The sequence below is a fragment of the Cibotium barometz genome, chromosome 25 (genome assembly GCF_041138505.1).
Source record: "Cibotium barometz isolate CiBa-2024 chromosome 25, ASM4113850v1, whole genome shotgun sequence".
In the NCBI taxonomy this organism is placed as follows: Eukaryota; Viridiplantae; Streptophyta; class Polypodiopsida; order Cyatheales; family Cibotiaceae; genus Cibotium; species Cibotium barometz.
In genome coordinates, this window is record NC_141070.1 from 20,899,248 (window position 1) to 20,971,336 (window position 72,089).

Below are 72,089 nucleotides of genomic sequence, written 5' to 3' on the forward strand. Positions count from 1 at the left end.
ATGAATTTCTAAGTCAAATTGAACAGCAAATGCCAATAAAAACCGAATACTAGTAATGCGAACAACTGGTGAAAAGGTTTCATGATAATCAACGCCAGCAACTTGAGAATAACCTTTGGCAACTAAACATGCCTTAAATTTGTCAAAGGATCGATCTGCTTTAAATTTTGTCTTATATACCCACTTACACTTAATGCTCAGTGAGTATCCATGTACCTTTAGAGATAAGAGAATCGTACTCTGCTTCCATAGCCTCTTGCCATTGATCCTTTTGTGGAGAACATATAGCATCACTGTACGTGGAAGAATCTTCAGAAGTAGAGAAAACATTAGCATCAAAATCTTCATCATAAACATGTCAAGAACCATGCTCAAAATCAATAGGCAGATTAATAAAAATGTCAACATCATCAATGATAGCATTCGGAATCAGTGGCTGTGAAGAGGAAAGTTGCTCTTTAGATGGTTGTGAAGAGGAAAGTTGCTCTGTAGAAGAAGATTCATCATCACAGAAGAATGGAAAAGCTTGAAGCAAATATTTAGTATCATCAGAATCATCCATGGACCATGTACCGCCCATAAGCTATTCATTGAAAATAGCATCACGATTCACAAGCACTTTCTTGGAGGACGGGCCATAGAATTTGTAGCCTTTGGAAGTGTCAGAATACCCAATAAAAATAACTTTAAGCCCAGGAGCATCAAGCTTTGCTCGTCTCAAATTTCCTAACAAGCATTGTTCTTACTGCAATAGGAATGGTCATACTAAAGATGACTGTTGGGAACGTCAATATGATGAAGAACACAACATTACAATCTGATCATCCTTCTTCCATGTGCTTTAAGCGTCGATTTGATGTAGATTGAAATCGAGCATATGCAGCCGAATATCATGATAATGTTGTGCCTGAAACAAGTTGTGTTTTATGTTCAGTTCCCCCCGACAGAATACTTCGTGTACGTGATGGTTCACTTTTCATTATTGATTCTGGTGCTATAGGAAATATGACATATGAATCTAAGTGGCTACATAACTATCATTCTTTACCTGTTAAGCGTAAAAGGTGCCATGTCATATTGACGTGCCCAATAGTCATCTTCAGTATGACCATTCCTATTGCAGTAAGAACAATGCTTGTTAGGAAATTTGAGACGAGAGAAACTACCACCACGACGACCACCTCTGCGGTGGTTGCCTCATTGAAAAGGACGCCTTCGCACATAAAATGCCCGTTCCAACTGTTGTGACTCAGGCTTCTCTTGTTGTGAAAACATAGCTGCATCATGACCAACGCTACGTCGTTGTTGACGTTGAGAATACTCAATCAAAGATATGCAAGTTTGGTCAAAATCACGACCGTCCTTGTTAGAAAGAATGGTAACAATGTTGTCATAAGACGGATCCTTTATCGTATCAAGAAGAATTGTAATAAGTTGCTTTCGTGGAACACGATCACCTGCAGCAGCAAGTTGATTAATAATAGATTTGTAAGAATCAATATGCCCCGTCATAGCAGTACCAACTTCATACTATAACTTTGAAAGCAAACCTCTCAAATAAAGTGTTTCTGTAAAGACTTTTTCTGAAAATTTGCTATAAGATACTCCCATACGTCATAGTGCATTGTGCATCTATGTACAAATATACAAAAGGACCAAGAGGTCATAGTGTGCAATTGTGAAATGTGCAAAGTGCGTGGTGTCTAGAAGAATACAACGATATATGTACAAAGCTACCATAAGAGTAAAGAGCCTAATCTAGAAAGAGTGAGCCCGAGGTAACTCCAAGCTCTGAGTGCAAGAGAATGAAGCGTGACTCATTGAGACCTTTGGTAAGAATATCTGCAATCATCTGGTCACTTGGACAATGTTCAATCATGATAGTGCCTTTGCGTACTTTGTATCGAACATAATGGTAATGCACAGCAATATGTTTTGACTTGTTATGTTGGACATAGTCTTTTGCAAGACTAATAGCACTCTGATTATCACACCGCAAGGGTGTACTAGAAAGAGGAGAATGGCCAATATCTGTCGAAACTTGTCGAAGCCAAATGAGTTCACAAGCTGCAAGTGATGCCATAACATATTCAGATTCGGTTGTAGAAACCGCAACACAACGTTGTTTCTTGCTGGTCCAAGAAATAAGACAACCATTAATGAAGAAACAATTGCCACTAGTAGATCGCATAGATAAATGTGAGCTGGCCCAATCTGTATCTGTGTAACCCAAAAGAGAAAGAGATGGAATGGAGTTAGATGTGAATTGTCGTTGATAAACCAAACCATAATCTACAGTGCCTTTCAGGTATTTCAACACGCGCTTTGCTGAAGACCAATGCTTAAGAGAAGGACATGTAAGATGTTGCCCGAGATAGTTAGCAATAAACAAAATGTGAGGACGAGTGTTCAAACCAACAACTTGAAGACATCCAATCAAATTAGCATATGGTTGATTTGTAACAAGTTGGCCACCACCATCAGAAGTGTTTTTCATGGAACTTGCAAGACAAGCAGTAGTTGCTGAACGAGCAGATTCCAAACCAAACTTCTTAATAGTATTTTCAATAAACTTTGACTGTCGAAGTAATAAAATACCTTTGCTGCGATCCCTTTGAATCTAAATGCCAAGACACGAGTGAAGCTCTCCAAGATCCACCATATCAAATGCCTAAGATAACAACTGCTTAATTTGGTGTAGAAATCCCAAATCATTGGAAACAAGGATTGTATCATCCACATAAAGGGCAAGGATTACAAAACTACCATTTTGGTGTTTGGTAAATAAGTTGGGATCAGAAGAGCAAGAGAGAAAGCCATGGGAGGTAAGAAAAAGATCAAACTTGATGTACCAGGCCCGTGAAGCTTGTTTAAGACCATATAAAGCCCTATGAAGACGAGCAACAAGATCTTCCTTACCTGCAGTAACAAATCCTTCTGGTTGCTCCATGTAAATTTCTTCATTCAAATCTCCATTCAAGAAAGCTGTGCGCACGTCCATCTGATGAATTTCTAAGTCAAATTGAATAGCAAATGCCAATAAAACCCGAATACTAGTAATGCGAACAACTGGTGAAAAGGTTTCATGATAATCAATGCCAGCAACTTGAGAATAACCTTTGGCAACTAAACGTGCCTTGAATTTGTCAAAGGATCCATCTGCTTTAAATTTTGTCTTATATACCCACTTACACTTAATGCTCAGTGAGTATCCATGTACCTTTAGAGATAAGAGAATCGTACTTTGCTTCCAGAGCCTCTTGCCATTGATCCTTTTCTGGAGAACATATAGCATCACTATGCGTGGCAGGATCTTCAGAAGTAGAGAAAACATTAGCATCAAAATCTTCATCATAAACATGACAAGAACCATGCTCAAAATCAATAGGCAGATCAATAAAATGTCAACATCATCAATGACAGCATTCAGAATCAATGGTTGTGAAGAGGAAAGTTGCTCTTTAGATGGTTGTGAAGAGGAAAGTTGCTCTATAGAAGAAGATTCATCATCACACAAGAATGGAAAAGCTTGAAGCAAAGATTTAGTATCATCAGAATCATCCATGGACCATGTACCGCCCATAAGCTATTCATTGAAAATAGCATCACGATTCACAAGCACTTTCTTGGAGGACGGGTCATAGAATTTGTAGCCTTTGGAAGTGTCAGAATACCCAATAAAAATAACTTTAAGCCCAGGAGCATCAAGCTTTGCTCGTCTCAAATTTCCTAAAAACAAGCATTGTTCTTACTGCAATAGGAATGGTCATACTGAAGATGACTGTTGGGAACGTCAATATGATGAAGAACACAACATTACAATCTGATCATCCTTCTTCCATGTGCTTTAAGCGTCGATTTGATGTAGATCGAAATCGAGCATATGCAGCCGAGCATCATGATAATGTTGTGCCTGAAACAAGTTGTGTTTTATGTTCAGTTCTCCCAAACAGAATACTTCATGTACGTGATGGTTCACTTTTCATTATTGATTCTGGTGCTATAGGAAATATGACATATGAATCTAAGTGGCTACATAACTATCAATCTTTACCTGTTAAGCGTGAAAGGTGCCATGTGTTCTACTTTTGCTTGTTACATTACAACCAGTCTCACGGACTTGACAATTATTATTTTAAGCATGCAAGCCTCGGTGATTCTGACAGGTTTGGTGAGTTTGTAATTTTGATTCCTTGGTAATCATATCATTAACTATGTCACTTTAACTCATGGCATCTCAGTAATGATAATCTCTAGTGCCAAGACAATAGTACCTTTTTTATATTCATCTCAGTGCTGCCTTTACTATATGTTATTCATCTCAGTGCTGCCTTTCCTATATATTATTTGTATGACACATTTGTGATTTCATATGCACACATTTTTCATTAGTATCATTTGTATCTATGTTGTCCATAGAGCAGCATCATGACCCGTCTCTTATGGCATTGTGCTTATGTTGTGATATTTTGTATATAACATAATTATACACCTTTCTGTTGAGTTTATGATATTATAGATTATGCTGCCCAGATCTGAAGAGAAGGTAAAGACATATCACAAAGACAATGAGATTACAAACTACGTTGCCTGAATTTAAAGAGAATACAAAGACATATCAAAGACAATGAGTGAATCTATTTTCTCATTTAGTTGTAGCTATAAATCATTTAGTTGTTTCTGCAATTTATGTCCGTATCTACATACCATTTGTATCTATGTTGTCTTGAGAGCGGCGTTGCGAACCATCTCTTACGACATTGTGATTGCATTTCACATTCATAATCTTTCCATAACACTTTACGTGGATTCTTTGTTTTGAATTTATGATGCTTCTAGGTCATAACAAGCAGAAGTCGTATTCAATTGATGACTCACAGAAAAGTTGAACTCAAGCCGATGATTCTAGGTCATAACAAGTAGAAGTCGTATTCAATTGATGACTCATAGAAAAGTTGAACTCAAGCCGATGACACAAATTCTTTCAAGATGTTTTATATCTTTCAAGTGAGCCTTTGTGGCCACCATTGTATATTTGGGAGTGATGTAGCTCCTTTGAACAACTCTTTTGTAACTTGAAATAATTTAATATAATGGTAGGTGTATATAGAGCTATGGGTTTTTCCCTTGAGCCCCCAAGGGTCTTTTCATCCACAGTTAGAGACCCTTATTTGAGTGGGCGTGTTGGAACTATATATATAGATGTGCTCTATATATAGTGTTGGAACTATATATAGATGTGCTCTATATATAGATGGGTCTCCTCTATATATGATCAATCTCTCGTGTGTATTGACCACACCTTTGGGGATGCATATGACGTGTCTCTCTCTCTCTTTCACATTGGTTCAACATTTCCATATCTTTGTCCAACTTCCCTGTAAATCTAGAACTTTTGTCCAAGGTTTTGGTTAAATGGATACCTAAGGATCGTGCTAAGTGGGTGAGAAAGGTTATAGTCTAGGTTCCATGGATACGTAAGGGATTTGGACAAATTTAATAGTTGTCCCTATCTTTGTCCAATTCGCATGTCTAGCCATTATGGTATCCAAGGATTTTGTTAAGTGGATTCCCAAGGATTTGGCCAAGTGGGTGACCAATGTAATAGTCCACTTTCTAAATCTTCATGTTATGTGTGAATGGCTCTAGATTGAAAGAGGTGGTTTTCATTTTTATGGAGGAGTTTACTTCTGGTTTAACTCTAGAGACAAATATATCTATTTGAAGAGAAAAAGAGCTGAAGTGAATCCATTCGAAGAGAAAAAGAGCCAAAGCGAATCCACATACAGGTATATAATACATCTTTCTTATTTACAGGACTCATCAAAAGAAAGAAAGCATGCTAACATAAGGCTAATCTTAGATTAAATGACTTGCTAATAGATTATAGATTAGAGACGGTTTAATGAAATGCATCAATAAATAGTGTTAGATTAAATGCATTAATCTCACAGATTAGTTAAATTAGTGAGTGTGAATGAAAAGTTAGTATAACTAGTTTAATTAGTGATGAATCGGTTTAATATATTAATTTTGAATAGTTAATAAAGATGAATTAATTAGTATAATTACTCATAATAATATGAATAATAAATATCTAGTTTAGTTAATCAAGATTCATTGATGGCATGTAGCTTCCCTATTGTATGTGCCAAGGGGGGGGAGAGAGAGAGAGAGAGAGAGAGAGAGAGAGAGAAATTGTTGAGACTATTTGATATGGAAAGTTGAGAGTGAGAGAAGATGATTTACTTGTGTATGTCCTGCTCCACACCCTTGCTTCTCCACACTGTACACGCAAGGAGCAAAACGTTTTTTTTTTTCAAATTTTGGGCCACTTCCTTATAGAACGAATCACCAACATATAGGCTATCTAGGTCATGTGATTTCATTACCCTAATATTGTACAATTTAAATATGTAATATATGCAAGATGCACCTTAGGCGCAACTCTGCTTAAGTATTCTCGTACTGTTGGATTCTCAATCGTTTGCGAATCTCTTCTTTTCTTTTTTTCCTGCAACGTTTGTGAGAAAATTTTGTATCATGTAGTTAAACAAACACAAAAGCACACTAGGATGATTTTATTGGTTCTACGAAAATCATCTCGGGACGAAAGCTCAATAGATTCACGCTTATTCGCGGAAATGGTATGTCATACATGACTCTAAGTTATGGTGGGGAGATACATATAAAATATAGTGGGTTGTTAATCTAGCTGGAAGCGGGAGTAACAGGTGGGCTTGGACCGGATTTACGCGGACTGCTCTGGGGGAGCATCGCGGTAAGAGGACTATGACCTTTGCTTTTAGAGGAGGTAATGAAGGGCAATGAGTCCAGGATATTGTTGTTGTTGATGTCTCCAGGAGGCCCTTCATGACCGTTTGGTGTGGCAACTGCGGCGCTTATGCTAGTAACCAGCAGAGAGACTAGTAGTAAAGCGAGCACGGGGTTGATGGTAGCCATGTTTATGATCTCACTTCAACAAACAATAAATTATAACCAGTTCAATGGAGGCCAGTCGAAACTCTGCGGATTGGGAGGGAGAGAAAGAGAGAGAAAGAATGGCAGGGAAGAAGAGGTGTGTCAACCGTTTAGCAAGAAGTTCACGCACCGTGGGCTTACTTATAGTCTTTCCATATACAAGAACGTAAGCACCAATATTATTGCCGTTCAAAGCACGTAATACATACCATGTTGACGGGTTTGGCCCTCTAAACGCGTCAAACTTAATCCCATACTTTACAGTATTGCATTGATCCGAGTTCTGTTCAAATTCCCTGCTTTAGTATGCCCAAGACTACCAACAAGGCTAGCACCACATATTTATCCGCACAAGTTGATTCAACATCACTCGTATGTAGTGGTATTCTCGTGACCATGGGCCTCATTTTTGCTAGTAAATCCTTTCAATAGGCCACATTAACTAGCATACTTATACTATTACAGTAGGAAGTAAGAGAGGAGATAGGTTTTACAACAAAGTTAGATGCAAGAATGAAATACTGAGAAGGTCTGCTATGCTACACAAGTTTGCAAACTTGCTTTGTGATGCCCACGAAGAGATGGGATGTGGCTTAGTATAGGTCACCCGAAGGAGACTCCTTCAATTTGTTCTATAGTGGTGTCGAAGAGGGATTGCAAAAACCAAGACAAAGAGTGTGACATATATTAAAGAGCGGGTCCTCCACCAACCAACTTCGATTTTCCACTTTAATTATTCATTTGGAAACTCTTTGAAAGCTGGAGAATAGATTTTATGGGCCCCATTTGACGTAAGTTAGTACCAACCCAGTGTGCAACAAAGTATGGAACTAAGTGGGTTGAAGCAAGAGAAACATAGGCCTCAACCACAATAGTAATGTTCCCATTTGAACACAATTTTGCGAGATTTAGATGCTCATTGCAGTCATTGAGTACCCCATCCACTTGAGCCAACCTATAAGGTTACAAGGCCCAGGTGTACATGTAGGTTGTCCCATCCCAAACCCTCTTCTTTGTGCCTCTCGTAGACGACATGTGTTAATCATGTATTCTTCTGATCTTTTGTAGGTTTCCTATAGAGTGAAAACCCCAACGTATATACTCACTATTTCTCAAAGACCTAGGGATCTGTGGCAAGATAATATGGATTCATTAGAACCTTTCTCTTTTTTATCGAGGAAAGCTAATAGCATAAACCAAAACAAAAGTATAGATATATATAATGCAATAATATAAAATCGAAGAAAAGAGGAAATGAGAGATTTAATCCTAAGTGTGCAAGTTCAAAGATAAAGTAACAATGCTATCATGCAATGGCTTTGGTGTGTTGCATCAAAACAAGAACATACAAAAGCACACAAGAATTTCTTCCATGTAAACATAATTCTACACATTGAGGTGAACTTTGTTTCAAAGGGAAATCAAATATATTTACAAAGAGGCATTTTCTCTCTTCGGTTACTATCCTTGTTAGCTAGTATTTCTCCAGCACCACACCACATTGCCTACACTCACATCACATTGCCTATACTCACAACACATACTCCAATTTGGCTTATAGTTTAAAGCAAAAACAAAGTTCACTTTGCCCTCTAGTCAAATAGTAACCGTAGCAACATAGTCTACCATGCATATGACCTTTGAATAAACTTCTTAAGCACAAAATAGTACCTATATTGACATAGTCTAGTGTGTATAAACTTATTCTCATTCACTTAAAGGAGGGCTCCAATGGTCTTCCCATGCTACCACATTCCCATGTGAACTAGGAAGCCACCATCGACTGTGTATAAGGGTACATAAGTAGTACGAGTATACATATTTAACGAGGAGGATTGGTAGGTATCCACTCACAATGTCTTTACTGCATATCTTGGCCATAGGCAATGTTTCGGTGTACCGAGAATCATAGTTTACTCGTAGAAAACACAATGGGAGTCCTAAGTCTCACATCTTTCAAGAGCATGAAATCTTATACATGCCCTCTAGCCGAAAATGATAAACTCCCAAGCACCTGAGGGGCGTAGCAATACCATAGACATGATAAGAGAAGATGATATAATAGACAATCTCTTAAACTCCCAAGCACCTCAGGGGTGTAGCAATACCATAGACATGATAAGAGAAGATGATATAAAATAAATAAGAAAACATGAGCTTATGCATGCTCAAGCCAAAAAAACTAGCTATAAGAGCATGAAATCTTATACATGCCCTCTAGCCTAAAATAATAAACTCCCAAGCACCTGAGGGGTGTAGCAATACCATAGACATGATAAGAGAAGATGATATAATAGACAATCTCTTAAACTAACAAGCACCTGAGGGGTGTAGCAATACCATAGACATGATAAGAGAAGATGATATAATAGACAATCTCTTAGAAGTGGATAACATGGTTGCTTAAATGCGTGTAGTACAGTGCCAAACCTACGAGAAAAAATTGACAAAACTAAAAAGTCAATTAACCTAAGAGAAAACACCTACAAAGTCCAAAACTCAAAATCGTGAAAAAACTTGCAAAGCTAAAAAATATAACACTAACGTATACGAAATCCTATCATAGATGATAAGGGAAAGAATAAGGGAAAAGGAGAGAAGATCTATAGGGGTTGAGAGTACTTGCAGAGGAGATGAAGAATGAGGGAAATGGATGGAAGATCTGTAGGGTTAAGTGTTAAAAGGGCTTGCACTGAAAAAGACAAGATTTATAGGGTTTAGGGTTGAGAGTACTTGCACAGGAGATGAAGAATGAGGGAAATGGATAAAAGATGTGTAGGGTTTAGGGTTAAAAGGGCTTGCACTAAAAAAGAGAGAGAAGATCTATAGGGTTTAGGGTTGCACAGGAGATGAAGAATGAGGGAAATGGATGGAAGATCTCCAGGGTTTAGGATGCACTGAAAAAGAGAGAGAAGCGGAGATTTTCACGAAGGGTTACAGTAACAATGCTATTAGGCAATGGCTTTGGTGTGTTTCATCAAAACAAGACCACGCAAAAACGCAAAAGAATTCCTTCCATATAAACATAATTCTACACATTGAGGTGAACTTTGCTTTGAAGGGAAATCAAATAAACTTACAAAGAGGCATTTTCTCTCTTCGGTTACTAGCCTCGCTATAGGTTGTATTTCTGGTCATTTTGACTTACCATGTTGTCGAGTATGGTGATGATGATAGAATCCTGAGATAGACACATACATTGTGATTGATTGAGATGCTATGGATAGAGATTTATATCCTGTGATTGTTTGTTTGAGATTACATGATTCTTTGCTTATGTGATAAGAACCTTGGATATGACATGCATGCTTGTTTGCTATTTGAGAAGCTTGATTTGATTGTATTGCTATGTAGAAATAGCAGAATTAAGTAAGTTTCAATGTTCTTAGATTAAGTTTTACAATAAGATATGGCTAGATTCGGGATCGTCACTCACAGGTGGTCAGAGCATAGGTTGGGCAGTCTGCACTTATTTGCGGATATTGCAGGTCTTGGGTGATAGATATTATTTTTTTCCTGTGATACAACCACAAGTTTATTTTCTTTGAAAAATCGTTTGCAATTTTGTTGTATGGTCAGAAGAGGGCTCACAAATCTATTTTATGATGAGAAGGGAAATTTTATTGCAGGTCTTGGGTGATAGATATTATTTTTTTCCTGTGATACAGCCACAAGTTTATTTGCTTTGAAAAATCGTTTGCAATTTTGTTGTATGGTCAGAAGAGGGCTCACAAATCTATTTTATGATGAGAAGGGAAATTTTATGCAGAATAAGAGAATGCAGATGGGTCACATATTTGTTCCTAGAGATGATAAGAAAGGTGCAACGTGATTTCCATTCTATACAAAAGGTTCATGAACTAATCAGTGCAAAAACAAGCCAACATCATAGGAGGTGCGTGAGGAATTAACACAAAAAATCAAAAAGCAAAGTAGAGTACACAAGAGATCATAAAACAAGGCAAAATGCACAAGAGAATGTAAGTGGATTTTCAAGTAATGACAACGATCGTGGAGTAAGAGGAAAAGCTACTGCAACTGTGGCTAAGGAGGTTGAAGAATATGCATATGTCAATGCTGCTAGGCAGGCAGGTTACACCGAAAACCAAGCTTCAATTATTAAGATTGCAAATAATGTATTTCAAGTGTGGAATAATTCAAGAAGCATGCATAGTTTTCAATCACGATGTGGTAAAATAGTTAAGAATAATTGAATTTTGTCAAAAGAAGCTTATGGTAAAGCTTGCTTTAGAAAAGCAAAAGATGTCTAAAAGTATGTCAAAAGAAGCTTATGGTAAAGCTTGCTTTCGAAAAGCAAAAGATGTCTAAAAGTATATCAAGAATATACCTTTCGTATAGATGACCTAAAGACAAAGTGGATTTCCATGTGCTCCCTTTGGAAAGGTATGATGCCATATTAGAGATAGATTGATTAGTGCCTTGAAAGGCCAAGATATTATGTCATGAGAAGCACGTTTGCGTGATTGGAGATGATGGTAAAGATTATCACTTATAGGATCAAAGATGTGATGTAGAATTTAGAATGATGTCTACTTTACATCAGAGCAAGAAAAGTATTTCATGTAGTATACTATTTTCTTATTAAATAGTAAATTATCATTGTGAAGTAAACTAGTATTGGACCCGCACGTTGTTGCGGGTGGCAGGTAGAGTTCCAGAAAAAATAGGCTCAGTTTCTCCAATTTAGGTCATGTTTTAAGTTAACACAATACATTATTTCAAGTGACTTCATATATACATATCTCAAAATAACATCCATGTCTCATAGATTTATAGCGAAAACAAAAATATCATAGTAATGTAGCTTACGAAGATGCAAAAAAGGATCAATATTACATATTCTCAAAATGCACCACAAATACGTATTCTCAGTCAGTAATGTCAGAATCAACAAATTGAATTCTTCTCTTATGAGAAGGATCATTCATTTGTCTCCTCACAATATGCTCTCTATTGTAAAGCAGTGATCCATCCCGCACATACTCTACTATCGATGAATGCAAAGGACCTGCACAAAAGAAACAACGATAAATCAAATCTCAAAAGGACGTGCACATAACGACACATAAAATCTCAAAAAAAATCTTATAATAGAAAAACATAATCAAAATTACCTCGTACAATAGAACATCGAGTGGATGGTACATGAGGAGCTCTAGTATAAAACCCGTAACGAATACCAATGGTCATGATGGATGTAAGAAACAACAACCAGTCATCGGGTACTAAATACCCCTCAAATGATGCAAAGCATCTGTCCATCTCTCTCCAAAACAAATAGACACCCCACTCCTCATCAGGAATACCGATCTCGTACATCTCGATGCCTTCGTCGACAACTCTTACCATAAACGTATCAATGTCATGCAATATCCTAAAATCAAAGCATAACCAATAGGTTATACAATTATTTATATATAGGTTCAAAAAATATTTATACAATGCCTAACAATTACACTTATACTTACCCATCCCTATAAGCATCAATCATAATCCCTGCTACTATGTGACCTGCAGTAATAGGAGCTGACCATAGCGGTGGCTCTGTACAGATAGACATTAGTATAGAATGTCATGTTCCATACTTTGTAATCAAGAAAAGTTATGCAAATATAGAGAATAACTCACCTACTATCCTCGACAAAGGCATGTCCAATGTAAAGGTAATCTTAGACATGTCTGTCAAAACATAAATAACAAAAATAGGTACTTTTACCATGGACAAATATGTATAAAAAAAGAAATCACAACAAAATTAATCAAATTGCAAAACTTAAATAAGAAACCTGACTTGTCACTCTGAAGACATCAAGATCTCCTTATAAACAATATTGTTTGTTGTAGGTGTATAACTTTGATGATCATCAAATGAACACTCCACATTAGCATTATCCTCAAGTAACACCTTCATAGCATGAGGAAACCGTGCTCGTGACAACGCGACATACAATTGCCCATGAGTAAACACTGGAGTCACCAAATACAACCCCAAGACATTTAGGGTTTTGCCTTGTGATTTGTTTATTGACATGCCAAATGCCAGCCGCACGGGAAACTGTCTCCGCCTCATGGTGAATGGTGGTAGTTGGGCCTCGCTGCATATAAAGGTAATCCGTGGAAGAAATACTCTTTCACCAACTTTAGTGGCAGTGATGATTTCAGTCTCCAAGACTTTAGAGTGAAAGGCCTTACATATCATCCGTGTACCGTTACAGAGTCCACGTCTTGGATCCAAGTTACGAAGCAAAATAACAGAGGCTTCTAACTACCAAGCAATGAGGTGGATATCTGCCTCGAAGGTCGATTGTGTTCAAAAATTCTGTGGAATATAGGAATGAATTTTCATCATTTTCAAGAATTGAATCTGCACTGAAATATTGCTTAGACTCACCAGGCATTGCATTCAAAGCTGTCTTATTCACAATATCCACTTGACTATTTATCAGAGAGCAAGAATAGCACGCTCACTAAAGTATGAAGTATATGTTGTAGTGATAGCCAATTCAGAGTACACCCAATGTACCAAGTCTTTAAGAGTCGATCTTTGCAAGACCATATTACTTCGTAGTGTCACCATCGTATTATTATCGCTACAATCCACTCCATTCCCAATATTCATGCGTGCATGTGTTGTGCAAGTGTCTTGATTGTGTGTATGTGTTAGTGTGTATTTGTGTTGTGTGTGTGTACATGGTGTGTGTTTTTATATATGTGTATCCATAGCGAGTGTCTGCATGTACGTGTGTGTGAGCATGTGAATATACTTGTGTGTACATCTATGTGTGCACGTGCAGGTACATATGTGTGTGTGAGTATGTGCATGTCCATGTGTGCACATGTACTTGTGTATGTGAGTGTATTTATGTGCTTGTGTGCATATATACACATGTGTGTATGTGCAAGCTTGAGTATGTGTGCAAGTGTGCATATCTTTATATGTTGCATGTGTGTCCATGTGTGCGAGTGTGTATGTGTGTGTATGCGTGTGTGTAAGTATCATGTGCTTGTGTCTGTGTGTTATGTGTGTGTGTATGCATGAACATACATGTGTGCGTTGATATACATATAAATCTATTTATATATACATGCTTACATATCTATAGATACACATACATACATAATATATATACGTGTGTGTATGTATATTCTCTCTCTTACACATGCACATAATATATATGTTTGTGTGTGTATGTGCAAGCTTGAGTATGTGTGCAAGTGTGCATATCTCTATATGTTGCACGTGTGTCCATGCGTACGAGTGTGTCCATGTGTGTTTGTATGCGTGTGTACGTATCATGTGCTGGTGTCTGTGTGTTGTGTGTGTGTGCATGAACATACATGTGTGTGCGTCGACATACATATAAATCTATTTATATATACATGCTTACATACCTATAGATACACATACATACATACATAATATATATAAGTGTGTGTATCTATAGGTATGTAAGCATGTATACAAAGATTTTATTGAAAGATGTGAGATGAGATCTTCTTAAATTCAAATTCAAAATTGCATTGGAAGATGTGAGATTTGGCTCCTCCTCACGTTTGCAGGAGGAGTGGTTATTTTGAATTAGCCCCACCTCCTTTGCCCACGTGGAGGGAGGTGGGGTTGTCCTTAATCCTGTATAGATAAGTGTAGATTGGAAAATCAATATCTATTGTGGAGGTTGCAAGCCCATCAATAGAAAGATTATGTAGCCACATTTGTTGTAAAGTTTGAAAGTGTTTCACTTTCTAAGCTCCTTAATTGAAGAAAGAATAGATGATCTCTCTCTTGTTGAAGTCTAAAGATGCAAGTGAAGTGAAAATAAGAGTTTGCAAATTGATTGATTACTTTGAAGTTTAATACAATACGATAATAATGTTTTTTATGAGATTTATTATTGTTTATTAAGTTGGTGATTCCAAGAAGGCTTGTTTATGACATGGATAGTGACTGATTTACAAGATCAAGATACTTTGTGTAATGCCTCAAGATCCATCTAGTTTCTTATTTGGAGTAAAATTTTATGAAATCAAGACCAGTATGCTCTTACTCTAGAGTTTAGGAGGCCTACTAGACTCTAGTGTATACATGACTAGCTTAACATAAAATCATTTATCCAAGATAAGATGTATCAAAGATATGAATGAAAGAGAGCACAATATCGAGAGAAAAGAATGCTATAGTATTAAGATTATAATAGATACAGTGATTAAGACCAGTATGCTCTTTCTCTAGAGTTTAGGAGGCCTACTAAACTCTAGTGTATACATGACTAACTTAACATAAAATCATTTATCCAAGATAAGATGTATTAAAGATATGAATGAAAGAGAGCATAATACCGAGAGAAAAGAATGCTATAGTATTAAGATTCTAATAGATACAGTGATTACCGAATATGTTGATTTAATCCAAGAGATAGCTAACAAATGGAAAATCAAGCTAAGAGCTTATATATTAAGTTAAGATCTTAGACAAGCAAGTTGTCAAGTCGTTCTTTCTAAGGCTACTTGAAGAAATCTCAAGATAAAGACATATGGATATTTATAGTTTTCATGAAAGTCAAAAGTATACAACTTCTCAAGTACTATATCAAGTATAATAGCTAAGTAAGAAAAAATATTCCTCAAGGTCTAATGATGATTGAGGATAAGATGCTTTTATCATGAGGACGACGATTTCTTAACAGGGAGAGAATGTAATATACCTCCGAGATTAACCAAGTTATAATTAAAGATAATCCTAAGTTTTGGATGTTATGAATTTCAGTAATAATGAATTCTAGTAGGTTTTCAGTTGTTTTTCAACAGTAAAGATTCTAAGTATTAAAATTAAGTGAAAATTTAAGATTTATTTTTCAATTAGTTAGTATACTCAAAGGAAGCCTTTAAGTATGTAGATGGATATGCAAATCAAAATTTGATAAAAAAGTACAACGTGACCTATTTTTTGAGTCGACTTTCACATATATAAGTTTTTAGTGATTCCTCCCGCAAGGGATTGTAGACCGCATACGTTCTGGTAATTTTAAGTATCCGCATGACTAGTATTTTGAGAATCGTACACAAAGTTATACCTATAATAGATTGCAGCCCTATGAGAGCAGATCTGAGAGGCTTGTGAAATCTACAAGCAGATCTTTCACAACTTCTGGAGAGTAGACATGGATGCCCAATCAATCAAGACATCAGCAAATATATCGGGGAAGTACACAAACACTCTTTCTATTTTTTTGCTTTAAATTCTTTTGAGATTAAATAAATATATCGATGTATATGGGAGAATCTTAGTCGATGTATGGCATGCTTAACCATGGCAACGATGGGGAAACACCACAAAAGAGGAGAGGGAGGGGTTTCTCGCATAGAACTATTGTTTATTGCCTTAGTCCCCGACCCAAGAATAAACACTTTTGGTGGGGTAAAAAATAAGAAGATAGAATATTTGACTAGTTTATGACTAGATTCTAGGAATAACCTTCATTGGGGGCTATTTTGCAAAGAGTCTATCTGTCCGTGTGTTTAGAATCAGATTTTGAGATGAACACGAAAGTTTTAGAGGACAAGAAACTCTACAAGAGTGTATGAGACTATAAAAAGCCAAATAGCCTTTATTTTTAAGTTATTAGAGTGCAAAGTGGGATACTTTGCTGTTTTTGTTAGTTTTATGCTAAAACAGAACTTTGTTTGTTTTGAATACTCTCAAAGACTTTAGAACTCATTTTTAGAGAACCATCACTGAGACGTACTTTATAGAGCATTAGAAGTCCTAAAACTCTGTAGTTTTGACTTTTCTCTAATTCTACATAGATTGGAAAATATTACTCTCCCAAAGAGACCAGTTATTAGGCTTTACCTTAGAAATAGCTATCAAGATTGACTATCTTATCTATATAGACCGGATAAACTAACGCATAAGCATAGTTAAGAATTAGCTATACTGACTAGAGATGACCGTGCTCGTTAGAACATGATAATTGGTTATGTTAAAAACAAGGATTCTCATGTGACTTAAAAGATAAAGAGAAATTAAAGACTCTTTAAATTAAAAGCTTTTTTTATACTTGAAATTGATTGTGATTGATTTGAATATGCATGCCTTGAAAGATTATGGACTAGAGATGATATGTATGAGTTATGATTACTTTGTTTTGAGATGAATGATTGATATGCATGCGTATGACTGATTGATATGCATGTTTATGATGAGACTCGACATGAGTTTTATAGATTTAGGTCGGCCGTCCTTAGACAAAGGACGCCGGATAGAGAACGTGATTTATGTCCTCTGGGAGCCATTTCATAGAACCGAGAGTGGACGAGATTTATTGGAGGCATACCCGGGATAGCAGCAATGTCCATTGTGGAGGTTGGGTGGACGGCCATCAGAGAAAGCCCTAGATTGACTAGATTTTGGTCATTAACTATGAGGTCGAGCACGGTGATGATGATAGAATCCTGAGATAGACACATACATTGTGATTGATTGAGATGCTATGATGTAATTGATAGAGATTTATATCCTATGAATGTTTGTTTGAGATTACATGATTCTTTGCTTATGTGATAACAACCTTAGATATGGCATGCATGCTTGTTTGCTATTTGAGAAGGTTGATTTGATTGTATTGCTATGTAGAAATAGTTGAGCTAAGTGAGTTTCAATATTTTTGGATTAAGTTGTATGATAAGATATGGCTAGATTCGAGACCGTCACACCATTCAAAATATATTTGGAAAATTGTCCAAATGTAACTACAATGCATAGCTCACTCCTATTGGGGACTTTGAAAATGCTACTCTCATTAGACCTCACCCATATTGCAGACCTACCTAAATCCTTATTGGGGATTTTTGCAATGCTCCTCTCACTAGATTTGATCAACCATTTAAAATAGATTTGGACAATTGTCCAAATCTATATACAATTCATAGCTCCCTCTTATTGGGGAATCACCTAATGCTCCTCTTACAAATTTGACCAACCTTTTAATATAAATTTAGGCAATTCTCCAAATCTATAAACAATTCATATCTCACTCCTATTAAGGACTTGCCTAATGCTCTTCACAATATATTTTGCCAACCAATTATCCAAATATATATACACTTCATAGCTCACTCCCGTATCCCTTTAAAGTATATATATACACTTCATAGCTCACTACCGTATCCCTTTAAAGTATTTAACTAAGTCTAATATTTCAACTTCATCCCTCTAGACTACTCAATCATAATCTGATTATTAGACTGTTTTTTCAATGTAAATGTTAAATGATTAAAAAATTGAAAGATCTACAAAATGTAAGAAACTAAGTAAGCTGATGACACCAAACTTGGAATAGGTTCAAAATGTCAAAGAGGAAGACATAATCCAGTGCTGCTAAAAGTTCCATGGAAGCTCAAGGCTTGAGATTTTTGACAGCGTTAATGATGAAAAGGCATGGACTTAGTACCTTGACTTCTATAATGAAGAGGGGAAGCCAATGAAACATGTACGATTGTTTGCATTACAACCCAAGAAAGAGGCATATAAAAAGCTTGGTGTAGCACATGCATTATCTAAGGGGATTACAGGAAAAGAAGGTGTTCCATGCATTCGTGTGCATATTAGAGACTATATTAAATCATACTTGTTGGATGCATTTTAATATTAGATGATGCAAAGATGAAGACCAATGGTGCTGAGTCTATGTTAACAATGGGTTAGTGTATAGAGGAGGAGGATGATGAGCTTATGATAAAACAATACATAAATGGATTTTACAAGGTTTAAACCAATATTTCAAAGGATGAGGCTAGAGGTAAAACCAAAATAGTGAATCCAAAACAACAAACATCATCTACTTTGGTGGAAAATACAGTTGAAGGTTCTGCCACTGTTTCATTTGGTGATACTGCTATTGTGGTGGACTATGATCAAACAAAGAAGAAGCTTGCAAAGAAGAGTAGTGAAGGTCGTTCTGGGTTGGTCACTTTATGAGCAATACTACCCATTTAAACTACACATCCCAATGAGAAATTGTGTACAAGCTCTTGTAATATATGTCTATAGAAAATTGAACAAGAAGCATGTCAAAAAATTATCTCTTGATTTTGGATTCAATTCTAGACCACCTGCATCATGCATTGATTTAATGTCTTTTGATAAGACCACCGGCAAATCCTTGGGGATAGTAAGAGAGAACATCTTCATAAATACAAGTATTGGATACATTCTAGTAAACACTTTTTGCAGCCGAAGCTTTCATAGAGAGTGTGACTGATGAAGCCATGAATCAAAGAAAGAAGTATTATATGGAAAGGGTGGCAAGGATAGTGAAAAATTACCCTCCAAAAAGGAGAGTGTGGCATTATCTTGAATGGCAAACTTAGAATCTCAAAACATAATGCGACAATCTCCATATCATGATAATTCAAAGCAAGTAAGGGATCCATGGATTGCATTCAATAGACCTACAAAGCCTCACACCAGGGAGTTGCAAAGGGAAGTGAACAACCTGAAAAATGGGATGTAAGTAGATAAAAACCTTCAATATTTTGTGTTTTAGAAATACCTCAATGTATTATTGGTTATAATCATAATATTGCCTAATGTTGAGAATGTTGCGTAGCAATTTGTCAAGCTAGCACTAGTTGCATTTGGTGATAGTGTTGCAAAACAAAGAATGCACACATGATAATATGCCCAGATGACATGTTTGAGACATGGATGAGGATTATGGATGCATATAGAGATGGATCATTGCCCTATCATGCTGAGAATAGTAATGATATCAATAAGGGTGGGAGACAACCGAGTCCTGGCATGTTCATGTGTTTACAAGGTTTAGATGAGGAGAATATTAAGATCATTCAAGAAGAAATATTGGATTCCAAGATTGTTCTAGTTAGGGGAAAGCATGATATAGACAAGAAGGATATGGCAGAAAGAGCACGTCAAATGAAGGAGGACAAGGTGTTGTAGGAAGAGCTTGTGAAGGAGTTCAAGGAAAAGTCAAGTGACAACGTTAATAGGCCATGGGATCAATGTGTGAATTACTACAAAATCTAGCTAGAATACTATGAAAAGATGGTTGAATCAAGTCAAATATGGCTGAAAAAGAAGCTTCCTCATAGAGATCATAAAGATGCATTGCCTCCATCGGCACAAGCATGCATTCAATGGATTATAAACCAAAGGAGGGAACTAGTTTACATTCTGATAAGTATCATTGGAGTGTATACCAGGTTGGACCAGACATGGAAGGGATGGAGTTCATGTGCAAAACATTCAAGGAAGCAATTACCATTGCACAATGGTGATTGATGTAGTTCATGGGATTCGTAGCATGACATGAAGCTCAAACAGGTTTGACATGATGTTGCATGGATTGTTAAAACTAGCTACTAAACCTACACAATCTGTCCTCATCGTATTTATAACATTTAAGCAACTTGTAGCCTTGGAGAGTAATTTAGAGAAGGTAATTGGGAAATACAAGATGGCAATTGGTAGCATGGATATTAACCCTCCTAATACACATCATGTGGATGGATCAATGAGTACTTTTTTGGCACATGTATTAGTGAGTAAGGAGAATGAATTCATGGACAATCGTCGCTACCAAGATTTGGAGCATAGACCATATATTTTGGATATTTCTGACAAGAGTGATAGTGATAGTTGGTGACTCAGATGGACATGAAGAGAAAACCAATGCATAAAGACTATTACTAAAGATGGAAGATGTTATTTCTGCAACTACAAAATATTTTTGTAGGGAGTATGAGTATGTTTTTAATGTATTCGCATTGGGAAGTGCATGTAGAATGGCTCTTGCAAACAAACAAAAGACAGTGGCAATGGTTCCAAGTTTACAAGAATTACGTGAGATTGAATCAATGTGTTCTAGCTTTGTTGACGAGAATCTTGAAATTAGTTCATGGGATGGAATCACAAAGCAAGGAGATGATTCTTTATTTATAAATGAGAAGCTTCTAATAGAAGGCCCACACCAAAGCATATAGCTACACTTACAAAGGAGAATGAAGGGAAAATGTTAGACTTTGTTGATCAACTTCTTACTTAGTAGACCAAACAAAATAGGTGTTTAAAAAACATATTTAGTTCTCATTTTATTGGTAGGATAGTTTTTTCCATTGTGATATGTAAGTAAATGCTCTAGGAATATCATCAGTTATATTTTTATGTATGGTACTTATGATCTTAACTTAGTAGAAAAACTACTATCTCATTTTGTAAAATTTAAAAATAATTTAATTGACCTAATGTGACTACATCATAATGTGTTCATTGTTATAAAGTAAAATAATTCCATGCTCACATTAGATCAATTAGGCCATATGTTTATGATTTATTATTGACACCCCAAACAAATATTTGTACTCTTATCCTTACATATAGTTAATCGTTTGGGTATGTCAATAAGGCTACATAAAGTTTATAGTCATATATAAGATTTGGACGATTGGGCACATCTGTAGCATTTACACCCATGACATAGATTTGAACAAGTGACTAAATCTAGAAATTCACATCCATCTATAACATTTGACCTCTAGTATTACCCACCCTTAACATAGATTTGGACAAGTAATTGAATCTAGACACAAGTAATTGAATCTAGCCAATAATATCCATACACAAGATGTTTATTGTCATCTAGTGAGATTTCAACAACTGACCAAAATCCAACATTCAAATCTATCCAAATATGTGAACAACTAACTTTTTGTCCAAATTTAGTTCTATGTACTTAGAGATATATTGTGTATTTTAGAAGTAATGAAATCATGTGTTTATGAGTTTCTAATTGAGTTTTGGTCGATTGGCTCTCAATGTCTTCTATCTTTTCTTTTCCCTATAACACACATGCACAAGACATTATATACTGAGATTTGGATAACTAACTAAATTCGACATTCAAAACCATCCACAATATGTGGACAATTTATCATATCACTGAATTTATTTTTTATAATGAAAAATATATATAATAATTTTGAGAAGTTATATGTGTGATTTTTTGATTAAGCTTTGGTTGATTAACATGTCTTTCATCTTTTTTTTTTCAACAGATAAATTATATCACTGATGTGTTAACGAAGATAATGACAAGATAGGATTGGATACAAAGAATATGGCAATCAAATGTCTGTAATACTGGATTTGAATGGATTATTGTTAGAACATTGCTTCACAAAGTCAAATAAGCATACAAGCTTGCATTGTCGGAAACAATGGATTGTACTTCATCCAGGATGCATAGAGCTTTTAGCTAATCTATTCAGAAAGTTCCATGTTGTGATATGGTTTATAGCTTTGCACAAAAATGTGGTGCATATGGTGGAAACTCTAGAATTGCATGTAGAGAGACAATTTCCATTTTTTATTGTGTGGGGACAAGAGCAGTGTTATGTGTATGCTTGTGAGAAGATATTTTGGCCAGAAAAGATGGGTGTGGAGGCCATGTTCAAACCACTCAAAAAGGTTTGCTACTAATATAATGCACAATGCTATGTAACAAGGACATTTCTCATTGATGATAGTCCATACAAAGGATGTGCAAGTCCACCAGAGAATTGTAATTTTCTACCCAAATTTGACATAAATGCATATGACAACACATTGGAAGACTTGTATAGATACTTGTGCCATTTGGATATGGCTAGAGACATTTGTACAATGATTTGTTTTGATAGATATGGACAGTTGCCAATCCAACAAGGACATACCTTGTATGAATACTTTCAATGTGTGATTATAGAGTGGGAGGATATGTACAAAGATGAATCCAAGGAATATGCAGGCTTAGCATGTGATGAAAATGACGTATTCATTTCATGCCAAGGTGTTATTAAACATGCAACACATGATTCTAAAGTTACATTTTCAAGAACAATACACTCTCCGCCATCGGCTCTAAGTACTGCACAATTAAAGATATTGACAAAAATACCACCAGTGTGATGATAAAACTAAATGAAATGGTTGCAATGCACTATGTAGAACAACTAGGTTATAAGAAAAGGTTCATCACAGGTGCTGCAGCTAAGGATTTCATATCACAACTCCAAGCATACTATAAGTGCAACCAGTAATTGGGTTCTTTTATTTGGTTTATCCTAGGGTAAACACCGATAATCATGAATTTTTGTTGTTTTCAATGGTTAGGATATTTGAAGTTTCTCCACTTTTCCTTTACGATAGCAATGGTGACCATTTACAGCAGCCATCTCATTGGCTAGTTCAAAATGGTGAATTCTTTTACATTAATGAGGTTTTCTTTATAGTTAATAACTCGACAATTGTAGGTGTTGGTCAAGGGCTATTCATTCAATCAAGTGTTCCTCTAGGCCCAGCTTTGTTACACTATTGTGGATCTACATTTCTTCATGATGAATGGAATTTGTTGTGTTTCATGCACCCCAGATCAAGGAGATACTCCATTCTTGAGGACCCAACAGTTGACATTGAAGAGGATCTAGTCTATATAGTGGGTGATGTTAGAGATAGAAATGTGGCAGGTTACATAAATAGTTGTAGGAGTTCCAATGAGAAAGAAAATGTGAGATATGTGTGTTGGTCTTTGTATAGTCATGGCAATTTGTAAGTATCATTGTTAAGTCCTTATCTTTAATGAATAGTCATTTTTATTAGATGTGCAAATATCATATTTTCTATCTCCATTATTATCTTTGGCTAGCTTATCAAATATTGGTAATTATATAAATGGACATAAGGATGTCATCAAGTTGACACACTCAATGATGAGTAATGTTAATGGATGCAATGTTGAGTTCATGGAAGTGAAGAGAATTGTGAACAAAGGATATTGGTATCTCTATGATGAATAGACATAAGGATGTCATCAAGTTGACACACTCAATGATTGAGTAATACTCATGGATGTAATGTTAAGTTGATGGAACTAAAGATATTTCTGAACTTTGAGTTTGGAGTAGGACATGCTATCCTTGTTGCAAAGGGTTTGTCGTTAATTAATGACTTTGATAAGTTTATCAAAAAGTCATTTTCTTTATTTTTTCCATATATTGTTGAGGCAACATGATGACTGTGATCACAAAATTAGTGGTATACAATGTTGATTTTAAATAAAATATTCCTATGAGATTTTCCTTAAATATAATATACTTTGAGTATTGTAAGCCTCACTATCACAAATATGCACTTTGGAGAAAAGAAGTTAATACATTTTATTGACCTACTAATTTGTCTTAAACGTAAAAAAATGAAAATTGCGATTTTTCCAAATTTGCTAATATGGACTTTAGGAGATAAAAGTGGATTCTTTGCTATTAACTCAACAAATTTGAGGACAAATAGTTGTGACACATGTGTAATGTGATGTACCTATATTCTGTCCATGCTCTAATAAGCACAAAATTTCTCGAAACTTACAGAAAAATCACATCATCCTTTAGAAAACGAAGACATTTTCAATAAACCATAATTGTTTAGAATCCAAAGTAACAATAATATTCCTCAATACAAAATATAAAAATCAGAGGGAGAATCATCAACAAAAGATCTAGTCAATGGGGCCTTTCTCTGATGCACATCCACCCAACCACCATGCTGGACGTCTCACGACTATCCCAGGTAGGCCTCTTCTAAATCTCATCCACTCTGCGTTCTACCACATGGTTCCCAGAGGGTATAAATCACGTTCTCTGTCTGGCGTTCCCTGTCTAAGGACGGTCTCTTCGAATCTCAAAATCTCTCTCTCTCTCTCTCTCTCTCTCTCTCTCTCTCTCTCTCTCTCTCTCTCTCTCTCTCCTGCATAGAAATGACCTCAAGGCTCTGGAAGAAGCCAAAAACAACAACCCACGAGAATTAGTAGATTATCATGCACAAAAACGTTAAAGATAGAAATTCCTTCTAAAAACATGATCTCGAACCAAACACTAGAAAGTGGTATCGGGATCGTTTCACAAATACCGGCCACCCCATGCACAATCTCCCAATTATCTAAACACAGACTCTGTTCTTCCTGTGATGAACTAACTTTCTTTAACATCTCTCTCTTACAAATAAAGTTATCTACACCCTCCTACGAGGCCGTTAGTGAAAATTAAGGATCAATTTGGTGTCCGGGCCCTGTTTCGGGTGCCCGTTGTGGAAACCAATTTATGAAATAATGCTTTTGATAAAATGCAATAAGTAAATTTTGATGCAATTAACGATAAACATACTGACACACATTTTAGTGAGCACACTAACGCAACTATCAATGATATTAATGAGGTCTTTAAGATCACATGCATAAAAGAAACTACCTCCTTAAAAAAATCGGTAGAATAGGTACATCTCTTGTAATGATATTTATAAATTTAGGAAGAGGATTGTGCCATCTTTTTGTCATTTCTTGTGTATGGTATTGTTTTTCCCCCATTCAGCCATATATGCATAGAAGAAGTATTCTTGTAGTTAATACAATTAACCTAATTAAAGACTAATGTTAGTTATTATGTTGTGCAAGGATTATGTTTAGCCTTCTTCTACATTTAAGAATCGATGATCCATCTTTCTGTTCATGATTGGTCTCATATTTCTAGTAGCATAGTAGTATTTTTTTCTTCATGTCGATGACCAAAGTGGCATCATATGAAACTACCCATGCTTCTCCATCGAATGGATTATCAACATGTTAGTTCTGTGTGAATAGGGAATGATTAAGGAAAGACTTGCATAATTTCTAAACATAATACAAATGATCTCCTTAATAAGGCTAGCAAGTTCAAGTGACTTCATCAGCCTAGTATTGCATAGTTAAAATGTGCACGAGAGATATTCATAGATAGAAATGCCTAAGCATTTTAGAGCTATTGTATTTTTTTCTCCCCCTCACACGCACACGTGTGCATAGAAGAAGTGATGTTGTAGTTAATATGGTTAGCTTAATCAAAGATGAATGCTGGTTATTATTATTATGTTGTGCAAAGATTGCATGTGAGGCTTCTTGCATATTCATTAATCAAGCATCCCCCTTGCCTCAGAATTCAAACAAGTATACGTTTTATAATAGCATTCTCCTCTTCACATTCATGATGAGCAACTGGAATCAAAATTTTCAATGTGGTTCCATAAAATTGTACACACTTCTTTATAGAACGAATAACCAACATATAGGTGCCCAATGAACATGGATTGCATAATGAAAACAATTGGGCCATTTTAAAACATAATACAAGTAATTCCATTAGCTAGGCTAGCTAGGTCATGTGATTTCATTACCCTAATATTGTACAATTTAAATATGTAATATATGCAAGATGCATCTTAGGCGCAACTCTGCTTAAGTATTCTCGTACTGTTGTATTCTCAATCGTTTTGCCAATCTCTTCTTTTCTTTTTTTCCCTGCAACGTTTGTGAGAAAATTTTGTATCATGTAGTTAAAAAAACACAAAAGCACACTAGGATGATTTTATTGGTCCTACGAAAATCATCTCGGGACGAAAGCTCAATAGATTCGCGCTTATTCGCGGAAATGGTATGTCATACATGATTCTAAGTTATGGTGGGGAGATACATATAAAATATAGTGGGTTGTTAATCTAGCTGGAAGCGGGAGTAACAGGTGGGCTTGGACCGGATTTACGCGGACTGCTCTGGGGGAGCATCGCGGTAAGAGGACTATTATGACCTTTGCTTTTCGAGGAGGTAATGAAGGGCAATGAGTCCAGGATATTGTTGTTGTTGATGTCTCCAGGAGGCCCTTCATGACCGTTTGGTGTGGCAACTGCGGCGCTTGTACTAGTAACCAGCAGAGAGACTAGGAGTAAAGCGAGCACGGGGTTGATGGTAGCCATGTTTATGATCAGACTTCAACAAACAATAAATGATAACCAGTTCAATGGAGGCCAGTCGAAACTCTGCGGATTGGGAGGGACAGAAAGAGAGAGAAAGAAGGGCAGGGAAGAAGACGTGTGTCAACCGTTTTGCAAGAAGTACACGCACCGTGGGCTTACTTATACTTTCCATATACAAGAACGTAAGCACCAATATTATTGAGATTCAAAGCACGTAATACATACCATGTTGACGGGGTTGGCTATTCAAAATCCTAGACTTGGACTTACCCATTCACCCATCTAAACGCGTCAAACTTAATCCCATACTTTACAGTATTGCATTGATCCGAGTTCTCTTCAAATTCCCTGCATGTAAAAATGCCCCATCAAATTGACTTTCCACACTCTCAATTTGAGCTCCATTTTCTTGACTACTTAATCACTATGATTAAAACTAATCAAAACAATTACCAAGCAATTAGCAAAAATAGGTGCAATGAGGGATACCATTGAAAAATTAGGGTTGCATTAAATGTGCTTACACATCAAAAGCACTAACTTTCATTGAAGCTATCCTTAGGAACTCTAGAAGCAAAAAATAAAAATTGGAAGCACACATATACTTGCATTTCATCTTGTTTAAAGCACCCACATCATTTACCAAGTTGTAGGAGAATTGACACTGCAAATTGAAGCATCATAAGCTCATTGATACGACCTTCCTATTATCGCAACATTAACAAGCATCACTTCCAATGTAGAGAAGTTCAATGAGAAAGGGTTCCACACCTGGGCTACACAGATGAAGTACCTTCTAATATATAAGAAATTGTGCAAAATCATTAAGGAAAATGTGCCAAATGAACCAAGTAAAGTGTGAATTGAAAAATATGAGATCATTTTGACTTATTGGTTTATACCTAGGCATAAGTCTTATTAATCACATTGACTCAATCATTGTCACTTATTGTTTTACACTTGGGCACAAGTCTTATTCTAAAAAACATGCAAAAGATGCATGGGATACATTGAATCTCGTATTTGGAGCTAAGGCAAAGAACTTGGAAATTCACTTAAAGATTGAGTTCTATGGTCTAGAAATGAACTTTAATGAATCACTGTCTCAGTTTATTAGTAAAATTAAAAGCATCATGACCCAGTTAGATGACATAGATGCTAAGATTAGAGATATATATGCAGTTGAAATAATCTTAAAAAGTATGTGAAAGGAATACACTGCACTTGTCACAACCTTACAGAATCTACCAAAGCCAACATTTCATGCATGTGTCTCCTACCTTTTGAAGCAGGAGAGAGAATTAAAAGGAAGCAATACAAGCACCGTTGAGCATACATTGTTCAAAAGGATTTTGAAGTGTCACAATCGTGGCAGAAAAGGACACTTTCAAAATGAATGTGGGTTCAAAGATAGGCCAAAGTGTAATCATTGCAACAAGTTCAGGCACAAAGAAGAAGATTTCATATTGAATAAAAGCAAACGCAACTCTATTGGGACTACTTCAGCCACCAAATATGAACAGATGCCTCTACATGTGCTCTATGGCACCCCCCCTTGGTCCTATATCTCTAGACTACTAAAGGTGGTCGGATGTGAGCTACAATAAACATTAGCCCCTGGGTTCTCAATTTACTACTCTCAGGTGTTCATATAGATACACATAACAAAAAAGATGATATGATATTATGGGTGCCTACTCATATGGTGACCCCCTCAACACATAGCTAGGGTAGTGGCGGTTTTTGACTTCTTGCTCTTTAGAAGAGCTAAATAAGGTGTTATTTATAATAATAAGGAATGTTAGCTAGAAAAGCTAGCAACTATAATGGGTACAACTGCGGTGCAATATTCTCATGAAGGTATAACTCTTTGTTGGATAAGGCCTTTGTCTCTCCATAAGACGGCGGACCGCCAACGTTAAGGTGAGATCACATTGGTTCTCTTGAGAAAAGCAATGTGTGAGGATGCAACACGACTAGAGAAAGGGGAGCGGTATGTACATTGGAAAAGGAATACACTAAGGGTACATTGGCAAAGGTTGATTTGCTTGATCATTTGTAAAAGGTAAAATCAAAGGTCAAAAAGGTAGCACATGGAAAGTGCAAGGTAGCATGAGCATTTATGGACACATGATTGGCTTTAGGGTGCACACATCTTGTGAGTTGGGAGATCCATGAGAGATATATAAGCATGTAATTGGATTGAGGTAATGAGATGAGATGATTACTGTGTATGTTTCCTTGAGTTCATCCATTGTTAATCTCATCATTTATCAAGCCTTCTAGTTCTCTTAATCACTCGACTATGTTGCTAATTAGTTTTGATCCTCCATAGACTAGCCTAGGATCCATGCTTTTGAGTACGGTATCAGAGCTATGGTGGTGGGTAGGTTTAGGAAATGCCATCAAGTTTATATTTTTCCTTTATTAGTATTTCCATTGAAGAAATTGATTTATACAATTTAGGGTTTTCTATCTTCTCATTAGCAACAACCCTACAAGAGAGAGAAAAGGAATCTTTATCCTCACACGCACACGTGTGCATAGAAGAAGTGATGTTGTAGTTAATATGGTTAGCTTCATCAAAGATGAATGCTGGTTATTATTATTATGTTGTGCAAAGATTGCATGTGAGGCTTCTTGCATATTCATTAATCAAGCATCCCCCTTGCCTCAGAATTCAAACAGGTATACGTTTTATAATAGCATTCTCCTCTTCACATTCATGATGAGCAATTGGAATCAAATTCTTAAATGTGGTTCCATAAAATTGTACACACTTCTTTATAGAACGAATAACCAACATATAGGTGCCCAATGAACATGGATTGCATAATGAAAACAATTGGGTCATTTTAAAACATAATACAAGTAATTCCATAAGCTAGGCTAGCTAGGTCATGTGATTTCATTACCCTAATATTGTATAATTTAAATATGTAATATATGCAAGATGCACCTTAGGCGCAACTCTGCTTAAGTATTCTCGTACTGTTGTATTCTGAATCGTTTTGCCAATCTCTTCTTTTCTTTTTTTCCATGCAACGTTTGTGAGAAAATTTTGTATCATGTAGTTAAAAAAACACAAAAGCACACTAGGATGATTTTATTGGTCCTACGAAAATCATCTCGGGACGAAAGCTCAATGGATTCGCGCTTATTCGCGGAAATGGTATGTCATACATGACTCTAAGTTATGGTGGGGAGATACATATAAAATATAGTGGGTTGTTAATCTAGCTGGAAGCGGGAGTAACAGGTGGGCTTGGACCGGATTTACGCGGACTGCTCTGGGGGAGCATCGCGGTAAGAGGACTATTATGACCTTTGCTTTTCGAGGAGGTAATGAAGGGCAATGAGTCCAGGATATTGTTGTTCTTGATGTCTCCAGGAGGCCCTTCATGACCGTTTGGTGTGGAAACTGCGGCGCTTATACTAGTAACCAGCAGAGAGACTAGGAGGAAAGCGAGCACGGGGTTGATGGTAGCCATGTTTATGATCTCACTTCAACAAACAATAAATGATAACCAGTTCAATGGAGGCCAGTCGAAACTCTGCGGATTGGGAGGGACAGAAAGAGAGAGAAAGAAGGGCAGGGAAGAAGAGGTGTGTCAACCGTTTTGCAAGAAGTACACGCACCGTGGGCTTACCTATACTTTCCATATACAAGAACGTAAGCACCAATATTATTGCCGTTCAAAGCACGTAATACATACCATGTTGACAGGGTTGGCTATTCAAAATCCTAGACTTGGACTTACCCATTCACCCATCTAAACGCGTCAAACTTAATCCCATACTTTACAGTATTGCATTGATCCGAGTTCTCTTCAAATTCCCTGCATGTAAAAATGCCCCATCAAATTGACTTTCCACACGCTCAATTTGAGCTCCATTTTCTTGACTACTTAATCACTATGATTAAGACTAATCAAAACAATTACCAAGCAATTAGCAAAAAATAGGTGCAATGAGGGATACCATTGAAAAATTAGGGTTGCATTAAATGTGCTTACACATCAAAAGCACTAACTTTCATTGAAGCTATCCTTAGGAACTCTAGAAGCAAAAAATAAAAATTGGAAGCACACATATACTTGCATTTCATCTTGTTTAAAGCACCCACATCATTTACCAAGTTGTAGGAGAATTGACACTGCAAATTGAAGCATCATAAGCTCATTGATACGACCTTCTTATTATCACAACATTAACAAGCATCACTTCCAATGTAGAGAAGTTCAATGAGAAAGGGTTCCACACCTGGGCTACACAGATGAAGTACCTTCTAATATATAAGAAATTGTGCAAAATCATTAAGGAAAATGTGCCAAATGAACCAAGTAAAGTGTGAATTGAAAAATATGAGATCATTTTCACTTATTGGTTTATACCTAGGCATAAGTCTTATTAATCACATTGACTCAATCATTGTCACTTATTGTTTTACACTTGGGCACAAGTCTTATTCTAAAAAACATGCAAAAGATGCATGGGATACATTGAATCTCGTATTTGGAGCTAAGGCAAAGAACTTGGAAATTCACTTAAAGATTGAGTTCTATGGTCTAGAAATGAACTTTAATGAATCACTGTCTCAGTTTATTAGTAAAGTTAAAAGCATCATGACCTAGTTAGATGACATAGACGCTAAGATTAGAGATATATATGCAGTTGAAATAATCTTAAAAAGTATGTGAAAGGAATACACTGCACTTGTCACAACCTTACAGAATCTACCAAAGCCAACATTTCATGCATGTGTCTCCTACATTTTGAAGCAGGAGAGAGAATTAAAAGGAAGCAATCCGAGCACCGTTGAGCATACATTGTTCAAAAGGAATTTGAAGTGTCACAATCGTGGCAGAAAAGGATACTTTCAAAATGAATGTGGGTTCAAAGACAGGCCAAAGTGTAATCACTGCAACAAGTTCAGGCACAAAGAAGAAGATTTCATATTGAATAAAAGCAAACGCAACTCTATTGGGACTACTTCAGCCACCAAATATGAACAGATGCCTCTACATGTGCTCTATGGCACCCCCCCTTGGTCCTATATCTCTAGACTACTAAAGGTGGTCGGATGTGAGCTACAATAAACATTAGCCCCTGGGTTCTCAATTTACTACTCTCAGGTGTTCATATAGATACACATAACAAAAAAGATGATATGATATTATGGGTGTCTACTCATATGGTGACCCCCTCAACACATAACTAGGGTAGTGGCGGTTTTTGACTTCTTGCTCTTTAGAAGAGCTAAATAAGGTGTTATTTATAATAATAAAGAATGTTAGCTAGAAAAGCTAGCAACTATAATGGGTACAACTGCGGTGCAATATTCTCATGAAGGTATAACTCTTTGTTGGATAAGGCTTTTGTCTCTCCATAAGATGGTGGACCGCCAATGTTAAGGTGAGATCACATTGGTTCTCTTGAGAAAAGCAATGTGTGAGGATGCAACACGACTAGAGAAAGGGGAGCGGTATGTACATTGGAAAAGGAATCACTAAGGGTACATTGGCAAAGGTTGATTTGTTTGGTCATTTGTAAAAGGTAAAATCAAAGGTCAAAAAGGTAGCACATGGAAAGTGCAAGGTAGCATGAGCATTTATGGACACATGATTGGCTTTAGGGTGCACACATCTTGTGAGTTGGGAGATCCATGAGAGATATATAAGCATGTAATTGGATTGAGGTAATGAGATGAGATGATTACTGTGTATGTTTCCTTGAGTTCATCCGTTGTTAATCTCATCATTTATCAAGCCTTCTAGTTCTCTTAATCACTCGACTATGTTGCTAATTAGTTTTGATCCTCCATAGACTAGCCTAGGATCCATGCTTTTGAGTACGGTATCAGAGCTATGGTGGTGGGTAGGTTTAGGAAATGCCATCAAGTTTATATTTTTCCTTTATTAGTATTTCCATTGAAGAAATTGATTTATACAATTTAGGGCTTTCTATCTTCTCATTAGCAACAACCCTACAAGAGAGAGAAAAGGAATCTTTATCCACACATAAGGAAGAGCACAAAGGTGGCTACACCAACATGTTAGGATCCACGATTTGATTTGCGAAGAGGTGGTTATCTTCAAAAGGGACTACTAGAACCACAACAAGAACATGTGTGCTAGGTAGCAAGTAGAGCATCATAGCATAAAAATTAAAAGCCAAACAAAGGGTCCTCCATCGTGAGCGTTGAGCGTGAAGGGTAGCTTGGGGAGAGAACCTTCTGATCACAAAAGTGGTAGAAGCATCGCGGAGCTACTGAACACGAGCAATTGACTAGCGCACAACTGAGAGCTTCAAACAACACTGTGGCCAGGCAACCAAAGCAAAGAAGATCGAAAACCGATAAGAACATCTTCGCGATGGAGGCCACATGTAGCACCCAGAGCAAGATTAAAGAAGAGCTTATTTCTGCTGAACACAGAAGTTCTGAGCAGGCATGGGAGCTTATCAGAATACAGAAAGTTCTGACATAGATAGAACAAGAAGTTGTGATGGAGCATGACTCTTTAACCATAAAGAACATGCGCTTGGTCGTTTGAGAAGGGATCCATTACAGAAAAAGAATTCTTGGGAAAAGCCACTAGAGAGATGGAGGTGATAGCTTCAAGGTTGACTCAGGCAAGGGCCACAATTTTGAAGCAAACTAGTCAATTAGGGGATTTGAGGATTTCTCTGAAAGGACATGAAAAGAGTTTGGCTATGGCGAACATTTCCAAGCTGAACCCATGCACGGACTCGAAGGTCCTTGCGAAGAGGGAGGAGAAGGAGATAAAGAAGAGGCTGGAGAAGCATGCACCGAACAGAGCCCCCGCACTCACCATCAATATAATTACTAAGAAGATAAGGAGTAGGTTTGATTTCTCCAACGCACCAGCTCTAGTGAGAAGAAGTACATCGGCTGCACAAGAGAATCACGTGAGAGAAGCTTGGAGGAGCAGAGGGCAACAATCCGCAGTGCCAACGGAATCATGGTCGGCAGGAGGAAGAAGATCCATCATTCGACTAGCAGAAGACAAGGTTTCACAAAGAATTAATTAAAATTTTAATTTTCCTGAAGTATGGTGTAAATGAACCCTCCATAAGAGGTGTTCACATGGACATAAAAATTATGTGGGCAAAAACATCCTATCATATCAAATGGGCAACACCATCACCATAAAATTATGCAACAATAGCATCATTGAAGGGATTATCATCCGCATGGGTGTCTTCAACAAATATCTTCACAATGGCACTGTTTGTCATTAACTAATTGTTTCACCAGTAATGTTTCTAAATGCTGCCAATATGAGCAAGAAATTTCATGACCAAGAGTTATAAAATAATATAACCTTTAAAATGTAGCCAAATTAGCCTACATAGAATAAGTGTGTGAGGGCAAAGTTACATCTCTCGAGAAAGAAATGGTAAAGAGTCACTGAGTCGTCCACAAGCAAAGGGAACAAGCTAAAAGCCTTTGAGTCCAAGGTGGAGAACAAGCCAAAGAGCCCAACAAATTAAAGGCACAAAGGCTGCTAGTAAATAAATGGAATGGCTTCCAACCCTTGGTTGTAACCCCACTCTCTCAATGTGCAAAGTATCAAGCCTTTCTTGGAGTACCCTACATGGACCCCTCCAACCATATGAGTCATGTCAATACATGTTAGGTATTAGACCATCATCACATTGAGGGGAGGTGTTGAGAAAAGCAATGTGTGACGGTGCAGCATGTAACTAGGCTAGGTAGAGTTAGTACTTGTGATTTGCTAGATGTGTCATGCTAGGAACAGTCAACAGATGTTTGATCCTTGTGTGAGTATTGTGTCAATAGATGCAGAGGTGATGGATCATTGTATCTATGAAGTGACAGAAAGTGCACGTTACATGTCTGCAGACCCAGAATTGGACGTAGTAGATGTCGGTGAAGGGATGAAGGTTTTCTTAGAGGTTGGCGAGTCTGTTATGGAAGGGCAGCTGATCCCTAGTGCGCTCAAGATGCCATCTGGAGGAACTTGAGTTGAAAATTACTTCATCAGAGGATGCCACAATCTATGAATAACAAAGTAATCCCACCACATTCATTGTGGATTTTATCCAAGAGAGGGGAGATAAGAGTGAAAAAGTTGATACATATACATTGGCTCAGGGGTGCCTTTACAAAAAATAATTTGAGTGGCTTGAAGACTCATGATTATTGGAACTGTTAAAATAATAAGTTGATAGGTGTGAAGACTCTTGAAAACAAAGACTACATAACCAAATATATTATGATTTCCATTTATAAGATCAATGGATTAGTTACATGGATTTCTTCAAAGGAGATCAAGTTACAATCTATTGAGCTTATAAGAGTCAACTCGATAAAAGCCATATGCCTAATTGAGAAGCATTTTTCAACATCTGTTCTCACTTTTCTTAAAAGGTTTTGTGAGACAAAGGGCATAGCTTGAAGGGAGCATATAAGAAGATTGGCTAGTTTAAGAATCACTAGTATACATGTTTAAGTTTCTTAGTCAAATAGATCTTCATATGCCTCGATTTTGTCATAACAAAAATCATAAGCATATAGTTAGAGAGGTACCACAAGGAAATGGGATCACTCGTAAGATAGATAAATCTTGATGATATAAAATCAATAAATGTTTTATCATAAATTATTCAAGAATGCAAAAGTAGAATGATAGGTATAAGGAGGCAAACATTGAAATAACAAATGCTAGAAGACTTTTTAGGAGAAAACATAGATATCTTCCATACCTACCTAAGCTTGAACTTCTCCCCATGTATATGTCACTTAGATGGCTAGAAAATACTCTTAGATAAGCAATAAATATAATGATGAAATGATTAGTGAGTGAGAGATGGAGTTTGCAAGAGGATGCGGCTGGTATGTACGTAAGTTGAAGCATGAGCATAACCCTATTTAATTGTGTCTCTCATATTATTGATAGTTTTTAACTCAAATGTTAGTTGTAGGATCATAAATTTGGAGCATTATGGTCTGAGAGTTACCACTTTTATATGGATCTTATAGAGATAAGAGAATATTAAAAACCTTTGATTCTAGAGTAATGACTAACTTTTTCAAAAGAATCAAGTGAGTGCAAATGATACAAATCATATCACCTTAAATCTTGATTATTGTGGAATCATAATATCATAAATGTAAATTTTAAGCAATTTGCTATATTCATTCTTGAGATTTGATGCTTCAAACTAGTCTACAAATGGTCCAAATACAATAGTCATAAGAGATAAAAGTGGATTCTTTGCTATTAAATCAACAAAGTTGTGGGACATATAGCTGAGATACATTTTTACTACCATAACATTGTGAGCAAATAATAATTTTAAGAAAATACATAATAATATTAGCTTTTCATTGTCATAGAATGGAAAACACAAAATAGATAATAAAATATGGAGCATGTAGTCTTGGAGCCATCTTTGCCAAAATGGAAATGGTGGTTTAAAAGATTTTAGGCAATTTGACATATTCATTCTTGACATTCAATGTTTCAAATTGGTCTATAATGGTCCAAATACAATAGTCGTAGGAAGTCCATATCAGGGAATTTGGAAAAATCCATGCATTTTTCAAGGTTGGCCTTAGGAAAGGTGCCCAATAGAGTTGAGGAGAAAGAAGAACTATAGAGGTCCCCAAAAGGGTTGAGGTTTTGATTGTAGGTAGATTAAGACAATTATCAAAATCTATATTTAATGGTTCATCAACTCCTTATTTAATTGGTTAGTAAAATGTGGTCAGAAGAGCATTAGGTAGGTAAATACCTAATAGGAGTGAACTATGAATTAAATATAAATTTAGAAAATTGTCGAAATCTACATTCAGAGCGACTGGGAAAATCTAGTGAGAGGAGCATTAATCATGTCCATGGCTAAGCTTAGCATTAGGCCAATCCCCATTAGGAGTGAGCTATGAACTATAGATAGATTAGGACGATTGTCCAAATGTGTGTAGTGAATGGTTAGTCAAATCTTCTAAGAAGAGTATTAGATACTAATATGAGTGAGGTATAACTGTTATATAAATTTAGATAATTGTCCAAATGTTTACTGAATGATTCTACATAGCTCACTCATATTAAATATAGATTTAGGAAATTGTCCAAATCTACATTCACTGGTTAGCCAAATCTAGTGAGAGGAGCATTAGTCATGTCCATGGCTAAGCTTAGCATTAGGCTAATCCCCATTAGGAGTGAGCTATGAACTATAGATAGATTAGGACAATTGTCCAAATTTGTGTATTGAATGGTTAGTCAAAACTTCTGAGAAAGAGTGGTGTATGTATGTATATAGATTTGTCCAAATATATATCAATGAATGGTTGTGGCTAGATCCAATGAGAAGAGAATTGGGCAAATCCATATTAAGGGTTGGCCGTAGTCAATTTGGCCGTAGTCAAGGTCTCCAATAGGGTTGAGGCAGCCTAATAGGGTTGGCCGTAGTCAATTTGGCCATAGTCAAGGTCTCCAATAGGGTTGAGGCAGCCTAATGAGATGAGAATTATGGAAGTCCCCAACAATAACAACAAGATATTAATTGTATTTATATTTAGACAATTGTCCAAATCTATATTGAATGGTTAGTCAAACACAATGATATGAGCATTAGACAAATCCCCAATAATAAGGGTTAGCTTTAGATAAGTCTCCAATAGGGGTGAGTTCTAGTGGGAGGTGCATTATGGAAGCTCCGAATAGAATTGAGCTATGGATTAGAGTTAGATTTGGACAATTGTCAAAATCTATATTGAAGGCTAAAACTAGTGATATGAGAATTAGACAAATCCACAATAAGGGTTAGCCCTGGTCAAGTCTCCAACCAATAGGGGTTAATTCTAGTGGGAGGACCATTATGGAAGTCCCCAATAGAATTGAGCTACAAATTATAGTTAGATTTGGATAATTGTCTAAATCTGTATTGAAGAGTTGGCCGAAACTAGTGAGATGAGCATTAGAGAAGTCCCCAATTGGGTTACCCATTAGGCAATTCCCTAAAAGAGCAAGGTCACATGTGATGGTCATTATGCATTTCTATTTGATGTAGATTTGAACAGCTGGCTAAATGTATGTTGGTGGGATTTAGACAAATTGAATGAATTTCCTATTGGAACTATATATATAGATGTGCTCTATATATAGTGTTGGAACTATATATAGATGTGCTCTATATATAGATGGGTCTCCTCTATATATGATCAATCTCTCGTGTGTATTGACCACACCTTTGGGGATGCATATGACGTGTCTCTCTCTCTCTCACGTTGGTTCAACATGGTATCAGAGCGTCATCGTTCATTTGTTCTGTGTAACCCTAAGGCCTGCGAAGCTTTCCGCCCACGGTTCTTTGTCCTGGCTATGGAGGTGCGCACGCCGGAGCATCTCCTTACCCCGGAAAGAGACTCTAAGGATGAAGGCGTTTCGAAGCACAAGCACAACAAGGAAACACGGGCGAGACGATGAGCATAACCGGGAGCATCTACTCAGATGCACGGACGAAACCGGGAGCATCTACTCAGATGCACGCACAAAACAGGATAGTCCAGCCCCATAGGCCCACGATACAACAGCAGCACCAAAATCGCCACCAAACAAGGGCACGGGACAACAGCAGCACACCCGCGAACGGACTCCATAGCCACGGGAGCATGCTCACGAGATGTCCTTACAGTTGCAAGAAGGGATAGAGAGCCGGCACATATCAATTCAGCCATGTATGCCATAGCCACCAGATCGCAAGGAGAGAGCTCTCTCTTTCTCTCTTAGACATGAGACAGAGAGCATAACGGGCAGGCCATCCCCACTCACGCATGACGGGACAGAGAGCCCACGGTACAGCCATAGCCACGGGCTTGGGGAGAGCACCATAACCGGACTGGCCACGAGGGGATCGGATCGAGTTAAGTGGTACGTGACATAGCCGACCAAGCACTGACGTGTGTAGCAGAGAGACTGAGAGGGCCAAACAGGGAACCCCCAGCAAGGGACGCAACAAGAGGCAGTCGGGAGGCCAACCGCCACGCGGATGCGCATACAGAGAGCCCGCACGGGACAGAAAGCAGGGCAACTCTAGTGGGAAGCAGTAGCAAGGGTTTAGAGCGGGCGGATTCAAACCCAACTGAAATTAGCACTCATACGACTATTATTGCTGACAGCAGTAGAGATTCCAAAGGAATTGGATCCGCAAGCTGGGAATCCAGTAGAGATCGTAGCAGGTCACATGCCAGGCTTTGATGTGTCTGAAAGTGCGAAAACAAGGATCTCCAGGAGCTCCAATAAAGACAAAGAATCAGAGGATGCAGTAGCCCTAGCAAACACATCTGCGGATATGGAAAGAAAAGGTGCTAGGAAAAGCGATTCGTCTCAAGGCCAACCTCACAAGAGCACACGCCAGACTTGAAATTGTCATAGGGTTTCTACTCTCATCACAGCTTTGAGAGCCCTTCTACCATCGCTGGTGTGCAGGTGAAGGTTTCTGTGCAAACGGGTCCCTATTCGATGGACTGAATTTTGCTTGTCTACAACTACTCGATCATGCCATCTCAGTGCAAACAAGGTCTTGAAAGCACAAATTTTATATAAAGACAACAGGGATGATGCTTTCTTAATGAACGTGCTGTTATCCTCTGGATTTCCACCGTTATCTTCAGGTTTGTCATGTCTTCTGTTTCCATTGCTATTCTCTTGTTCACACCTGCTTGTAGCTTTAGCTTTCTACCTTCTTTGTCATACAATTTTATCACATACTGGAGACATGGCGTATGGACAGCTGGAGTTGCTCTTGCTACAGCATCATTAAGAGAGAGCTCAAACAAATTACCATTACGAGAAGCAGTTGCAATAATCTGTCCATCTTTCTTAATACGGCATTTGGTGTGGTCGAATCCAACAAACAAACCAAGATCAACAAGTCTTGCAAACTGAAAGAAGATTACATTGAAGTTCTGAGACATGTAAAACCCCTCATACTCTCGAGTTGAAGAAGATAAGGTGCCAAGATATAAATCTCCAATGCCCTTGACTTGACAAGTTGTATCATCAGCAAGATAAACAACACGCTTAACAGGTAAAGAATGATAGTTATGTAGCCACTTAGATTCATATGTCATATTTCCTGTAGCACCAGAATCAATAATGAAAAGTGAACCATCACGTACATGAAGTATTCTGTCTGGGGAAACTGAACATAAAACACAACTTGTTTCAGGCACAACATTATCATGATGCTCGGCTGCATATGCTCGATTTCGATCTACATCAAATCGACGCTTAAAGCACATGGAAGAGAGATGATCAGATTTTCTACAAAAATTACAAGAAGAAGAATCTCTAGATAAACGTGGTTGTTTTGTGGTAATGTTGTGTTCTTCATCATATTGACGTGCCCAACAGTCATCTTCAGTATGACCATTCCTATTGCAGTAAGAACAATGCTTGTTAGGAAATTTGAGACGAGAGAAACTACCACCACCACGACCACCTCTGCGGTTGCCTCGTTGAAAAGGACGCCTTCGCACATAAAAGGCCCGTTCCAATTGTTGTGACTCAGGCTTCTCTTGTTGTGAAAACATAGCTGCATCATGACCAACGCTACGTCGTTGTTGACATTGAGAATACTCAATCAAAGATATGCAAGTTTGGTCAAAATCACGACCGTCCTTGTTTAGAAAGAATGGTAACAATGTTGTCATAAGACGGATCCTTTATCGTATCAAGAAGAATTGTAATAAGTTGCTTTCGTGGAACAGGATCACCCGCAGCAGCAAGTTGATTAATAATAGATTTGAAGGAATCAATATGCCTCGTCATAGCAATACCAACTTCATCTTGTAACTTTGAAAGCAAACCTCTCAAATAAAGTGTTTCTGTAAAGACTTTTTCTGAAAATTTGCTATGAGATACTCTCATACGTCATAGTGCATTGTGCATCTATGTACAAATATACAAAAGGACCAAGAGGTCATAGTGTGCAATTGTGAAATGTGCAAAGTGCGTGGTGTCTAGAAGATTACAACGATATATGTACAAAGCTACCATAAGAGTAAAGAGCCTAATCTAGAAAGAGTGAGCCCGAGGTAACTCCAAGCTCTGAGCACAAGAGAATGAAGCGTGACTCATTGAGACCTTTGGTAAGAGTATCTGCAATCATCTCGTCACTTGGACAATGTTCAATCATGATAGTGCCTTTGTGTACTTCGTATCGAACATAATGGTAATGCACAGCAATATGTTTTGACTTGTTATGTTGGACATAGTCTTTTGCAAGACTAATAGAACTCTGATTATCACACCGCAAGGGTGTACTAGAAAGAGGAGAATGGCCAATATCTGTCGACACTTGTCGAAGCCAAATGAGTTCACGAGCTGCAAGTGATGCCGCAACATATTCAGATTCGGTTGTAGAAACTGCAACACAACGTTGTTTCTTGCTGGTCCAAGAAATAAGACAACCATTAATGAAGAAACAATTGCCACTAGTAGATCGCATAGATAAATGTGAGCTGGCCGAATCTGCATCTGTGTAACCCAAAAGAGAAAGAGATGGAATGGAGTCAGATGTGAATTGTCGTTGATAAACCAAACCATAATTTGCAGTGCCTTTCAAGTATTTCAACACGCGCTTTGCTGAAGACCAATGCTTAAGAGAAGGACATGTAAGATGTTGCCCGAGATAGTTAGCAATAAACAAAATGTCAGGACGAGTGTTCAAACCAACAACTTGAAGACATCCAACCAAATTAGCATATGGTTGATTCGTAACAAGTTGGCCACCACCATCAGAAGTGTTTTTCATGGAACTTGCAAGACAAGGAGTAGTTGCTGAATGTGCAGATTCCAAACCAAACTTCTTAATAGTATCTTCAATAAACTTTGACTGTCGAAGTAATAAAATACCTTTGCTGCGATCCCTTTGAATATGAATGCCAAGACACGAGTGAAGCTCTCCAAGATCCACCATATCAAATGCCTAAGATAACAACTGCTTAATTTGGTGTAGAAATCCCAAATCATTGGAAACAAGGATTGTATCATCCACATAAAGGGCAAGAATTACAAAACTACCATTTTGGTGTTTGGTAAATAAGTTGGGATCAGAAGAGCAAGAGAGAAAGCCATGGGAGGTAAGAAAAAGATCAAACTTGATGTACCAGGCCCGTGAAGCTTGTTTAAGACCATATAAAGCCCTATGAAGACGAGCAACAAGATCTTCCTTACCTGCAATAACAAATCCTTTTGGCTGCTCCATGTAAATTTCTTCATTCAAATCTCCATTCAAGAAAGCTGTGCACACATCCATCTGATGAATTTCTAAGTCAAATTGAACAGCAAATGCCAATAAAACCCGAATACTAGTAATGCGAACAACTGGTGAAAAGGTTTCATGATAATGCCAGCAACTTGAGAATAATCTTTGGCAACTAAACATGCCTTAAATTTGTCAAAGGATCCATCTGCTTTAAATTTTGTCTTATATACCCACTTACACTTAATGCTTAGTGAGTATCCATATACCTTTAGAGATAAGAGAATCGTACTCTGCTTCCATAGCCTCTTGCCATTGATCCTTTTGTGGAGAACATATAGCATCACTGTACGTGGCAGGATCTTCAGAAGTAGAGAAAACATTAGCATCAAAATCTTCATCATAAACATGTCAAGAACCATGCTCAAAATCAATAGGCAGATCAATAAAAATGTCAACATCATCAATGACAGCATTCGGAATCAATGGCTGTGAAGAGGAAAGTTGCTCTTTAGATGGTGGTGAAGAGGAAAGTTGCTCTATAGAAGAAGATTCATCATCACACAAGAATGGAAATGCTTGAAGCAAATATTTAGTATCATCAGAATCATCCATGGACCATGTACCACCCATAAGCTATTCATTGAAAATAGCATCACGATTCACAAGCACTTTCTTGGAGGACGGGTCATAGAATTTGTAGCCTTTGGAAGTGTCAGAATACCCAATAAAAATAACTTTAAGCCCAGGAGCATCAAGCTTTGCTCGTCTCAAATTTCCTAACAAGCATTGTTCTTACTGCAATAGGAATGGTCATACTAAAGATGACTGTTGAGAACGTCAATATGATGAAGAACACAACATTACAATCTGATCATCCTTCTTCCATGTGCTTTAAGCGTCGATTTGATGTAGATCGAAATCGAGCATATGCAGCCGAATATCATGATAATGTTGTGCCTGAAACAAGTTGTGTTTTATGTTCAGTTCCCCCAGACAGAATACTTCATGTACGTGATGGTTCACTTTTCATTATTGATTCTGGTGCTATAGGAAATATGACATATGAATCTAAGTGGCTACATAACTATCATTCTTTACCTGTTAAGCGTGAAAGGTGCTATGTGTTCTACTTTTGCTTGTTACATTACAACCAGTCTCACGGACTTGACAATTATTATTTTAAGCATGCAAGCCTCGGTGATTCTGACAGGTTTGGTGAGTTTGTAATTTTGGTTCCTTGGTAATCATATCATTAACTATGTCACTTTAACTCATGGCAGAGAAAAAGAGCCAAAGCAAATCCATATACAAGTATACAATACATCTTTTTTTTTTTACAGGACTCATCAAAAGAAAGAAAGCATGCTAACATAAGGCTAATCTTAGATTAAATGACTTGCTAATAGATTATAGATTAGAGACAGTTTTATGAAATGCATCAATAAATAGTGTTAGATTAAATGCATTAATCTCACAGATTAGTTAAATTAGTGAGTGTGAATAAAAAGTTAGCATAACTAGTTTAATTAGTGATGAATCAGTTTAATATATTAATTTTGAATAGTTAATAAAGATAAATTAATTAGTATAATTACTCATAATAATATGAATTATAAATATCTAGATTAGTTAATCAAGATTCATTGATGGCATGTAGCTTCCCTATTGTATGTGCCAAGGGGAGAGAGAGAAAGAGAGAGAGAGAGAGAGAGAGAAATTGTTGAGACGATTTGATATGGAAAGTTTAGAGTGAGAGAAGATGATTTACCTGTGTCTGTCCTGCTCCACACCCTTGCTTCTCCACACTGTACACGCAAGGAGCAAAACGTTTTTTTTTTCAAATTTTGGGCCACTTCTTTATAGAACGAATCACCAACATATAGGCTATCTAGGTCATGTGATTTCATTACCCTAATATTGTACAATTTAAATATGTGATATATGCAAGATGCACCTTAGGCGCAACTCTGCTTAAGTATTCTCGTACTGTTGGATTCTCAATCGTTTCCCAATCTCTTCTTTTCTTTTTTTCCTGCAACGTTTGTGAGAAAATTTTGTATCATGTAGTTAAACAAACACAAAAGCACACTAGGATGATTTTATTGGTTCTACGAAAATCATCTCGGGACGAAAGCTCAATAGATTCACGCTTATTCGCGGAAATGGTATGTGATACATGACTCTAAGTTATGGTGGGGAGATACATATAAAATATAGTGGGTTGTTAATCTAGCTGGAAGCGGGAGTAACAGGTGGGCTTGGACCGGATTTACGCGGACTGATCTGGGGGAGCATCGCGGTAAGAGGACTATGACCTTTGCTTTTAGAGGGGGTAATGAAGGGCAATGAGTCCAGGATATTGTTGTTGTTGATGTCTCCAGGTGGCCCTTCATGACCGTTTGGTGTGGCAACTGCGGCGCTTATGCTAGTAACCAGCAGAGAGACTAGTAGTAAAGCGAGCACGGGGTTGATGGTAGCCATGTTTATGATCTCACTTCAACAAACAATAAATTATAACCAGTTCAATGGAGGCCAGTCGAAACTCTGCGGATTGGGAGGGAGAGAAAGAGAGAGAAAGAATGGCAGGGAAGAAGAGGTGTGTCAACCGTTTTGCAAGAAGTACACGCACCGTGGGCTTACTTATAGTCTTTCCATATACAAGAACGTAAGCACCAATATTATTGCCGTTCAAAGCACGTAATACATACCATGTTGACGGGTTTGGCCCTCTAAACGCGTTAAACTTAATCCCATACTTTACAGTATTGCATTGATCCGAGTTCTCTTCAAATTCCCTGCTTTAGTATGCCCAAGACTACCAACAAGGCTAGCACCACATATTTATCCCCACAAGTTGATTCAACATCACTCGTATGTAGTGGTATTCTCGTGACCATGGGCCTCATTTTTGCTAGTAAATCCTTTCAATAGGCCACATTAACTAGCATACTTATACTATTACAGTAGGAAGTAAGAGAGGAGATAGGTTTTACAACAAAGTTAGATGCAAGAATGAAATACTGAGAAGGTCTGCTATGCTACACAAGTTTGCAAACTTGCTTTGTGATGCCCACGAAGAGATGGGATGTGGCTTAGTATAGGTCACCCGAAGGAGACTCCTTCAATTTGTTCTATAGTGGTGTCGAAGAGGGATTGCAAAAACCAAGACAAAGAGTGTGACATATATTAAAGAGCGGGTCCTCCACCAACCAACTTTGATTTTCCACTTTAATTATTCATTTGGAAACCCTTTGAAAGCTGGAGAATAGATTTTATGGGCCCCATTTGACATAAGTTAGTACCAACCCAGTGTGCAACAAAGTATGGAACTAAGTGGGTTGAAGCAAGAGAAACATAGGCCTCAACCACAATAGTAATGTTCCCATTTGAACACAGTTTTGTGAGATTTAGATGCTCATTGCAGTCATTGAGTACCCCATCCACTTGAGCCAATCTATAAGGTTACAAGGCCCAGGTGTACATGTAGGTTGTCCCATCCCAAACCCTCTTCTTTGAGCCTCTCGTAGAGGACATGTGTTAATCATGTATTCTTCCGATCTTTTGTAGGTTTCCTATAGAGTGAAAACCCCAAGGTATATACTCACTATTTCTCAAAGACCTAGGGATCTGTGGCAAGATAATATGGATTCATTAGAACCTTTCTCTTTTTTATCGAGGAAAGCTAATAGCATAAACCAAAACAAAAGTATAGATATATATAATGCAATAATATACAATGGAAGAAAAGAGGAAATGAGAGATTTAATCCTAAGTGTGCAAGTTCAAAGATAAAGTAACAATGCTATTAGGCAATGGCTTTGGTGTATTGCATCAAAACAAGACCATACAAAAGCACACAAGAATTCCTTCCATGTAAACATAATTCTACACATTGAGGTGAACTTTGTTTCAAAGGGAAATCAAATATATTTACAAAGAGGCATTTTCTCTCTTCGGTTACTATCCTTGTTAGCTAGTATTTCTCTAGCACCACACCGCATTGCCTACACTCACATCACATTGCCTATACTCACAACACATACTCCAATTTGGCTTATAGTTTAAAGCAAAAACAAAGTTCACTTTGCCCTCTAGTCAAATAGTAACCGTAGCAACATAGTCTACCATGCATATGACCTTTGAATAAACTTCTTAAGCACAAAATAGTACCTATATTGACATAGTCTAGTGTGTATAAACTTATTCTCATTCACTTAAAGGAGGGCTCCAATGGTCTTTCCCGTGCTACCACATTCCCATGTGAACTAGGAAGCCACCATCGACTGTGTATAAGGGTACATAAGTAGTACGAGTATACATATTTAATGAGGAGGATTGGTAGGTATCCACTCACAATGTCTTTACAGCATATCTTGGCCATAGGCAATGTTTCGGTGTACCGAGAAACATAGTGTACTAGTAGAAAACACAATGGGAGTCCTAAGTCTCACATCTTTCAAGAGCATGAAATCTTATACATGCCCTCTAGCCTAAAATGATAAACTCCCAAGCACCTGAGGGGCGTAGCAATACCATAGACATGATAAGAGAAGATGATATAATAGACAATCTCTTAAACTCCCAAGCACCTCAAGGGTGTAGCAATACCATAGACATGATAAGAGAAGATGATATAAAATAAATAAGAAAACATGAGCTTATGCATGCTCAAGCCAAAAAAACTAGCTACAAGAGCATGAAATCTTATACATGCCCTCTAGCCTAAAATAATAAACTCCCAAGCACCTGAGGGGTGTAGCAATACCATAGACATGATAAGAGAAGATGATATAATAGACAATCTCTTAAACTCCCAAGCACCTGAGGGGTGTAGCAATACCATAGACATGATAAGAGAAGACGATATAATAGACAATCTCTTAGAAGTGGATAACATGGTTGCCTAAATGCCTGTAGTACAGTGCCAAACCTATGAGAAAAAAATGACAAAACTAAAAACTCAATTAACCTAAGAGATAACACCTACAAAGTCCAAAACTCAAAATCGTGAAAAAACTTGCAAAGCTAAAAAATATAACACTAACGTATACGAAATCCTATCATAGAGGATAAGGGAAAGAATAAGGGAAAAGGAGAGAAGATCTATAGGGGGTTGAGAGTACTTGCACAGGAGATGAAGAATGAGGAAAATGGATGGAAGATCTGTAGGGTTAAGTGTTAAAAGGACTTGCACTGAAAAAGACAAGATTTATAGGGTTTAGGGTTGAGAGTACTTGCACAGGAGATGAAGAATGAGGGAAATGGATGAAAGATCTATAGGGTTAAGGGTTAAAAGGGCTTGCACTGAAAAAGAGAGAGAAGATCTATAGGGTTTAGGGTTGCGAGTACTTGCACAGGAGATGAACGGTGCAGCATGTAACTAGGCTAGGTAGAGTTAGTACTTGTGATTTGCTGGATGTGTCATGCTAGGAACAGTCAACAGATGTTTGATCCTTGTGTGAGTGTTGTGTCAATAGATGCAGAGGTGATGGATCATTGTATCTATGAGGTGACAGAAAGTGCACGTTACATGTCTGCAGACCCAGAATTGAACGTAGTAGATGTCGGTGAAGGGATGAAGGTTTTCTTAGAGGTTGGCGAGTCTGTTATGGAAGGGCAGGTGATCCCTAGTGCGCTCAAGATGCCATCTGGAGGAACTTGAGTTGAAAATTACTTCATCAAAGGATGCCACAATCTATGAATAACAAAGTGATCCCACCACATTCATTGTGGATTTTATCCAAGAGAGGGGAGATAAGAGTGAAAAAGTTGATACATATACATTGGCTCAGGGGTGCCTTTACAAAAAATAATTTGAGTGGCTTGAAGACTCATGATTATTGGAACTGTTAAAATAATAAGTTGATAGGTGTGAAGACTCTTGAAAACAAAGACTACATAACCAAATATATTATGATTTCCATTTATAAGATCAATGGATTAGTTACATGGATTTCTTCAAAGGAGATCAAGTTACAATCTATTGAGCTTATAAGAGTCAACTCGATAAAAGCCATATGCCTAATTGAGAGCCATTTTTCAACATCTGTTCTCACTTTTCTTAAAAGGTCTTGTGAGACAAAGGGCATAGCTTGAAGGGAGCATATAAGAAGATTGGCTAGTTTAAGAATCACTAGTATATATGTTTAAGTTTCTTAGTCAAATAGATCTTCATATGCCTCGATTTTGTCATAACAAAAATCATAAGCATATAGTTAGAGAGGTACCACAAGGAAATGGGATCACTCGTAAGATAGATAAATCTTGATGATATAAATTCAATAAATGTTTTATCATAAATTATTCAAGAATGCAAAAGTAGAATGATAGGTATAAGGAGGCAAACATTGAAATAACAAATGCTAGAAGACTTTTTAGGTGAAAACATAGATATCTTCCATACCTACCTAAGCTTGAACTTCTCCCCATGTATATGTCACTTAGATGGCTAGAAAATACTCTCAGATAAGCAATGGATATCATGATGAAATGATTAGTGAGTGAGAGATGGAGTTTGCAAGAGGATGCGGCTGGTATGTACATAAGTTGAAGCATGAGCATAACCCTATTTAATTGTGTCTCTCATATTATTGATAGTTTTTAACTCAAATGTTAGTTGTAGGATCATAAATTTGGAGCATTATGGTCCGAGAGTTATCACTTTTATATGGATCTTATAGACATAAGAGATTATTAAAAACCTTTGATTCTAGAGTAATGACTAACTTTTTCAAAAGAATCAAGTGAGTGCAAATGATACAAATCATATCAGCTTAAATCTTGATTATTGTGGAATCATAATATCATAAATGTAAATTTTAAGCAATTTGCTATATTCATTCTTGAGATTTGATGCTTCAAACTAGTCTACAAATGGTCCAAATACAATAGTCATAAGAGATAAAAGTGGATTCTTTGCTATTAACTCAACAAAGTTGTGGGACATATAGCTGTGATACATTTTTACTACCATAACATTGTGAGCAAATAATAATTTTAAGAAAATACATAATAATATTAGCTTTTCATTGTCATAGAATGGAAAACACAAAATAGATAATAAAATATGGAGCATGTAATCTTGGAGCCATCTTTGCCAGAATGGAAATGGTGGTTTAAAAGATTTTAGGCAATTTGACATATTCATTCTTGACATTCAATGTTTCAAATTGGTCTATAATGGTCCAAATATAATAGTCGTAGGAAGTCCATATCGGGGAATTTGGAAAAATCCATGCATTTTTCAAGGTTGGCCTTAGGAAAGGTGCCCAATAGAGTTGAGGAGAAAGGAGAACTATAGAGGTCCCCAAAAGGGTTGAGGTTTTGATTGTAGGTAGATTAAGACAATTATCAAAATCTATATTTAATGGTTCATCAACTCCTTATTTAATTGGTTAGTAAAATGTGGTCAGAAGAGCATTAGGTAGGTAAATACCTAATAGGAGTGAACTATGAATTAAATATAAATTTAGAAAATTGTCAAAATCTACATTCAGAGCGACTGGGAAAATCTAGTGAGAGGAGCATTAATCATGTCCATGGCTAAGCTTAGCATTAGGCCAATCCCCATTAGGAGTGAGCTATGAACTATAGATAGATTAGGACGATTGTCCAAATGTGTGTATTGAATGGTTAGTCAAATCTTCTAAGAAGAGTATTAGATACTAATATGAGTGAGGTATTATATAAATTTAGATAATTGTCCAAATGTTTACTGAATGATTCTACATAGCTCACTCATATTAAATATATATTTAGGAAATTGTCCAAATCTACATTCAGTCGTTAGCCAAATCTAGCATTAGGAACTCAATGGAGTCTTCTTGGGCCCTTTTATTTGGCAGTTTAAGGGAGTCAAACCTTTTCTCTTAAGAAGAAACGTTTTCTAATTTGAAGCTTCAAAACGGCTACTTTATTCGAATTTGAATTTTGGGGGAAAAATGGAATTTAAAATCTAGTGGATAAAACCATATCATGTAACATATCTATGGAAAGCTCTTGATGCGTAGATCACGGATCTGTAATCTCCGTTCAAATCGGAGCGTGTATGTAGAAGTTATGGAGGTCCGAAAATTGTAAAATTGCCCCCTCCCCTTTTTGGGGGAAAAAGTGCACCCTTTGACCACTCTTACACCTCTCTTACAAACCATTGGTTTTTGCTTACATGGCGGGTTCCTATTTGTCAAAAAGTTAAACGTTTCCATAATCTCATGGCAAATTAAAGGGCCCAAAAAGACTCCATTGAGTTCCTAATGGAGAGGAGCATTAGTCATGTCCATGGCTAAGCTTAGCATTAGGCTAATCCCCATTAGGAGTGAGCTATGAACTATAGATAGATTAGGACAATTGTCCAAATTTGTGTATTGAATGGTTAGTCAAAACTTCTGAGAAAGAGTGGTGTATGTATGTATATAGATTTGTCCAAATATATATCAATGAATGGTTGTGGCTAGATCCAATGAGAAGAGAATTGGGCAAATCCATATTAAGGGTTGGCCGTAGTCAATTGGGCCGTAGTCAAGGTCTCCAATAGGGTTGAGGCAGCCTAATGAGATGAAAATTATGGAAGTCCCCAACAATAACAACAAGATATTAATTGTAGTTATGGAAGTCCCCAACAATAACAACAAGATATTAATTGTAATTATGGAATTATGGAAGTCCCCAACAATAACAACAAGATATTAATTGTAGTTATATTTAGACAATTGTCCAAATCTATATTGAATGGTTAGCCAAACACAATGATATGAGCATTAGACAAATCCCCAATAATAAGGGTTAGCTTTAGATAAGTCTCCAATAGGGGTGAGTTCTAGTGGGAGGTGCATTATGGAAGCTCCGAATACAATATAGAGTTAGATTTCGACAATTGTCCAAATCTATATTGAAGGCTAAAACTAGTGATATGAGAATTAGACAAATCCACAATAAGGGTTAGCCCTGGTCAAGTCTCCAACCAATAGGGGTTAATTCTAGTGGGAGGACCATTATGGAAGTCCCCAATAGAATTGAGCTACAAATTATAGTTAGATTTGGATAATTGTCTAAATCTGTATTGAAGAGTTGGCCGAAACTAGTGAGATGAGCATTAGACAAGTCCCCAATTGGGTTACCCATTAGGCAATTCCCTAAAAGAGCAAGGTCACATGTGATGGTCATTATGCATTTCTATTTGATGTAGATTTGAACAGCTGGCTAAATGTATATTGGTGGGATTTAGACAAATTGAATGAATTTCTTGTTGGAACTATATATATAGATATGCTCTATATATAGTGTTGGAACTATATATAGATGTGCTTTATATATAGATGGGTCTCCTCTATATATGATCAATCTCTCGTGTGTATTGACCACACCTTTGGGGATGCATATGACGTGTCTCTCTCTCTCTCACGTTGGTGCAACATGGTATCAAAGCGTCATCGTTCATTTGTTTTGTGTAACCCTAAGGCCTGCAAAGCTTTCCACCCATGGTTCTTTGTCCTGGCTATGGAGGTGCGCACGCCGGAGCATCTCCTTACCCCGAAAAGAGACTCTAAGGATGAAGGCGTTTCGAAGCACAAGCATAACAAGGAAACACGGGCGGGACGATGAGCATAACTAGGAGCATCTACTCAGATGCACGCACGAAACGGGATAGTCCAGCCCCACAGGCCCATGATACAACAGCAGCACCAAAATCGCCACCAAACAAGGGCACGGGACACCAGCAGCACACCTGCGAACGGACTCCATAGCCACCACGGGAGCATGCTCACGAGATATCCTTACAGTTGCAAGAAGGGATAGAGAGCCGGCACATATCAATTCAGCCATGTACGCCATAGCCACTAGATCGCAAGGAGAGAGCTCTCTCTTTCTCTCTTAGACATGAGACAGAGAGCATAACGGGCAGGCCATCCCCACTCACACACGACGGGACAGAGAGCCCATGGTACAGCCATAGCCACAGCCTTGGGGAGAGCACCATAACCGGACTGGCCACGAGGGGATCGGATCGAGTCAAGTGGTACGTGACATAGCCGGCCAAGCACTGACGTGTGTAGGAGAGAGCTCACGGGAATCTCCAAAGCCCATGAAAGCAAGAGCTCTCTCTCATCCTCATTGGTATCATAACTGGTAGGGCCAAACGGGGAGCAAGGGACGCAATGAGAGGCAGTCAGGAGGCCAACCCCCACGCGGATGCGCATACAGAGAGCCCACACGGGACAAAAAGCAGGGCAACTCCAGCGGGGAGTAGTAGAAAGGATTTAGAGCGTGCGGATTCAAACCCAACTGAAATTAGCACTCATACGACTATTATTGCTGACAGCAGCAGAGATTCCTAAGGAATTGGATCCGCAAGCTGGCAATCCAGTAGAGCTCGCAGAGCAGGTCACATGCCAGGATTTGATGTGTCTGAAAGTGCGAAAACAAGGATCCCCAGGAGCTCCAATAAAGACAAAGAATCAGAGGATGCAGTAGCCCTAGCAAACACATCTGCCAATATGGAAAGAAAACGTGCTAGGAAAACCGATTTGTCTCAAGGCCAACCTCACAAGAGCACATGCCAGACTTGAAATTGTCATAGGGTTTCTACTCTCATCACAGCTTTGAGAGCCCTTCTGCCATCGCTGGTGTGCAGGTGAAGGTTTCTGTGCAAACGGGTCCCTATTCGATGGACTGAATTTTGCTTGTCTACAACTACTCGATCATGCCATCTCAGTGCAGACAAGGTCTTGAAAGCACAAATTTTATACAAAGACAACAGGGATGATGCTTTCTTTCATGAACGTGCTGTTATCCTCTGGATTTCCACTGTTATCTTCAGGTTTGTCATGTCTTCTATTTCCATTGCTATTCTCTTGTTCACACCTGCTTTGTATTCTTGTAGCTTTAGCTTTCTGCCTTCTTTTCCATACAATTTTATCACATACTGGAGACATGGCGTATGGACAGCTGGAGTTGCTCTTGCTACAGCATCATTAAGAGAGAGCTCAAACAAATTACAATTACGAGAAGTAGTTGCAATAATCTGTCCATCTTTCTCAATGCGGCATTTGGTGTGGTCGAATCCAACAAACAAACGAATTCAACAAGTCTTGCAACTGAAAGAAGATTACATTGAAGTTCTGGGACATGTAAAACCCCTCATACTCGAGTTGAAGAAGATAAGGTGCCAAGATATAAATCTCCAATGCCCTTGACTTGACAAGTTGTATCATCAGCAAGATAAACAACACGCTTAACAGGTAAAGAATGATAGTTATGTAGCCACTTAGATTCATATGTCATATTTCCTGTAGCACCAGAATCAATAATGAAAAGTGAACCATCATGTACATGAAGTATTCTGTCTGGGGAAACTGAACATAAAACACAACTTGTTTCAGGCACAACATTATCATGATGCTCGGCTGCATATGCTCGATTTCGATCTACATCAAATCGATGCTTAAAGCACATGAAAGAGAGATGATCAGATTTTCCACAATAATTACAAGAAGAAGAATCTCTAGATAAACGTGGTTGTTTTGTGGTAATGTTGTGTTCTTCATCATATTGACGTGCCCAACAGTCATCTTCAGTATGACCATTCCTATTGCAGTAAGAACAATGCTTGTTAGGAAATTTGAGATGAGAGAAACTACCACCACGACGACCACCTCTGCGGTTGCCTCGTTGAAAAGGACGCCTTCGCACATAAAATGCCCGTTCCAACTATTGTGACTCAGGCTTCTCTTGTTGTGAAAACATAGCTGCATCATGACCAACGCTACGTCGTTGTTGACGTTGAGAATACTCAATCAAAGATATGCAAGTTTGGTCAAAATCACGACCGTCCTTGTTAGAAAGAATGGTAACAATGTTGTCTCATAAGACGGATCCTTTATCGTATCAAGAAGAATTGTAATAAGTTGCTTTCGTGGAACACGATCACCTACAGCAGCAAGTTGATTAATAATAGATTTGAAAGAATCAATATGCCCCGTCATAGCAGTACCAACTTCATACTGTAACTTTGAAAGCAAACCTCTCAAGTGTTTCTGTAAAGACTTTTTCTGAAAATTTGCTATAAGATACTCCCATACGTCATAGTGCATTGTGCATCTATGTACAAATATACAAAAGGACCAAGAGGTCATAGTGTGCAATTGTGAAATGTCCAAAGTGCGTGGTGTCTAGAAGAATACAACGATATATGTACAAAGCTACCATAAGAGTAAAGAGCCTAATCTAGAAAGAGTGAGCCCGAGGTAACTCCAAGCTCTGAGCGCAAGAGAATGAAGCGTGACTCATTGAGACCTTTGGTAAGAATATCTGCAATCATCTGGTCACTTAGACAATGTTCAATCATGATAGTGCCTTTGCGTACTTCGTATCGAACATAATGGTAATGCACAGCAATATGTTTTGACTTGTTATGTTGGACATAGTCTTTTGCAAGACTAATAGCACTCTGATTATCATACCGCAAGGGTGTACTAGAAAGAGGAGAATGGCCAATATCTGTCGAAACTTGTCGAAGCCAAATGAGTTCACGAGCTGCAAGTGATGTCGTAACATATTCAAATTCGGTTGTAGAAACCGCAACACAACGTTGTTTCTTGCTGGTCCAAGAAATAAGACAACCATTAATGAAGAAACAATTGCCACTAGTAGATCGCATAGATAAATGTAAGCTGGCCCAATCTGCATCTGTGTAACCCAAAAGAGAAAGAGATGGAATGGAGTCAGATGTGAATTGTTGTTGATAAACCAAACCATAATCTGCAGTGCCTTTCAAGTATTTCAACACGCGCTTTGCTGAAGACCAATGCTTAAGAGAAGGACATGCAAGATGTTGCCCGAGATAGTTAGCAATAAACAAAATGTCCGGACAAGTTTTCAAACCAACAACTTGAAGACATCCAACCAAATTAGCATATGGTTGATTTGTAACAAGTTGGCCACCACCATCAGAAGTGTTTTTCATGGAACTTGCAAGACAAGGAGTAGTTGCTGAACGTGCAGATTCCAAACCAAACTTCTTCATAGTATTTTCAATAAACTTTGACTGTCGAAGTAATAAAATACCTTTGCTGCGATCCCTTTGAATCTAAATGCCAAGACACGAGTGAAGCTCTCCAAGATCCACCATATCAAATACCTAAGATAACAACTGCTTAATTTGGTGTAGAAATCCCAAATCATTGGAAACAAGGATTGTATCATCCACATAAAGGGCAAGGATTACAAAACTACCATTTTGGTGTTTGGTAAATAAGTTGGGATCAGAAGAGCAAGAGAGAAAGCCATGGGAGGTAAGAAAAAGATCAAACTTGATGTACCAGGCCCGTGAAGCTTGTTTAAGACCATATAAAGCCCTATGAAGATGAGCAACAAGATCTTCCTTACCTGCAGTAACAAATCCTTCTGGTTGCTCCATGTAAATTTCTTCATTCAAATCTCCATTCAAGAAAGCTGTGCGCACGTCCATCTGATGAATTTCTAAGTCAAATTGAACAGCAAATGCCAATAAAACCCGAATACTAGTAATGCGAACAACTGGTGAAAAGGTTTCATGATAATCAATGCCAGCAACTTGAGAATAACCTTTGGCAACTAAACATGCCTTGAATTTGTCAAAGGATCCATCTGCTTTAAATTTTGTCTTATATACCCACTTACACTTAATGCTCAGTGAGTATCCATGTACCTTTAGAGATAAGAGAATCGTACTCTGCTTCCATAGCCTCTTGCCATTGATCCTTTTGTGGAGAACATATAGCATCACTATACGTGGCAGGATCTTCAGAAGTAGAGAAAACATTAGCATCAAAATCTTCATCATAAACATGACAAGAACCATGCTCAAAATCAATAGGCAGATCAATAAAAATGTGAACATCATCAATGACAGCATTCAGAATCAATGGTTGTGAAGAGGAAAGTTGCTCTATAGAAGAAGATTCATCATCACACAAGAATGGAAAAGCTTGAAGCAAAGATTTAGTATCATCAGAATCATCCATGGACCATGTACCGCCCATAAGCTATTCATTGAAAATAGCATCACGATTCACAAGCACTTTCTTGGAGGACAGGTCATAGAATTTGTAGCCTTTGGAAGTGTCAGAATACCCAATAAAAATAACTTTAAGCCCAGGAGCATCAAGCTTTGCTCGTCTCAAATTTCCTAAAAACAAGCATTGTTCTTACTGCAATAGGAATGGTCATACTGAAGATGAGTGTTGGGAACGTCAATATGATGAAGAACACAACATTACAATCTGATCATCCTTCTTCCATGTGCTTTAAGCGTCGATTTGATGTAGATCGAAATCGAGCATATGCAGCCGAGCATCATGATAATGTTGTGCCTAAAACAAGTTGTGTTTTATGTTCAGTTCTCCCAGACAGAATACTTCATGTACGTGATGGTTCACTTTTCATTATTGATTCTGGTGCTATAGGAAATATGACATATGAATCTAAGTGGCTACATAACTATCAATCTTTACCTGTTAAGCGTGAAAGGTGCCATGTGTTCTACTTTTGCTTGTTACATTACAACCAGTCTCACGGACTTGACAATTATTATTTTAAGCATGCAAGCCTCGGTGATTCTGACAGGTTTGGTGAGTTTGTAATTTTGATTCCTTGGTAATCATATCGTTAACTATGTCACTTTAACTCATGGCATCTCAGTAATGATAATCTCTAGTGCCAAGACAATAGTACCTTTTTTATATTCATTTCAGTGCTGCCTTTCCTATATGTTATTCATCTCAGTGCTGCCTTTCCTATATATTATTTGTATGACACATTTGTGATTTCATATGCACACATTTTTCATTAGTATCATTTGTATCTATGTTGTCCATAGAGCGGCATCATGACCCGTCTCTTATGGCATTGTGCTTATGTTGTGATATTTTGTATATAACATAATTATACACCTTTCTGTTGAGTTTATGATATTATAGATTATGCTGCCCAGATCTGAAGAGAAGGTAAAGACATATCACAAAGACAATGAGATTACAGACTACGTTGCCTGAATTTAAAGAGAATAAAGACATATCAAAGACAATGAGTGAATCTATTTTCTCATTTAGTTGTAGCTATAAATCATTTAGTTGTTTCTGCAATTTATGTCCGTATCTACATACCATTTGTATCTATGTTGTCTTGAGAGCGGCGTTGCGAACCATCTCTTACGACATTGTGATTGCATTTCACATTCATAATCTTTCCATAACACTTTACGTGGATTCTTTGTTTTGAGTTTATGATGCTTTTAGGTCATAACAAGCAGAAGTCGTATTCAATTGATGACTCATAGAAAAGTTGAACTCAAGCCGATGATTCTAGGTCATAACAAGTAGAAGTCGTATTCAATTGATGACTCATAGAAAAGTTGAACTCAAGCCGATGACACAAATTCTTTCAAGATGTTTTATATCTTTCAAGTGAGCCTTTGTGGCTACCATTGTATATTTGGGAGTGATGTAGCTCCTTTGAACAACTCTTTTGTAACTTGAAATAATTTAATATAATGGTAGGTGTATATAGAGCTATGGGTTTTTCCCTTGAGCCCCCAAGGGTTTTTTCATCCACAGTTAGAGACCCTTATTTGAGTGGGCGTGTTGGAACTATATATATAGATGTGCTCTATATATAGTGTTGGAACTATATATAGATGTGCTCTATATATAGATGGGTCTCCTCTATATATGATCAATCTCTCGTGTGTATTGACCACACCTTTGGGGATGCATATGACGTGTCTCTCTCTCTCTTTCACATTGGTTCAACATTTCCATATCTTTGTCCAACTCCCCTGTAAATCTAGAACTTTTATCCAAGGGTTTGGTTAAATGGATACCTAAGGATCGTGCTAAGTGGGTGAGAAAGGTTATAGTCTAGGTTCCATGGATATGTAAGGGATTTGGACAAATTTAATAGTTGTCCATATCTTTGTCCAATTCGCATGTCTAGCCATTATGGTATCCAAGGATTTGGTTAAGTGGATTCCCAAGGATTTGGCCAAGTGGGTGACCAATGTAATAGTCCACTTTCTAAATCTTCATGTTATGTGTGAATGGCTCTAGATTGAAAGAGGTGGTTTTCATTTTTATGGAGGAGTTTACTTCTAGTTTAACTCTAGAGACAAATATATCTATTTGAAGAGAAAAAGAGCTGAAGTGAATCCATTCGAAGAGAAAAAAAGCCAAAGCGAATCCACATACAGGTATATAATACATCTTTCTTATTTACAGGACTCATCAAAAGAAAGAAAGCATGCTAACATAAGGCTAATCTTAGATTAAATGACTTGCTAATAGATTATAGATTAGAGACAGTTTAATGAAATGCATCAATAAATAGTGTTAGATTAAATGCATTAATCTCACATATTAGTTAAATTAGTGAGTGTGAGTGAAAAGTTAGTATAACTAGTTTAATTAGTGATGAATCAGTTTAATATATTAATTTTGAATAGTTAATAAAGATGAATTAATTAGTATAATTACTCATAATAATATGAATTATAAATATCTAGATTAGTTAATCAAGATTCATTGATGGCATGTAGCTTCCCTATTGTATGTGCCAAGGGGGGAGAGATAGAGAGAGAGAGAGAGAGAGAGAAATTGTTGAGACGATTTGATATGGAAAGTTGAGAGTGAGAGAAGATGATTTACTTGTGTCTGTCCTGCTCCACACCCTTGCTTCTCCACACTGTACACGCAAGGAGCAAAACGTTTTTTTTTTTCAAATTTTGGGCCACTTCTTTATAGAACGAATCACCAACATATAGGCTATCTAGGTCATGTGATTTCATTACCCTAATATTGTACAATTTAAATATGTAATATATGCAAGATGCACCTTAGGCGCAACTCTGCTTAAGTATTCTCGTACTGTTGGATTCTCAATCGTTTGCGAATCTCTTCTTTTCTTTTTTTCCTGCAACGTTTGTGAGAAAATTTTGTATCATGTAGTTAAACAAACACAAAAGCACACTAGGATGATTTTATTGGTTCTACGAAAATCATCTCGGGACGAAAGCTCAATAGATTCACGCTTATTTGCGAAAATGGTATGTCATACATGACTCTAAGTTATGGTGGGGAGATACATATAAAATATAGTGGGTTGTTAATCTAGCTGGAAGCGGGAGTAACAGGTGGGCTTGGACCGGATTTACGCGGACTGCTCTGGGGGAGCATCGCGGTAAGAGGACTATGACCTTTGCTTTTAGAGGAGGTAATGAAGGGCAATGAGTCCAGGATATTGTTGTTGTTGATGTCTCCAGGAGGCCCTTCATGACCGTTTGGTGTGGCAACTGCGGCGCTTATGCTAGTAACCAGCAGAGAGACTAGTAGTAAAGCGAGCACGGGGTTGATGGTAGCCATGTTTATGATCTCACTTCAACAAACAATAAATTATAACCAGTTCAATGGAGGCCAATCGAAACTCTGCGGATTGGGAGGGAGAGAAAGAGAGAAAGAATGGCAGGGAAGAAGAGGTGTGTCAACCGTTTTGCAAGAAGTACACGCACCGTGGGCTTACTTATAGTCTTTCCATATACAAGAACGTAAGCACCAATATTATTGCCGTTCAAAGCACGTAATACATACCATGTTGACGGGTTTGGCCCTCTAAACGCGTCAAACTTAATCCCATACTTTACAGTATTGCATTGATCCGAGTTCTGTTCAAATTCCCTGCTTTAGTATGCCCAAGACTACCAACAAGGCTAGCACCACATATTTATCCCCACAAGTTGATTCAACATCACTCGTATGTAGTGGTATTCTCGTGACCATGGGCCTCATTTTTGCTAGTAAATCCTTTCAATAGGCCACATTAACTAGCATAATTATACTATTACAGTGGGAAGTAAGAGAGGAGATAGGTTTTACAACAAAGTTAGATGCAAGAATGAAATACTGAGAAGGTCTGCTATGCTACACAAGTTTGCCAACTTGCTTTGTGATGCCCACGAAGAGATGGGATGTGGCTTAGTATAGGTCACCCGAAGGAGACTCCTTCAATTTGTTCTATAGTGGTGTCGAAGAGGGATTGCAAAAACCAAGACAAAGAGTGTGACATATATTAAAAAGCGGGTCCTCCACCAACCAACTTCGATTTTCCACTTTAATTATTCATTTGGAAACCCTTTAAAAGCTGGAAAATAGATTTTATGGGCCCCATTCACGTTAGTACCAACCCACTGTGCAACAAAGTATGGAACTAAGTGGGTTGAAGCAAGAGAAACATAGGCCTCAACCACAATAGTAATGTTCCCATTTGAACACAGTTTTGCGAGATTTAGATGCTCATTGCAGTCATTGAGTACCCCATCCACTTGAGCCAACCTATAAGGTTACAAGGCCCAGGTGTACATGTAGGTTGTCCCATCCCAAACCCTCTTCTTTGTGCCTCTCGTAGAGGACATGTGTAAATCATGTATTCTTCCGATCTTTTGTAGGTTTCCTATAGAGTGAAAACCCCAAGGTATATACTCACTATTTCTCAAAGACCTAGGGATCTGTGGCAAGATAATATGGATTCATTAGAACCTTTCTCTTTTTTATCGAGGAAAGCTAATAGCATAAACCAAAACAAAAGTATAGATATATATAATGCAATAATATAAAATCGAAGAAAAGAGGAAATGAGAGATTTAATCCTAAGTGTGCAAGTTCAAAGATAAAGTAACAATGCTATCAGGCAATGGCTTTGGTCTGTTGCATCAAAACAAGACCATACAAAAGCACACAAGAATTCCTTCCATGTAAACATAATTCTACACATTGAGGTGAACTTTGTTTCAAAGGGAAATCAAATATATTTACAAAGAGGCATTTTCTCTCTTCGGTTACTATCCTCGGGGAAGTACACAAACACTCTTTCTATTTTTTTGCTTTAAATTCTTTTGAGATTAAATAAATATATCGATGTATATGGGAGAATCTGAGTCGATGTATGGCATGCTTAACCATGGCAACGATGGGGAAACACCACAGAAGAGGAGAGGGAGGGGTTTCTCGCATAGAACTATTGTTTATTGCCTTAGTCCCCGAACCAAGAATAAACACTTTTGGTGGGGTAAAAAATAAGAAGATAGAATATTTGACTAGTTTATGACTAGATTCTAGGAATAACCTTCATTGGGGGCTATTTTGCAAAGAGTCTATCTGTCCGTGTGTTTAGAATCAGATTTTGAGTTGAACACGAAAGTTTTAGAGGACAAGAAACTCTACAAGAGTGTATGAGACTATAAAAAGCCAAATAGCCTTTATTTTTAAGTTATTAGAGTGCAAAGTGGGATACTTTGCTGTTTTTGTTAGTTTTATGCTAAAACAGAACTTTGTTTGTTTTGAATACTCTCAAAGACTTTAGAACTCATTTTTAGAGAACCATCACTGAGACGTGCTTTATAGAGCATTAGAAGTCCTAAAACTCTGTAGTTTTGACTTTTCTCTAATTCTACATAGATTGGAAGATATTACTCTCCCAAATAGACCACTTATTAGGCTTTGCCTTAGAAATAGCTATCAAGATTGACTATCTTATCTATATAGACTGGATAAACTAACGCATAAGCATAGTTAAGAATTAGCTATACTGACTAGAGATGACCGTGCTCGTTAGAACATGATAATTGGTTATGTTAAAAACAAGGATTCTCATGTGACTTAAAAGATAAAGAGAAATTAAAGACTCTTTAAATTAAAAGCTTTTTTTATACTTGAAATTGATTGTGATTGATTTGAATATGCATGCCTTGAAAGATTATGGACTAGAGATGATATGTGAGTTATGATTACTTTGTTTTGAGATGAATGATTGATATGCATGCGTATGACTGATTGATATGCGTGTTTATGATGAGACTCGACATGAGTTTTATAGATTTAGGCCGGCCGTCCTTAGACAAAGGACGCCGGATAGAGAACGTGATTTATGCTTTCTGGGAGCCATTTGATAGAACCGAGAGTGGACGAGATTTATTGGAGGCATACCCAGGATAGCGGCAATGTCCACCAGTGTGGAGGTTGGGTGGACGGCCATCAGAGAAAGCCCTAGATTGACTAGATTTTGGTCATTAACTATGAGGTCGAGCACGGTGATGATGATAGAATCCTGAGATAGACACATACATTGTGATTGATTGAGATGCTATGATGTAATTGATAGAGATTTATATCCTATGAATGTTTGTTTGAGATTACATGATTCTTTGCTTATGTGATAACAACCTTAGATATGGCATGGATGCTTGTTTGCTATTTGAGAAGGTTGATTTGATTGTATTGCTATGTAGAAATAGTTGAGCTAAGTGAGTTTCAATATTTTTGGATTAAGTTGTATGATAAGATATGGCTAGATTCGGGACCGTCACACCATTCAAAATATATTTGGAAAATTGTCCAAATGTAACTACAATGCATGGCTCACTCCTATTGGGGACTTCGAAAATGCTACTCTCATTAGACCTCACCCATATTGCAGACCTACCTAAATCCTTATTGGGGATTTTTGCAATGCTCCTCTCACTAGATTTGATCAACCATTTAAAATAGATTTGGACAATTGTCCAAATCTATATACAATTCATAGCTCCCTCTTATTGGGGAGGTGACTTTGGTAAAACAGAGATTAAGCATTCAATGTTTGGTTAAATCTTGTGTTTTTTTGGCTTAATCCTCTACTAGACTAATTGCTATTGATGGCCTTGAGAGGATTTGAGCTCATTTGAACTCTAAGGCCCCAGATCTTAACTCCCCACATACTTTATTTTTTGCACACAAATCGAGGATTAATTTACTAATCAGTGATTAATCATTTCTGATCACTATATTTTGGTACGATTGAGGGTTCAAATTAACCATTAGGTATCTGATACAGATCCCTATAACTTCAGATTGTAATTCAGAGATGGTTTGATTCTCCAACCATTCCGTACAAAGTATTCATACAAGGTATGTCCTTGTTGGACTGGAAACTGTCCATATCTAATCCCCTTAGATAATGCATGTACTACACCAAGATTTTTGTATGCCTCTTTCTTGGGTTGTAATGCAAACAATCGTACATGTTTCATTGGCTTCCCCTCTTCATTGTAGAAGTCAAGGTACTAAGTCCATGCCTTTTCATCATTAACGCTGTCAAAAATCTCAAGCCTTGAGCTTCCATGGAACTTTTAGCAGCACTGGATTTTGTCTTCCTCTTTGACATTTTGAACCTATTCCAAGTTTGGTGTCATCAACTTACTTAGTTTCATACATTTTGTAGATCTTTAAATTTTTTAATCATTTAACATTTACATTGAAAAAACAATCTAATCATCAGATTATGATTGAGTAGTCTAGAGGGATGAAGTTAAAATATTAGACTTAGGTAAATACTTTAAAGGGATATGGGAGTGAGCTATGAAGTGTATATATATTTGGATAATTGGTTGGCAAAATATATTGTGAAGAGCATTAGGCAAGTCCTTAATAGGAGTGAGATATGAATTGTTTATAGATTTGGAGAATTGCCTAAATTTATATTAAAAGGTTAGCCAAATTTGTAAGAGGAGCATTAGGTGAGTCCCCAATAAGAGGGAGCTATGAATTGGACAATTGTCCACATCTATTTACCAGCCCCATCGGGCTTGCATGTGATAAAGTGGCGGCTCAGATTTGTCATGTGAAATTAAGTGGCGGCTCGAATTTTGATTGATTCAAGGAAGACCACCACTAGGCTTGCATGTGATTAAGTTCAGTGCAGTAAATGCCTAAGTAGAGTGGGGAAGGTAATTAGGGCTTAGCCAGCCACCATGGTGGCATATTGAGGACAGGCCCATTGAATATAATTCACCTTGATTGAAGGTGGATCATGATTATTTGGACATCTGCCCCACCGAGCTCCTAATTACCAGCCACACTGGGGGGGCTTGCATGCGATTGAGTGGCAGCTCCGATTTGGCATGTGAAATTAAGTGGCAGCTCGGATTCGGCATGTGAAATTAAGTGGCGGCTCGAATTTGATTGATTGAAGGAAGACCACCACCGGGCTTGCATGTGATTACAATCAGTGTAGTAAATGACCAATCGCTCAGATTATTCAGACCACCACCAGGATTCCAATAGGATTTGGATCAAAAGTGCAGTCGGATACATGAGTAGTTGGATTCATTAAGATTACAGTGCCATTAACTACGTAATACCAATCATTTGGAGGGCACCATAGACTCGATTCAATCACGGCACTGGCATGTGAAATTAAGTGGAAGCTATCATTTGCAGGGAACCATAGAGTCGATTCAGTCACCGCCTTAGCATGTGAAATTAAGTGGTGGCTTGGATTTTGAGTGATTGAAGGAAGACCACCGGGCTTAAGTGCCACCGGGGTGGCATCCAAGACTTAATTACAAGGCATGTGAAATTAAGTGGAAGCTATCATTTGCAGGGAACCACAGAGTCGATTCAGTCACCGCCTTAGCATGTGAAATTAAGTGGTGGCTCCGATTTTGAGTGATTGAAGAAAGACCACCGGGCTTAAGTGCCACCGGGGTGGCATCCGAGACTTAATTACAAGGCATGTGGCCTGGATTTTGATTGATTTCATTAAGATTAGAGTGCCATTAATTACCAATCATGATCATTTGGTAGAGTCGATTCAGTCACCGCGTTGGCATGTGAAATTAAGTGGCGGCTCATATTTTGATTGATTGAAGGAAGACCACCACCGGCGGGCTTGCATATGCGATTAAGTTCAGTAGTGCAATAAGTGACCAATCGCTCAGATTATTTAGACCACCACCGGGATTCCACCAGGATTTGCATCAAAGGTGGAGTAAACTTCCAGTCAGCTACATGAGTATTTTGGACATTTTCCATCCTATCGAGCTTGCATGATTATTCAGACCACTAGTTTCCATGAGATTAAGTAGAGTACACAACCAGCCCGGTGGAACTAGTATTATTTAAGAGACTCCTACTTGGCTATTTCATGGAACTGCATCACTTACTTTGTGCTACCTCTGCTCTTCACTCTCCTCTACTTTGTGCTACCTCTGCTCTTCACTCTCTACTTTGCTACATTGCTCATCCTCTCCCTCCATCGCCACACCCGCTCCCTCCAATGCCACACCCTTTCCCTTCAACGACACCATTGTCACACCTTTTAGCTCCACCCAAATGCCTCCTGGTATCACTCTGCCTCCTACTCCTTGTATCAACATCATCCCCATTTTGTCATCTTTCGCCTATAAGAAGGTGGCTGTTTTGCATTCAAACTAGCTCTTGCTAAATTCACTTGTGCACTATATTTGGACTCTCGGTCGGAGGACTCTATATCGCCCATCTATGGCAGATGCATGAAGCAAGCCTCTATTGTGTTGTCCTATATGGATGCCTTGTGGATGTTGATGAAGGGATAGAAAGATTCATGGAGGAGTTGTCTCGTCTCACATCATGAGACTGTCATTAGGGGGCATTTGAACATAAAAAGGGCCCTGTAAGGATCCCAAAATTTTAAGGAATTAAGACTAATTTTATTGAGGCTTAAGGAGACAAACCTCATAATGACACCTACTTTTGGCCCTAAAATTAGGGGATCTCTCTAGGATTTTCACTCTAGGATTCTCTTTCTAGCCACTAAAACTCTCGAAACATCATCAATCTCGTCCATATAGAGACCCCGAAAAATATTTTTTATTACAATTCAAAATAATTATCTCAAAATAAATTTCAATCACATTTAATGCACTTTCATTGTGTTTTTGAAGTTCCCTCTAAATTTCATATCAATAGTCATTAAAAGACAATCTTGTTTAATACACTTTCATTGCATTTTTAAAGTTCCCACAAGTTCTAAATCAAGTCATTAAAAGACAAGGAAAACTTACGTTTTTTTATTTTTTTCACTTTTAAATGCATAAAAAATAAAAAGTTTAATTTGAATTTAAATTTTTGGATAGGCTAGCAATTTAAAATTTATATTTTATAGCAAACCCACCTAAAAACCATTTTCATCATTGATTACTATCACATCGCCTCTCTGTCCGACTCAACAACTAAAAGATTCTCTCTCTCTCTCTCTCTCTCTCTCTCTCTCTCTCTCTCTCTCTCTCGCTCGCTCGCTCGCTCCCAAGCCCTTCTCTCATTAAAGTAGGTCTCTCTTTCAAGCTTCTCTTTGGGATCCAAGCTATCTACCATCTTCCATTGTGTCTACTATGGCACTCATAGAAATAACAAACACCTCAAATTCATCACGAGTGAGGAAGGTAGACTTGCATATTCGCATCTTGAATGAATATGCACCTATCAGAAAATAACGTCTAAATGTACAGGAGAAGCAAGAAAGAAGACAGCAGGGTCATTGTAATGTGGATCTTTGGGTCGATGGGTATTTACATCCTAATGATCCTTCTTCAAATTTCTCTCCACCTTTCACAAACCTATCCTCATTCATTCATTTTGTTGGAGAGAGTGAGAATGGGCTCCTTGGATATTGCAAATGCTTAAGTATATGTGATGCATGGAAGGTTCAATTTCTAATCTCACTTTGAGTAGTGTGCAACAAGCTCTCGAAATTGCACAGAATAATATTTTACAGCTACAGAGAGAGGGCAAAGAGAAAGAGGAACGCATCCTCAAGTTATAGGATACAATCTCGCATATGAAGAGCACACCCATGGTGGGAGCCAGAGAGCGAAAGAGGACAATGAACAACATTCAAACACTTGCAATTGGTGGTGGTGCTCTCAAGCAAAGAGTTCATGCAGCAAGGTTTGTTTGATTTTTGGTTATAAGTTATTCTTATTAGAGTGTATCTATTGTTTGATTTTTTTCATTAATTATTAATTCATTATATAATATTGCTGTTGTAAGTAATCTTTGTTAGTTCATTACAAGACCTTTCTTAAAGATGCGTGTGGTGATAATGGTTCTCAAGATATTGGAGATATGCTATGTAGCTGTGTGGGAAAACATGACATTCTTTCCATAGTTCAAGATCCACGCTACAAGAAGGTACGACAGATACTTGCAAATGAGACAATGAAAGATATAACTAATATTTTAGGCATTGAGTAAGTTCAAAATGCATGCAATGAAGTGGGCATAAGCACAAAAGGATACCAGGCTCTTACTGCAAGATACACTTTGCAAACAAGGCATCACGCGAAATATTTTTCCTACACCAAGAAGCTTAAGATTAGCAAAGAGGACATGCAATGAAGATTAGAAAGTACCAGTGCATCAATGATGTGTTGACCATTAGAGCTTGGGGAAAAAAGCGAGGCAACAATGGTAATATTGTGGTTCCTTACAACGAGTTCAACAATATATTTGTTGATCTACGTCTCAGAAAGTTATGATCTTATTGTATGGATTACCTAATAATTGTAAGTAACTTTTATCTCTTGCAAAGTAGTTGAAAAAGTATATAAAAAATCAAAGCTTATTTAATTTTGTTTGTCATGCAAGGTGACAAAGTTAGCTTTGTGTTGAAAGGTGTCAGATTGTGAAAGGAAAGAGGATAGAGCGAATGAGTATCACATTCAGGAATGAGGCTATGGCATATGTAAAAAGTTTAGAGTTATTGTCTTTTCTTGAGGGGAATACTGAGATCAACCAAACTCCTGATAGGGAGAGGATTTGCAAGCTAGACCTTCCCTCATATAGTGTCCAATCTGAGAAAGAGATATGGTGGCTTGGGGCATTTGAAGTACCAAAAGAGACACATGAAGTTCTCACTTGGATGTTTGATAGGATACCCTGGATTAACACTATCATCAAAGCACAGATTCAGAGAGAAAAACTTGAGGTAGAGGGCAAGGGAACTTTTACAGTAGATTGGAATTTGGGGGGTGATCTGAAGACAATAAAGTGCTTGCTTGGGTGTCCAGAAGGTGCCAACACCCCAAATCCTTGTCTATGGTGCATGAGAATGGTGAAGGAAAACAAACAAAAGTCGGGAAAGAAGAGGATGCTTGAGAATCAAGATATTGAGCACGACCCCATGGACAATGTTGCTGGCAACTGGGTTGAAGGTGTCTTGTCTGCCAACATGCTAGCTGTGCCAAACAAGCATTTGAGAGACCTAGAATGGAATCCTATAATTCCATTTGACCTAAAGAATGTCCACTTCTATATACACTGCACGCATTCATGTGTGTGTTTGACCGTTTGCTCAAGTGTCACATAGATTATGCATTTACCATGCAAGGCAAAGAACGACAAGAAGAAGCTCTTCATAAAGTAGAGCAACTACTCAACTCAATTGGGTGCCATGGTGGCAATGTGCAGATTACTTTTTACAAAAAGACCTTTGGCATGAATCATGAGGTTGCACAACAAGTGTCCATGAGTGGAAATAAAGCAAGACGTTTTTTGGAGAAGCCAGAAAATGCTAACCAAGCCTTGGAACTTGTGGAAGGATTTATGCAAATGTACAACATTTGAGTACACCAATTCAAGCCTTGTAATTATACGTGAGAAGGTTTGGTTAGACTTCAATAAGATGGTGAAACTTTTGACGAAAAGCAGGATAACCATAAAGCAACAAAAATTTCAAGACGATCTTTCTAATTTTACGAAGTCCATGGTTGATACATGGGGTGAAACCAACATTACGCACTACATGGTAAACACATTTGCTCCTTCCTACTGGATTTTAAGAGATGAGTATGAATAACTATTGACTCTCTTAATTTTTTTGCAGCACATTCTTTATGCTAATGGTGCATACTTCATGAATGAGTATGGTTCTTTAGACATGTGGAGCACACAAGGAATGGAGAAATCTCACTATCAAGCTAGAGGAGTATATTTTAAAAACACCCGGCATGGAGGAGGGAAGACTCATACAAATTACCTCAAGGAGATGTTTAACTAGTTTTATAGATACACTTTTGGGAGAAAATTATCCATGGAAAGGGCACGTATGACTAATCTAGCAAGGGCAGCATGAAATAATGCCAAACAGAGAAGATCACTAAAGTGGAAAGCTAGCACAGGACCAACACGTCATGCAACATGGAGATCTTCACGAAGACGCACAGGAAGAATTTGGAAGTAGAAACAACACTGAAATTGAAAGTATTTGGAATAAAGTTGTGAACATTTTTGAGTTAGGAAGTAAACATTTAGAAGAAAGTTGTAAAGATTTTTGACATGAAAATAAAAAATAATTGCAGCATTCCATTATATTGAAGATTTACAGTGAAAATATTTACGACGACAAAAAGAGCTAATTGCTCTTGAGTCTCTTCTCTTCTTGCTCCCTCTCTTTGGTAGGCATTTTCCCTCTACAATGCAAAAACCTCTTACAACTATAGCCCTTAAGTGACTTTACATTCTCCACTCCTGCACTTAGGACATAGCTTGAATAACATAGAAAATAACCTGCTTGAGAAGGCCAAAAACCAAGGCTGTATCCAAAGATACGGATGGCAGCACACTTCTCTATAAGAATGACTTTATGTATATTATAAGGTTTCAATGCATACCATGTATACCTAGATAGGGCTTTCAGTGTAAGGAGTGGAATCTTTGCATCTCTGGAGTACTTGCTATGATATATAACAAACATATTTTTGTCAATAGAAGAGATGTAGTGTGCAAGAGCGGCATCTTGCCCAACTCTTGCATAACCAGTACCACCTCGTCCAAGAAATCCATCAGCATCATCAAGCTCTATCTGAATTGACACAAAGAACTACGAGGGAACAAAATAAAGTAAAAAATAATTCAAACAGATTGAAGAAGCAATAAGAATTAAACCAGACAAACTAAATAAATAATTAATTCAGGTAACAGAAGCAATAATTTACCTTTTGGTTCTCATCCTCCTCCAACTTCGCTGTATCCCAAAGGTTGATGGAGCCCTCTTCATTTTCTTGGTCAAGTTTGGGAACAGGTTCCTTACCAAACTCAGAAATGCTCATATCCTGCTGAGAAAGGGCTTGAAATCCTTCCTCAGAAGGAAGAGAAGCTTTATTCTCCTTGGCTTTTTAAAAGCATAAGGACATTGCTTCTCGGGACTCTAAGAAGTTTTTTGTCACTTCTATATCCAATGCAAGAAATTCATCCTTACGCTCATTCTCTACATCGAGAACACTGGACGTAGCTTCACAACCGTATGTTATTATAGCAAGACTCTAATCCTCCCTAAAATTGTAAAGTTTTTGAATGTGGGAGAGGAGGAGGTAATACTTCCCATTAATTAGGAAGGACGGTAGCCCATGCATGAAAAAATTGGACGTCAATTGCTCCCCATGGACGGATGACGTTCCTTCATCAATGATGGTGGAGGCCTTAAACTCTATCACATCAAAATTTGTGCTGAGAAGTTCCTCCTCCTTCTCGAACACAAGGTCCAAGACCTCTTCTTCTACAAACTGAGCACTTGAAATAAAGGACTGTTTTGATTTATCAATCCTTCCTTTGAGGTCCTCTTTTGTGTAATCCTCCTTTTATCAGATGAAGAAAGAGATAGGCAACAAACCCAAAATGATATTCTAGTAGCCCGCATTTCTTATACCATGCACTGCCCACATGTCAACACAATCTTGATACGTTGATCATCTGAGTAAGTGTCCCACCTCTTCGACATGCTTGAATTATGAGATGAGGTGACTATGAGACTTGACATGTGAGACTTGACATGTGGACATATACATAATGGACCCATAAGAGACGGTCCCTCCGCCGACCAACCTGTAATATTCTGTCCACTCTCCCTCCAGGGATGTCCTTGCCATGCCCTTGATAATCTCCTCCAGATTGAAAGGAACGTTGAACATAGGCTCTACATGGCAAAGGGATTTCTCCTGCCCAGACCTCCTTAGCAGATCAAAGAGATGCTCTGTGGCGTTAGGCTCGTCCCTCAATCTCCTCCAGCAACAATAAATCATCCACATCATCTGTAGCATTGTACAAGTGAGAACCCTTAACCTTCATCGCTTCTCTGATCTCGGTGGGATAATCCGTTGAACGTGCCATAAGCGGAAAGCAACAACGCAGGAATACACCTATCGCACTATGGATGGTATGGCCGTGGAAAAAGCTGACTCGCACCGTCGCGACGGTATGGAAAGCGAGAAAATTTTGAGTGTAGAGAAAAGCAAAAAAAAACTCACACCATCTTTATATAGGTCAAATAATAGGTCTAATGTCACATGATTGAGGATCAAACGCCACATGTCGAAGGGCTTACATCATCGTCGATTCACAAATTGCCACGTGTAGGGCTGATGCAGTCATCAGCAGCAGATGATTGTGTTTTGCTCTATAAAAGGAGGAATATTTTCCTTTCCATGCTTTTTTCTTCCATGGTTTTTTTCACAATTTTTTCCAATTGTGTTTCTCCACACTTTGCTCATGCAGCTCGCTGAATTCATCCATCCTAGCCCTTGTTTCAAGGGCCTCTAAGTTTTTCTCTCTCTTCCCCTTTTATTTTGCTGATTTCGTTCAGGGTGCGATTTGGAAGTTCTCCATGTTCTCGAATCGACATATCGCTCGATATGTGAAATCGAATCAACATAAGAGCATCGCAAAAATCCCCAATAAGGATTTAGGTAGTCTGCAATATGGGTGAGGTCTAATGAGAGTAGCATTTTCGAAGTCCCCAATAGGAGTGAGCTATGCATTGTAGTTACATTTGGACAATTGTCCAAATATATTTTGAATGGTGTGACGGTCCCGAATCTAGCCATATCTTATCATACAACTTAATCTAAGAATATTGAAACTCACTTAGTTTTGCTATTTCTACATAGCAATACAATCAAATCAACCTTCTCAAATAGCAAACAAGCATGCATGCCATATCTAAGGTTGTTATCACATAAGCAAAGAATCATGTAATCTAAAACAAACATTCATAGGATATAAATCTCTATCAATTACATCATAGCATCTCAATCAAGCTCAATGTATGTGTCTATCTCAGGATTCTATCATCATCACCGTGCTCGACAACATAGTTAGTCAAAATGACCAAAATCTAGTCA